The sequence below is a fragment of the Barbatula barbatula genome (assembly GCF_947034865.1).
Source record: "Barbatula barbatula genome assembly, chromosome: 24".
In the NCBI taxonomy this organism is placed as follows: domain Eukaryota; kingdom Metazoa; phylum Chordata; class Actinopteri; order Cypriniformes; family Nemacheilidae; genus Barbatula; species Barbatula barbatula.
Window position 1 is genome coordinate 16,115,613 of NC_136787.1, and position 58,006 is coordinate 16,173,618.

Sequence of the window (58,006 nt, forward strand, 5' to 3'; positions counted from 1 at the left end):
TATACAAAAGAACACACAATACACCAAACTTCGCCATCTATTTTTGTAACAAAGGGCTCAAAATAATATTACCAGCCATTTTTAAAAACCATTTTAACTTTAAGTGTATTCTACATGTTACATTTTTAAATAGAATTTTCATAAATACGGGTTGTAACTTCAACAACTGCATTAACTCACCTACTGTACTGCAACTTTAATAGCTAATGTCTATAATTTATGCACACTTAAGTCACCTGCACTATTGTTTAGTATAAATTATTATCTGTTCATAGCCACCTGTACACTAATGTTCATAGTGTATAGCCATCTGTATATATTATAATGTACACTAATGTTCATAGTATATAGCCATCTTTATATATTATAATGTACACTAATGTTCATAGTATATAGCCATCTGTATATATTATAATGTACATTATAATGTACACTAATGTTCATAGTATATAGCCATCTGTATATATTATAATGTACACTAATGTTCATAGTATATAGCCATCTGTATATATTATAATGTACACTAATGTTCATAGTATATAGCCATCTGTATATATTATAATGTACATGTGGCGAGGGGGGCGTGGTTTAGCGAGGTCTGCGGCAGGAGAGAGAGCCGGGAGACGAGCGGTGAGTAAATGGAGCATGTGCAAATTATCAACACCTGTATCCAATTCCAGTAAGGGCGCGGAGATCAATAAAAGGAGCCGGCCGACAGACGGGTGGTGAGAGAGCCGCGGACTGAGCACGGAAACTGAGCTGGCGTGCTACCTGTGCGGAGACCGTTCGTCTCCCGGCTCTCTCTCCTGCCGCAGACCTCGCTAAACCACGCCCCCCTCGCCACAGTACACTAATGTTCATAGTATATAGCCATCTTTATATATTATAATGTACACTAATGTTCATAGTATATAGCCATCTGTATATATTATAATGTACACTAATGTTCATAGTATACAGCCATCTGTATATATTATAATGTACACTAATGTTCATAGTATACAGCCATCTGTATATATTATAATGTACACTAATGTTCATAGTATACAGCCATCTGTATATATTATACTGTACACTAATGTTCATAGTATATAGCCATCTGTATATATCATACTGTACATTAATGTTCATAGTATATAGCCATCTGTATATATCATACTGTACATTAATGTTCATAGTATATAGCCATCTGTATATAATATACTGTACACTAATGTTCATAGTATATAGCCATCTGTATATATTATACTGTACACTAATGTTCATAGTATAAAGCCATCTGTATATATCATACTGTACATTAATGTTCATAGTATATAGCCATCTGTATATAATATACTGTACATTAATGTTCATAGTATATAGCCATCTGTATATATTATACTGTACATTAATGTTCATAGTATATAGCCATCTGTATATATTATACTGTACATTAATGTTCATAGTATAAAGCCATCTGTATATATTATACTGTACATTAATCTTCATAGTATAAAGCCATCTGTATATATTGTTCATAGTACATACCTACTGTCATGTTTTCATAGAACATACCTACTGTATAATATTTTCCTAATATTGTATTCTGTATTAATTCACTGTATATCCTGCACTTGCTAAATGCACTTCTGGTTAGATCTAAACTACATCTCGTTACACTGTACTTGTATATGTGTAATGACAATAAAGTTGAATCTAATCTAATCTAATCTAAAATCTCTCAATGAGTTTGTATTAAAGTAAATAACTACAGTATTATTATTCAAATATCTATACTATTTTTTCTAACACTTTAAAACAGCGAAGAATGTGCAGCTCAATCATGCCACGTATGCTTAGATCTGAATGATTGTATAGTATGGGATCAGAAACCCGCCTTAAGTATTGTGGTCAAGGTTTGAAAAATAATGAGCGTAAATAAAAAAATTGAAAACACGTGTAAAATAATAGCGCAAAAAACTAACAAACAAATGCAAACAACAAACAACGCGCTCACGGATCGAAAAGTAATAGGCGTGAATCAAAAATGTTAACACGTTTACAATAGTTCTGCACAAAACTTGAAACATGAATTAAACATTTTCCAAATCACAAACAAAATCAGGTTTCGCTCATATTTATTTTTTTGTCCGTGCTTACGGTCTTTTGCCCTTTGCTCTCGTTTCCACTTTCTGCGCTTGCTTTTCTAAATGCTGCAGTTCAAGTTTCATGGTAATTAGGGCGGGCTTCGGCGCCACCATTGGTCCACTAGTTCTAGGTTGACAGCTCCTCCTCTAGCCAATCAGTCAACGAGGGTGTTGACGTCACCCCAAACGCGACTCGCTCGCGGCATACCTCTCTGAAGGTGGATTATATCCGTCAGCTGCAAATCGCGGACAACCACAGGTAATTAAACATCATTATATCATTACTGAGTGTCAGATACACTTCTTATATCTGTAATGAGTTCGCTCTGCCAGGCTTGTTGTGTCCAGTTAGCTGGGTTTAGTCAGCGGTACTATAGTTTACACACTGTAAAAAAGGATTTGAGGATTTAGTTGACTCAACTTATTTTCCTAAGTATATTCAACTAAAATGCTGAGTGTACTTAAGATATTAAGTTTACCTGTGTCCAACTAATCCGTTTAATCAGACTAGTTTATTCAACAAAGATTTCTCAGTTGTCTGAGTGGCATGAAAACCCCGCCCACCGAGCATGTCAGCTGCGCGCGTCACTCACCGTTCACCCCTGCATAATTGCGTCAGGAAACCCTATCAAAAATACACACGGATCACAGGCGACAACGCGCTATAACTGACGAGAAGCTTCCATTTTTTCGGTCAAGGGTTTTTCGTGGTAAGTGCAAATTTATATCTTGTTATTTGTGAAAGTTCCCGTTAATGTGTTTACAGAACCCTGCACATGTATGTTCCTAGTTTTACGAATAAGCTATTATTTTACTAGTTAATGAGTTCCCCTAATTTTTTATTCAGTTGTGGCCACATGCAGTATATATATATATATATATATATATATATATATATATATATATAGTAGTTACAGTGAAGAGAAGAGAAGTGAACAAAACTTTGTATTTCATTTTCGCCAATTTGTTTGTGATTTTATGAGGTCATCATAACGAGGACATCTTCTCAGTCAGCGGCCCCTGCAAAAACCCCGCGGAGCCTTCCCCACAACACAGAACACAGGTGACCATGCGCCGTGGCTGACTTCTATATGAGTTCTTGAGGAAAAATGTATATCCAGATAGTATTTGTAAAAGTCACTGTTAAGGTATACAGAACGCTGAACATGTTCCAGGGTTTGACAAATACGCTTGTCCTCGCCAAGTTAACGAGCTGAGTTCTGTGAAGTGCCTTCATCGTTTTGCTTCTTTGTGTATGCTCACTGTTATTTTACGGTCGTGGCATCCTGTTATTGAAATATGTCATCCACGGTTTTACTGCATAAAAAATAAGAAGCCGCCTCCGTCTCACACTCTTGCGAAAATGATTTCGGGACGATCAACAGACAGACTGTCATTTGTAACTGTAGTTGCGCCACAATGGAGGCGCTGTTTCTTTATCAGCACCAGTGAGGCGCTGAAGAGTCGCAGAACAAGAGCTAGAAGTAGCTTTGTTTCACGGCAGTTTATGTGAATTCCTTTTCATCAAAGTACGTTCATTTTCTTGAAATTGTAAAACGTGCTGTACATCGTTGTAACGTTTCATAATGTGCAGTTGTTTCATTGAATTAGCGTTATACTGTTCACAACGTGTTCGCCAGTATAAATGCACATGCATATACGAATGACTCGTTTAAACAGGTAAACCTATTCAGTCACTAGCGAATATAAGATTTCAGCGAATCATTTATAGCTCCGTAAACCACAAGAGAACGCAGGATATGAATGAGATTTGCTCATTTAGTAAAACTAAAGGCACTCCGGAAGCAGTCATACTTTCATAACAAAACGCTTGTACTTTATGTGATCCAATGTTGTTTGCCTACTCCTGGCAGAAGGCAAAAATTGGTAGCTCTTTGAGTTTATCGAAATATTTATTTAAACCGTTTGAAAAGGCTGAAATTGAGCAAAAGGACAATACTGTGCAGCAGACATTTACATTTATGCATTTGGCAGATGCTTTTATCCAAAGCGACTTACATTGCATTATTCTATAAATTTATACATGGGTATCTGCCATCCCCTGGGATCACACCCACAACCTTGTATTGTTAACACAATGCTCTTACCACTGAGCTACAGGACAATATTACATTACATACAGCCCTTTAGCTGTTATATATGCACTAACTCAAAAAGTAAATATATACTAGTCTAACTTTGACTTTTCTTTTTCTTCAGATTTGGGCTAGTTCAACAGAGCATCTTGTGACTCGTATGAAGTAGACCTGCAAGCTCTGCCCATATTCTTCTGCCAACCAACGCAAAATAATAAGGCACTATAAGATAAAAAACAGACACTTCAGTAGATCTTGCCCCTTACCTTGCATCTATAGTGACTGTTTGTGTTCTTTTAAGACACAAGTTGCCCTTAAAAAACATTTGTTACAGCACAAAAAATATCTGCTTCATCAGTTTCAGCCAACTATTACCCACAAATCTCATGTAATAACGCATAGGTTACAGTGTGAATTGTGTAATTTTTCTGAGCCATGTACTTTGTACATTTGGGAACTCATTTGAAGAATGAGTCTGTTAACTGTCCTTTTAAGCAGTGTCAATTTAATATGAAATGTCAATGTTAAACTTTGCCTTGTAAAGGAAACTAATCTTTTTTCCAACATATATAAGACTAACATATATTTAAAGTACGTGTTCACTTTTAGCAGCACTTAAAGGCAGTAATTTATTTACGTATGCTGTAGTTTAACATGCGTTTGTTACTTAATTTTTCCATAACATGCACATATGAAATGTCAATGTTAAAATATACTTTATAAAGGAAATTAAAATGAAATAAAATAACATTCTGCTTGTTATTCCATGTCCGGAAGTCATGTTTATGCAGTACTGTTCAACCTGTTGAATTAACTTAACATTCCAAGTAAGATCAACTAATTTTGGAAAAAGTAACCTGGCTGCCTTAAAAAGATAAGTTAATTCAACAAGCTGTTTCTTTTATCTAGTTTGCACGACTAATAATTATAAGTGTATGCAACCAGATACTTAGTTTTAACAACTAAACATTTGTTGGTCTTACTAATTTGATGTTCTTTTTACTCCAATTAAGGTTTGCGCAACTTTCTTTTCTTGTTGGTCCAATTGCCACAATTGTTGGTCAAAAAAATATGAAGTTGATAACACTTAACCATTTTAACCCCAACTATTGATTCTTAATTCAAAGAACTCTTAATATGTGTCAACAACTAAAGTTTTTTAGCATACTCAACTCAATATTTTAAGGCAGCCAGGTTACAAATTATTTCAAGTTGAATTAACTTGTTTGTTTTTACAGTGCAGGTACTCTTATTAAATTATTTAAGATTGTTGTGTATTTAGAAATAATGACTGTATTGGTGTAAATGTGTGATGTCATAGCTCATGAGAATGATAATACCACGTATATCTTAATTTAGACGAGCACATCATGCAGCGTCTTTGTATTAGCACCTATTTTATTATTGCTCCTGTATGACATATCGCTAATTGCTCCCTACCTCTGGATAAAAGCATCTTCTAAATGTAAATGTCTTTTCTCACAGAAGTGCATTAATTCAGTAATAAGTGCTAATTGAACGTATTGTTACCAGGGAACAGATTTGTTTCGGTAATTTTTCTCGGATGCAAGGAATTACATCAAACAGCATGATATTACACTTGTGTGTACCTAGGAAACAGTTACAACATTTATTTCTTTTATCCTAGGACCTTTAGGAGCAAGACAGCGCTTGAGGACTCATTGGGGAGCAAAACACTGGAGTAACAGTCCCTCATGTGGATGAGTGTATGCCGTCAGCTCAGTTCAGAACTAATAAGCAAATCTCAGATATTTATTTAGTGTTCAATTTTGTGACACAGCCTGTTGATACTTGAATCTTAAAGACCCAGGCTATAATTGTTATAAGTTCTGTCATTTAACACCATTATAAATGTGATTATGCTTAGCACAAAGAAAATAAAAACTGTATACACAAATGTTTGTATACTCCATTTCTCCATAATATATTAGGAAGTGATGTATAAATTAACACCATTTGCTTGTCACTTACAGAAGGCTTTATTTAAATAATGCAAAAAACTTACAGTAGTGGTTAACAAAGAGTGACCAATAATAATGGAAAATAAAATTTTAGGAAATTTCCACACGACAGCAATGATATCTATATTAAAAAGTAACTCAAATGCTAAATAAAATGGAAAAAATAATATAATGCAAATATAACAGTCTTTAAGAGAGTGAGGTGAGACAACCAAGTCTACTACTTAAAAAAAAGCAAACAGTGTATCATTTAGCAAACATTTAGTATATAATACAATATAGAAACATTAAGAAATGAAAGATAAGTATTAAATCGGCAAGATAATTGTCCTTTGGTGGTTCTAAATTTCACATTTGTCCAATAAATGCTTGTAAAAAGCTTTCAACTTTATCGTTTAGCTTTCTGAAACTCTTGGTCATGACATAACAACATTGATCAGAGTTCAAGTTTAGTTAGCAGCTTGTTTTTACTAAAATTTATAGATTCGCTTTAGATGAAATTCACAGATCCACTGCACTCAATAAATGCTAAAATAGCGTTTGAGTTAGCGAATTTTAAATATAGTATACAATGCAAAGCCCAGCTCTACGTTTCTTGATGTTAATATAATTAAAAGTAGCTCATGATCTTCCTCTTTACCAAAGTTGTGGAACTCTCTCTTGCACTGATTTCAGGAGAAATGTGGCTGAGGATGTTGTCGACATCTTTCTGGAAAAAATGCAAGTCGACAGAATTATAAACTGCTGTTAAAAAAACATTGCTGGTAAAGAAATGTAACTTACTGTGTTGTTTCTTGCAGAGATCCTTTCCATAATCGTGTCCAGCAATCCATACAGGCCAAGCACTGATGCAACTCAGAATGTTGCATAGGGAATAACTGGGTAAAATAAAATGGGTATATTTATGAAAGCATTGCAATAACATTTATTTAGTATTTAAAGAACAGTTAACCTGGATAATGTTTATTAATGATAGATGGTTAGCAGCCAGAATTTCTCAACAGTAGTCAACTAATGTAAACTTCACCCAGAAAGCATTTATAAATCGTTAGAAAAGATGCTAATGTTACATGACGTGCAAATCTAAATTAGTTAAGATATGCATGGAATTATTATTCTCATGAGCTAGCAACATCACGCATTTACACCAATTCAGTCTTTTTCTAAATATACTACCAATAATCTTATATAACTCAATAGAATAACTGTAAACTATAGTACCGCTGACTAAACCCAGCTGGGCACATGTCAATTTAACGGACTTGAATCGGACAACAAGCCTGGCAGAGCGAACTCATTACAGATATAAGAAGTGTATCTGACACTCAGTAATGATATAATGATGTTTAATTACCTGTGGTTGTCCGCGATTTGCAGCTGACGGATATAATACACCTTCAGAGAGGTGTGCCGCGAGCGAGTCGCGTTTGGGGTGACGTCAACACCCTCGTTGACTGATTGGCTAGAGGAGGAGCTGTCAATCTAGAACTAGTGGACCAATGGTGGCGCCGAAGCCCGCCCTAATTACCATGAAACTTGAACTGAAGCATTTAGAAAACCAAGCGCAGAAAGTGGAAACGAGAGCAAAGGGGAAAAGACCGTAAGCACGGACAAAAAAATAAATACGAGCGAAACCTGATTTTGTTTGTGATTTGGAAAATGTTGAATTCATGTTTCAAGTTTTGTGCAGAACTATTGTAAACGTGTTAACATTTTGGATTCACGCTTATTACTTTTCGATCCGTGACCGCGTTGTTTGTTGTTTGCATTTGTTTGTTAGTTTTTTGCGCTATTATTTTACACGTGTTTTCAATTTTTTTATTTACGCTCATTATTTTTCAAACCATGACCACAATACATGTGGCGGGTTACTGATCCCATAGTATAGTTTTCCTCTGGCGACATCTAGCGGTCTTCGTAGAAACGGCTTTAAAGATCACTGACAGTCGCCTAAACAATACAGCAAAATCTCTACAATCTGGTTAAAGCATAAGTTGCACACGGAAAATATTTGACTGTATGTATGAAAGCCAAGAAAAAAACACATTATTTGTTATAGTGACGTACGGCTGCTGTTGTTTGTAGTGCAACCGTTAACGCACGAAGTCGGTTCAGATTGGATGGAGCGCTCAATCCGTTACCGCGCGTAGAGCTCCTCCCTTCCGCACGTCCGACCTTTGAGAACACCGTCTCTCTCATCATGGCTCCGGCGGCGGACAGGCTGGGCTACTGGGGCACGCCGACCTCAACTCTCGACTGGTGTGAAGAGAATTATGTGGTGTCGTATTACATGGCAGAATTCTGTAAGTACCTTAAATCTTTACGTTTCTGTACGGTTCACGCGGTTCTTGGTCGTGTAGGACGGTAAACACGGATGTTAAAAGCAGAAGAGAGTCGCTCTTCGAATCGTACTATGGGAAAGTCTCGTATCTTAATATTCACGAAGCAGACCTTCGCATTGGGTGATCGGCATGAAAAACGTATGAATATTAATAATGTAGTTCTTTGCTATTGGCTACCTTGGAAGCGATGTCAGCATGGCCTGTTTAATATTTAAAAGCCAAGCCTTGTTACGTTATGAACGTCAGCGTAACCTCGTAAAATGTATAAGTCTTTGCCATAGTAGGTTTTGTAAGGGCTGTTCGATTCCAATTCCTGGTTTGGGAATCGATTCTTAGATGCTGTTTTCGATTCTTCCTCAATTCATTGTTTTGCTACAGATTTTTATATATTTTTTAGAAAATGTAAACATTTCTAATGCAATACAATCACGGTCACTTTTTACATTGTTTATTGTTCCTATAACAAAATCATTAACCAAACATGTCGATCTTGTCCTGCAATTCGTATGTATCATTAATAATATAATTAATAATCGAATTTACTAGCTGTTTACCAAACAAAGCGCAGGTGAAATTACACATTTCTCAATTCTGTTCAGCTTTAAAAGCTTTATAGACATGTTATTAGATCAGATTAGATTCAACTTTATTGTCATTACACATATACAAGTACAGTGTAACGAAATGTAGTTTAGATCTAACCAGAAGTGCATTTAGCAAGTGCAGGATATACAGTTAATTAATACAGAATATAATATTAGGAAAATATTATACAGTAGGTATGTTCTATGAAAATATGACAGTAGGTATGTACTATGAACAATATATACAGATGGCTATATACTATGAACATTAATGTACAGTATAATATATGCAGATGGCTATATACTATGAACATTAATGTACAGGTGGCTATGAACAGATAATAATTTATACTAAACAATAGACAATAGCTTTTAAAGTTGCAGTGCAATAGGTGAGTCAATGCAGTTGTTGAAGTTATTCTCTCTTAACACACAGTCTGAGCTCATCGGTAGATAGTAACCCTAAGAGAAGACGGTCCGTTTAAAGTCCGTCACACACAGGCGTCCATGGTGTTTCTGTTGTTCAATTGGTAACTCCATTACATTTGCAGCATCAACGGTCAGGGATTAGATCGGAAAAAGCACTCATTGATCAAATGTATAACTTGAAATAATTTTGAATTGAATCTATGTGCAAATTCATAACATGCCACAGATTAGGTGAACATAAGCTAATAGGTCACTTTAGTAAATTGGCCAAATGCCAGCGATAAATACCACAAATCAGCTAAAGGTTAAAATAATATAATAACAAAGTTATTTATTTCATTCCTGTCTACTTATATATCGCTTTCCTTCTTACCAAGAGGTGTTTGAAGCAACGTAATGATGTTATGTAAACTTTCGTGAGAAACAATTGGAGTTTCTGATTTAAGGGGTGTTTGCATATGAAGGAACGTGCCATGTTCAGTACAATACCCATGTATCCATACAATGACACAAAGGCCTGCATACACCCTGTTGACTCTTTCTACCACATGTTTGGTTTATTGGACAATGAAATATAATGAGATACAAAAACAGTTTGACAACTGATGGTTCTTTTTTTGATCGTAAATCAGACGAACAGAATGATGAGTTTTAATGTTGTTCTTATTTTTTTGCAGGGAACACAGTTAGTAACCTGATTATGATCCTCCCTCCAATTTATGGAGCCATTCAGACATGTAAAGGCGGACTGGAAACACGTTACGTGTTATCGTTTTTAGGACTTGCAGGTAGGAACAGAAGCAAAGCATCATTCACCTGGTTTTATATGATGATACACTTTAAAGGCTTAAAGACTGTGGCCTTTCCTCTAGATATTCAACACATAATTGCATAGAACTGGGGCTCCACATTTTTCTGAAGCCCTCTGAATCATTGCAAATAGTTATATCCGTTGACAAAATCCTCTCCTGATGCATGTTTTCAGTATAACCTTTTTCTATTACAGCTGTAGGCATCGGCTCATGGAGTTTCCACATGACGCTGCAGTATGAAATGCAGGTAAGCTTGAAACTTTGTCAGCCTCTCAACGTCCACTGTGCATGTGAGCTCAAGCACTCCAGAAGCTTATTTTCACTTCCAGATTCATAACCACAAAGCTGCTTACGGCACATGACCAAAGCCATAGCCGTAAATCACAACAGTGAGACACAAATTCTGTAATCTCTGGCTTCTCTTTTGATTTAAGTTGCTGGACGAGCTACCGATGATCTACATCTGCTGCGTCTACGTCTATTGTCTGTAAGTTTACCTTTCGCACACCTGATGTCACATTTGCTTTCCCCTTTGAATGCTCACTGTAACTGTCGGATTAGAAACATCTGTCGCTTTTTTTACAGATGAGTGTCATATGATTGTAGGTCAAATATTGTTCATGCTTTATTTTCACATTGACGCAAGCATGTTTTTTATTTTTCATCACTGTGTTTGAAGTTAATACTGTGTGTGAATGTTAACATCACAGATACGAGTGCTTCAAGCAAGAAGGCGTTGTTAACTATTTCTCAATAAGCCTTTTGCTGACCTTCAGTATTACCGTTAGTGTGGTAAGTTTTACTTTGCTGTACAAAGTTTTGTTTAAAACACAGCTGATATTTTGGACACTGAAGCCAGACTTAAATGTATGAAACACTTTTTTTATTTCAATGCTGCACATTTTGGATAATCGCTGATCTGACACACTGATAAATCTTAATGCGATGAACTACACATGTAGTTGTTCTGCCAGTACACCTGTGTGAACCTTAGGGCAACTCATACATCAACTACATTTATCCACCTTGCCACCGTTTGGTTAAAATTGCAAAAATCGCAAAAACAATTTCTTTTCAGACTCATACATTGTATATGTTGCTTAAGTGTCCGAATAATACAACAATATTCATGTTTTCTCACGTGCTTGGAGAGCATTGCATAAGTTCAGTTTCTTTTGTAGGTTTACCTGCTATGGAAAGAGCCGATCTTTCATCAGGTGAGACATTTCACTCTCTTATTGATAAACTCATCTGTCCTCCCTTTGTTTAAACTGTTATTAGACAATAGAAATGTTGTTATTTAGCAGATTTGTTACTTTTTGAAAGATTCATTTTCTGAGTTTGCTCTAAATTATGTCAGGTACTTTGGGGGCCCTTAAAACAATTTGGTTTGTAAAAGTCTCTTCTGGCTGTGTTTGTTTTGTTGTGTAATGGCAGTTGGCGGTTGCTCTATATGCTACCTGACCTTCTGTAAACACTAGGATGTTATTAACAACAACATACGATCACCATTCAAATAGTCCTTCTTTCATCACATGGGGTGGTCTTTATAGTATACGTTAAAAGCATTTTTTACTTTCCCCAGGTCATGTATGCCGTACTGGTGACTTTCTTGGTGATTCGGTCTATTTTTATTGTCACGTGGTGAGAAAATGCATCTGTGGTTATAGTTTGTTTAGTTAAGATAACATTAAGCCATTCTGAATTAACATGATTTCTTTTGTAGGGTCTATCCTTGGCTCAGACCCCTTTGCTTTACATCTTTAAGTCTCTTCCTGCTGGGATTCGTATTATGGAACATCGATAACATCATGTGTGACTCTCTGAGGTATTTAATGAGTACCAAGAAGAGACGATGTATTTTTGCATGCCAAACCCGGAAGCGAGTTAGCATTTAAGTTCTTCCGTTTTCATCGCCCAAAAGTCTATGGGTTTTTTAATGGGTTTTGGTTTAATGCCTAAAATGGACCTTATAGTCGTTATAGTTGGGAAAATTCTATAGCGGTAAATCGGTGACTACCACAAATATATATTTTTTTGTATTCTCATTTTCTCAAATAGCAAAAGAAAATTTCTATGATAATGTTTTAACTACTTTCAAAAATAGAGAGTATGTGAAGGCAGTCAAAGGTGATTTCCATAGACTCCGTATAAGAAACACCCTTGCATTAGCATTTACTATTATTTTGTAATTTGATGCAAAGGTAATACAATACGAAGTAAATAATTAAAATAATATATTAAAAACTTCTTAAAAGGATTTATGATGCTGATGAAAGTTAGCAACTGAGATTTCTGGGGCACCATTGACACCATAGTAGAAACAATTATTGTATATTTTCCTTTGTTCTGTTAGAATAGAAGATATTTAGAAGAATTAAGGAAAATAAACAGTTCCGGGGCACTTTTGACAATAATTTGTGACTACCCCAGAAATGTCAGTTGTTAACCTTCTTCTAAATATCTTTCTAAATAAATGTATACAGTTTTGTAACTACTTGAGGTTGAGTAATTCATGACAAGAATTTAAAGAATTTTAGGTGGAGTATCCCTTTAAAATCGTTAACAAGTTCCTAAAAGCGACTACATCCTACGGCAGGGAAATTAAAAATCATCACGCATATAAATCTCACAAATAATGCAACATGGACAAAAATCTCTAAAAACATGCAAAGAAATCATTTTAATAAAGTTTAAAAAAGTTGTCAAACGCTTAGTGTTGGCCTGTGCTCACCTGAGTCATGTCGGACAGAGACGTCTCTGACTCATTTCCGACCTTGTAATCTGCACGTTTTACCTGTGGTGTAGAGGAGCCTCAGGTAAGACGGGGCATTCTCTCCTACGTCAGAGGTTTCAGGTGAGGTGAATGTTCACTCGTAAATTGTTTGCAATATAGGAAACCAATCCTATACTGGCATTTTTAAACCCTCTGTAACTTCTCTACAGTTTAACTTAAAAACACAGCCAATCTTTATCTGGGTATCTTCATGTTTTCAAGCAATTAGTAGAACTAACAAGGTCTCTAAAAGTGAAGCCTTAGTCGAAGGCTTACCATGCGTGATGATGTTAACCGTCTGTTAAAAGCATCATGATAGCTCCTGGCGATTGTATTTGGGGGTCAGAAATAGCAAATATTGTGTTAATTTGTAAAGATTATCTTGATAGACAAACATCATAAACCTAAAAGCAATTTCTTTTTGCAAAAGTATTTGGACAAAATCCAAAGCATTCCGAAGAAATCAGTGCTGTGCTTACTTCCGGGTTGGCCTACAAAATACATCATCTCTAAAATAAACTATACTTGTATATATGTATTCAAATGATACAAGTCTCAAAAGAGTTACTGTATTGACCAGTTGACTGTCTTAATTCCAGAGCCACACGGCAACGTTTGCCCCCTGTCGTTGGGGCGGTTACACAGCTCCACGCTTGGTGGCATATCCTAACAGGCCTGGGCTCGTATTTACACACACTTCTCAGGTACTGGCAGTGAAAAAGACTCTTGGAGAAATTATGCAATTAAGAGTCAAGATAATGATTCAAAAATTTGTTTCTTAGCCTACAAATTCGATCGACCTACCTCAAGCACAGACCAAAAGTTAAGGTAAGTGCATTTGGGGTCATTCCGTTTATATCGCTTTTCTGACTTTTTAAACCAACGTTTTGAACGTGTTTAGTTTTTATGTGGCGTTTGGCCAGTGCTGCACATTGAATCACAGAAGACGAGTTGAACGGGAAACGAGAGGAGGATATTGGACCAATCAGAGCCCTCGCACAAGAGGTACAGCCAATCAGCTTCGGCGGCAGCAGGAAATGACCAGTGGCTATCGGTTTGGTTCACCCATTCCCCTCCGGCTTTGTTTGCCGAGTGCATTTATGAGAATGCTGCCATGGAAGGACGATTTTTTTTAGTTGCTTTTAGATTCGAGAAGTTTTTAGTGGTCCTGTGATTTTTTTTTCTGTGTCATTTGCGTAAATTGTTTTATATTTGAGGGCCAATGGTAAATTTTAATGGAAATATTGAGATAACACAACGGTTTCACATGTCATTCATGTTTCGTACTGTATCTGAATGTCTCTGCACTCGGTTGACAAGATAATGCTGCATCTGACCTACATTTTAGATTTTGTTTGTTCCTCATTCCATTTTTAACAATCCACTGGGACTGAGAGTTGAGAAACATTTAGCAACTATCCTATCACATGATCACTGTGTGCAATATTTGACAGTTTAGAGTTTCTTTGAATAAGTAACAATAAATGGTAATATGTTACAAATTAATTAAATGAGTCACAAGTACATACAACAATACATAAAGTATACATTTCAAGCCCCTCATGTCACCGATATACAAGAGAATTGTTTCGATTCATGATGATTATGAAGAGCGCATTCATATGTTTTTGTTATTTTATGAATGAATAATCATGAACGCTAATAATAAACATTTGGCTGTAGGTTTCAAGACACTCAAATACTTTAATTCATTGATTATTTACTATGATTAGTAGATTTATGATTTATTTAGTAGGTTTATTTATTTTTATAAGGGACGGGTCAAATGTTGACGATTTGAACGGCTCAGCCTGTGTTCACTGTCAGAAAGAGAAACTGTGTGGTTACGAATGAAGGTTTGTGATTTATTTTATATTGTGCCAAGTTTTTCATCTCTTTATGAAGCACAGTTGATACAACAGAAAATTCAAAAGAATGGCGGTGAGACGTTAGGTGTTGGATATCAATTTTAATCAGATTTTCTGATACAGAAATGTGCTGCTGTTGGTTTGGACTAACACTGAGGGTGCCTTAGATTCAACTGTCTATTCAGTGTTGCCTTGATGTTTAGGTATATCAAACAAGATATCAAATATAACAATGCATCCCATGTATCTAATAATGCAGATTTAAGAAGAAATGATAATATAAGTGAACGAACAAAAGCAAAACGACTGCCTCTGTTACTGCAATTTCTGTATGTGCCTAAATCAATAAACAGTCTAACAGGTATTGATCCAAATTTTTAAACATCTATTCTTCCTCTTGACTTAAGCGCTTTGGTTATAATCATAGAATATTGTTGCTTTCTCTCTCAACATTGTCCTTCAAAGACTGCTTATGTTGTATGTGTTTTGGGAAATCACTTTTTCGACTCATTAAAATCTATGTTGCCAAAATATAAAATTTTGTTAATGCTGTTTTATTTCATTTTAAACTGTGTTAGTGTTTGTAATATGTATTTGCATCTATAAAGATATTAAGATATGCCAAGCCCGTGGATTAAATTGAGTAATAGTAGAACGCAATGATATGTTGGTTTTTCCGTTTGTGTTATGTTATTGTACAGTATTTTATTTGTTCGATTGGGCTTTTGTGTAATGAAAAAGATAAGATAAGGTTAAAGGATAAAAGTGCATCAACAAATCAGGCTTTTAAACGGATAGATCAGCCAAAACTTCATTTTCTCACCCTCATTTCAAACCTGTGTGACTTTCTACAGCAGAACAAGGATAAACCTTTCAGTCAATACTCACTGACACTTTGGTTTTGTCCACACAATAGAAGTGAACCTTGTTCGGTGACATTCTTGAAATGATCTTCTTTGTTTTGCAGAAGAATGTAAGTCATACAGGTTTGGAATGACAAGAGGGTGAACTATCCCTTAAAAATAAAAACACGGACTGCAGGTCATTATTCGTACAATAGAGGGCTCCACTAATATGACCACTATTAAACCCGTGCGCACAGCTGTAAGACAGAGACGTCTCTGACTCATTTCCTGCCTCGTAATGAGTACGTTTTACCTGTGGTGTAGAGGAGCCTCAGGTAAGACGGGGCATTCTCTGCTACGTCAGAGGTTTCAGGTGAGGTGAATGTTCACTCGTAAATTGTTTACATGTTGTGTCTTTGCAATATGGGAAACCAATCATACACACAGTTCCTGTGACACTTTTTCTCTCTAACTTTTCTACAGTTTAACTTAAAAACACAGCCAATCTTTATTTGGGTATCTTCATGTTTTCAGGCAATTAGTAGAACTTAACAAGGTCTGTAAAAGCGATACTTTACTGGCAAATCTAAATTTCCCCACGTTTTACATACCCTAACTGAATATGGTTTTCTTCTTGAAGAACAATGCAGTCGGAATTAGAATACCAAGCAGTAGAATGGGAGTGAATGGGTGGTGACTTTTTGAAGCTCCAAAATGTGCATCCATCGATCAAAGAACTGCTCAATACGGCTCTGTGGTCTTAAAGGAAAGTTAATCTCAAAATCATAATTGTGTTATTTTTTACTCACCCACATGACGTTCAACATGTTTTAGGGCCCAATGGCGTCTTCGGAACACAAGTAAAGATATTTTCGGTGACAAGATCCCTTTAATTCCTAAAGTGACATTACAATTGTTTATATCACAACCATTCTAAGAATACACTGGGATTCTTAGAAAAATACTCTACTACAAGTAAAAGAATAATAAATTATAAACAGAATCACAACCATAAAGAAACCCCAAGCATTCTTAAGTAATACATTTGGAGGTGGAATTGACGTTTCAGCACTTCAACAAAGCCAAACATGTCAACCCACACTGTAATTGAAAAAATTCCCTGACCTCACATCCTGGACCAACAGACGACAGCGCTTTTTGTATCAGCGCCACTGATAACACTGATGACATGCTGTGCCAGCAGATGCAGGGCCATGGAGCACATACCCAAGCTGGAGGTGGACAGGAAATGACAGACACGTTGGTATCAATAATTCCTGAGTCACCGGATCGGTGGATACAAAAATGGTCTGTCTTTGGTTTGCTCTAATATGTTTATACCCTTGAATGTCTGAGTAAGTTGAATGTATTTAAATAAATGAGATCAAACAGTTCTGTCACAACCGGGGTTTTCTGTGTTAAACAAGTGCTATGTAATCCACAGTTCACCCAAAATACATTTTCTGTCATCATTTATTCACCCCCATGTCATTTAAGAACCTAGATATTTTGAGAAATGTTGTTGTTTGTTGGTCTGAAACCCTCCAAAATGCCACCTCCAATGATGTGCATTAATAAAAGCATGATTTTAGTTTTTAAGTCAGTGATGTTGCCTGCCAAGTACAATTGTTAAGATTATAAAACCATTCCTATAATAACTGCAAGTCATGTGAAAATTCATTAGGAAGGAGAAGTGAATCAAATCTTATCGTGTGTATCGTCTGAGACTGAGGCTTGCCAGTCCAGAGTTCAGGTAAACAGCAGGTATTCAGGAAGTGAATCGAGGAAACATGATGACAGATGACTTCTTGAGGTTCTTAAGGTTTAGAAGTTTCACAAGCGTATAAATCACACAATCATTTTTCATATTGATAGCTGATACACTTGAAGATGATTTCTTCTAAGAGTTTTAACAACGATATCATATAGAAGACTTCTGTAGCCAGAATTTATCACATTGTACCCATTTGTTCTGTGGCTTGTACGCCCAGTGATGGCATCCTGGAATTGGAGACAACAACAGCAAAACCAGAAAATGTTGGCTGCGCTTGTGCAAACCTTACTGTATGTAGTACAGAAATTGTGTGGAAGTTTCACAATCAAAACAACAGTCGAATTGTGTTGTGTCTTAATAAGAATTGAGCTAAATTTGTGTACATGCAAGCTTATTGTTTCAAAATATACTTTATGGTTATTTCCCCTTCATATAATCTCTTGATAAAATCCTTATATGGAACAAATATGGATGTGATGTCACATGACATTTCAAAACGATTTTCAAGAAGCTCTTTGTGACATCACAGCTTCAAATGCAGAGGGAAATCTCGTGGGAACTTCCACTATTCCACCACAGCTGTTCTTAAACAACTGCTATGAAACACTTACACAGCATGAGAATATGAGATTTTTTCCTTCACTTGTCTGGGCTGGTTATTTTACATGGACTGTCACAATATCAGACTTTCACAACAGCATTATTGTGGCCCAAAATATTGATGCTATCCATATGATATTATCCCGAAATCTATAGAATAACAAAATAAACAATGCTATCAGTCAAACGCTTTAATTTAATTAATTTTTTATTAACACATTATAAATAATCACGCTGGGTATAACACAAAGATTACGATTCAAGTTGATGCAATGCAAACTACACTATCTATATAGTAAACAATGTGTACTTTTTTAAAGAACTTAAAATAAAATCAGTGCCAGGTGTGTGGTGCTAAATGGTGATGTAGATTTCTTGAAACAGTAAACATCCCTTTGGCCAACATAATTTTGGGCAGCAATATAAAATTCAACTTCACACCTTTGAATTTTGAGATTGACAAGAGTCATGCACATACCTGGAGAGTACCGCTTATCCTAAACCATCAGGCAGTAGCTGCTAGTTTTTCATGTCTGGGCAGGTTGCTCATCAGACAGTAGGCTATCTGTTAAATGCATTAGGTATAAACACGAATAGTGCTGGAAATGTCAAAGTAAGAATAACATTAGGATTGTGATGTATATATCATTTTATGATTCAAAAGATACATAAAACATTTACTTATGCAGATGAAAATTTACTTGCATTTCCACCGATGCACAAAGTCTTGATCTGAGCCCATCTTTATGAATGTAAAAGTAATGTCATAATTTAAAGTGTCATTTATGTCCATATTTTCAAAAATTTAAGTTAGAGCTCTCAGCTTATACTGACCATTGAAATTATAGAGCTGACTAGTCATACAGCATTCACAAAGGCATGTTGTTTTAAGGGAGTTTACGTTCACAACTAAAGTGCAAAACTGTATTAGAGGAAATTTCATTAAACCTAGACAACCTCAGTGGGAAAAAAACAGACAAAGTAAAATTAGGGTGTCAGCCCATAGAACCGTACATAAGAAAATTATGAGATTTGGCACACAGATAGAGGACAGTCTCATATGTTACTGTAGCAAATTTGGTTTAACATATATTTTTGCCCATAACTTGGATTTGATGATGTGTCTTCGCCAAACTTTCACGTATCGACACGGAACTTGGTAGGTGTAATCAAAAGCCTGACCTCCGGTAACATACCATGATCTCTGCGCAGCACCACCTAGTGGTCCAAAGTTATGAAAATGGCTATTTTTGCTTATAACTTCGAAACGGTTGGCCTCGTTAGTTTAGGGTAACATATCGAGTGGAACGATATCCAGTTTTCCCATGTCGGCCATTTTGGGCGTTGAACAAAATGTGTATTTTATGGACACAACAGCGTATCCTTACAAAATTTGTAATGGACCATCAGCACCATGCCCAAAGAGAGCCCGTAAAGTTTTGGAACAGCGTCACCTGGTGGCGAGGAGATATATTAACAGGCCTATTACTTTGTCTGCGGTTGACAGATTTACATGGAAGCCATGTCTTTAGATTTCGAAATCATTGCCGAGTCCAACAAGACCAAACATGCAGAATTCGCCTTACAGTTTGGCCTAGTTTGCGAAAAAAACAATTGCGAATAATTTTGTAACCGTTTCTCCAATTGAGATGAAACCAGCGTAGGAAACACAAAACGTTTAGTGGTATACTATCTGTCACAGGCCAAATGTCAAAATTTCCATGGTTGGTGGCCGAAAAATGCAAATGAAATTTGCTTTTCTGATTGTACATGCTTATAACTTCTAAACGAAATTGGATATCTTCATCAAATTTTACGTCTTGATTTATGGGCACATTGTATGAACACACAAAAAAAGTTGGTTGGGCTGTGCCACCTGGCCTTTTAATTAAAAAAACGTTAAACAGGTTCTGATTGACTTCAAAATCGACACTGCAAAATGTTGTGTATTGACACAAAAGTTTGTACGTATCATCATTGGCACATCTTGTTCAGTATTTTTGATACGCAATGGCGGATTGCTACGAAACTTGGTATGGTTCATAAAGGTCATGTTCTGAGAGGACCTGTAAAGTTATAGGCACCCTAATGGTCAAGAGATATAAAGAATTTATTAATCTGCTTGTAGCATAAGAGGAAATCAACTTAATGTTATTCGATTCACTTTAGTATATTTGTTGGCTCACACCGAGTTTATTGATATCAAAGTTGTCATATTCCACCATACTTCCTGTCTGTCATTTAGGTGACGTCCGAGAGATTTCCAGACCTCCTCATAGACATCATGGTGTCAGTTTTTGCCAAGGTCCAGAAAAGTATTAAAGACATTGTTAAATTGGTCCATCCGTGCTAGTGGCTCAGTTGAATTTGATTTAAGCGACGAGAATGCTTTATGTGAGAAAAATATGGCGCACATTCACAAGAGTAGTTCGTCTTCTTGGACGAAAGCACTTTCACGTTGTGAGGCAGAGCGCCGGCGTCCAATATGGGCAAGTGCTCTTGTGAACGCCTCCCTCTCTCGGATGTCACCTAAATATCTTCATTTCTGCTCCAAAGACGCTGGAAGATAACGTCATGTGGGTGAGTAAAAATGAGTAGATTTTTGGGTGAACTTCTCCATTAACGAAATAAAGTCGAGCACACCAAAGGGTCATGTGTCTGAATCTTCGCGACACTTTTGTGTATTTACACTTGGTATGCATCATCACTTGAACAACTTTACCCCTCACACAAGTTTGCAGTTCTATTTATGAGTGAAATTATGAAACATTCAAAACATATTTATAAGTTAAACATTTTACTTTTTTTAATTTGTTTGCAACACATTAACTCCATTCTACTTCCAATGCTGCTTTAGAAGGTTACAGCCCACAGTCGTACTGTAAATGAAATGGACAGGTCACCATTCGATCAGGAAGAAGGCACACATCTTCTCCACCAGGCCCGGCCATGAAGGGCACATGAAGGCAACCCAGGCCATGTAAAAAAACAGTCCATGACAAGTGAAGGGAGACATCTGGCTGGTTCTTCATTCAAGCAATTAACAGTAAATTCCACCAATACATTTCAACACAACGTATAGGATTCAAACCCACAAGCCGTAAGAGGAACTTTGAGTTTGGGTTGTGGACAAAAAGGTTGAAACACAGTGTTTCAACAATAACCAGGCAACTTTTTTGGGACGTTGGATTAAATAAATGTAAAACTAGATTTTTGTTATCTGGAATGGCCAGTTTTATTCCTTCACAGGACTTTAGTAAGTAGAGTTTGCTCGCAAAATAAAATAAAAGTCCAAAATACAATTGCATGCTGCTGGGAATGGAATTGCACATATGTATATTTTGTCCACCATGTCTGGTTTGAGGGTTTCCTGTTGCATGATTTATATTGCTGTATTTCAAAAAACATTAGAAATCTGCCTCAGCTGTGTTGAAACATCGAGTTATGATGAAAACGTGCATGTACACATCTGGATTTATTGCCTTTTGCATGAGAATCTAAACACGTCCTCATTTTCTTTACTTGATTAAATCTTATAAATAATTGTAATGAAATTGCAAATGACCTCTCCATTGATCCTCAAAGCGACGAGGTGCATCATAACATGTCTGAAGTGAACCCCATACATTATTGTTCACTGCAGAATCCAGGACGCACATCCAAAACCGAAGTTGCATTTTGCAGCCGATTCACATAATTAAGTATTGTTTTATGTTTATATCTATATATGTACTGTGTTGTCTCTATGGACCTTTGTGTCTTGAATAAAGTTGATTGAATTGATTGAATTACTTTTGTTTTGACCCAGACGATAAGCTGTATATTAAATAGTATTAACATCAAACAACTAATAGTTCAATACTCTCTGTGTGGATCTAATGCTGCTCATGGTGTCTTCTTTTAAAATATTTCATTGTGAATGCATTGAATTGCATCACTCCTTTAAATGTCCATTTACTGTACTAGGATACTATAGGAATGATGTTATCTGCAGTGTTTATGTCGCTAAAGTGACACTTTTACTATTATTATAGATTTAAGATCTTGGTATGGATATATCAGTCCAAAACAATAAAGACAACAGATTAAATGCTATTTTAAAAAAATGATCTGTAGAAAGATGACAAAAGTGTCATTTCACAGCCCTCTGATGAAACGCTGTTTTAAACCAGTTCATTCTGGTCCCCATTACACATTACTGACACAGATGTGTCATGACCACATCTGCTCATGTAATGCGTCTCATTACAACACTACAGATTACTGTCCTGAACACAATGGGCAACCACTTATCTGGATGAACATGAGAAAAGGAGATGTTTTAGTAAACTCACGTCATTCTCTTATTGTGGAGATAAATGACTGAGTGAAAAATGAATAGACTTTTCACGAATCAAATGGAAACAGTTCATCCAAAAATGAAAATACTATCCCCTCATATCATTCCAAACCTGTAGGACTTTCTTTTGCACAACACACTTTAATCCAATTTATTTCTTTTTAAGTATTGTTTTTGTCTTGGTTAAAAAAGTACAAATATTGAATTTACTTCACCTAAAAGTGACCTAGCTTAATATAAAATTACACGCATATAAAGATTTTTATTTTTTCAGAAAACAAAACTTAAATTGTAAAGTTATTTTGTTTCTGAAGAACATCTAAGCAAACAACTCTAATGATGTTCTCAAAATACCTTCTTTCATGTCCCACAAACGAAAGAATCATATACATGTTTTAAACGTCATGGTGGTGAATACAGTAAATGATGAGAGCATTTTTATTTTGGGGTTAACAATGATTTTTTTATGTATTTGTTTTGGAGTGAACCCCAAACAATGAATCTAGCACATAGCAAAGACAGTAAAAAAATCTAGGTCAAAACAATATACCATAAAGTGCTTTTGTTAGTTTATCTTGATAATAAAAGTGACTACACAGTGTTGCTCAGAAAGGCAGGGGACCCTTGGGTGTGTTTAGATCGAGTCACTGACCCATAAAACATGTAAATATTAATTTCAGTCTTTGCAAAGCTTAATTTTCTGTTTAGTTGATAAAATCCTGTTATCTCAGTTTTTTTAGGGTACCTTACATGGTCGTATGAGGTCATTCTCATGATTTTGATAGCAAATTGTAAAACGTGACTCAGTCTTCTCTTGCACAATCGCTCATTCTGATGTGTATATAAGAGCGGCGCAAAACACAAGCGGCATCAGTTTCTTGAACGAGAAGCAACATGAAGATCTACAACGTGTGCATTCTGATGGCTTTGGTGGTCGCTGGTCACACCAGCCCAATACTGCCATCTATTGATAAAGAAGAAATAACCATGGCTGAGGTAATAATCACACTTTGAGCCTTTTCTGTTAGAAACCAAAAAAGGCATTTTATTCAATTTGCTGATTCACTTTTTTCTGTTTTTTTAGAATTATCTGAACAAGCTGTATGCCCTGCCAAAGCAGGCATCTGACGAAAAGTTCCAACGTTCTAGTTCAATGAGTATAAGGCTGAAGGAGATGCAGGTTTTTTTTGGACTCGAGGTAACAGGAACGCTGGATGAAGAGACACTGAACGTGATGAAGAAGCCCCGCTGCGGGGTTCCAGATGTTGCAGCCTATTCTGTTTTTGAAGGGGACTACAAATGGAAAAAACACGATCTGACCTACCGGTAAGAGCCAACTTCAAATACAATACAAGACTAAAATGACCGAAACCTATTAAAAGGACAAAATGAATTGCTACGTCGGGCTATGCCAATTTTGGGGGTAATTTTGAACATTGATGTCTTTATGTTAGAATTGAGAACTACACACCTGACATGTCAGTAGCCGAGGTGGACGATTCCATTCAAAGAGCCCTGAAGGTGTGGGCAGATGTCAGTCCTCTGAGATTCACTCGTATCCACAGTGGAATTGCTGACATCATGATCTCATTCGTAGTGCGAGGTCAGTTTCTGTAACGTTTCACATTAGAATATTTACATGTCATATAGATGTGTTTTTTTATTTATAATGTCCATGGATGTTAACTATGATGATTTGATCTTATTTCAAGATGCTATCTACATCAGAATAAAATACTGCACATTTATTCAATTTCTGATTTCGAAATACAATATTTATGTATCTTAACACTTAAATAGATTTTTTTAACATTATGATTTGGGATTCAGATGGTTGAAGTCAAATGATTACATGAAGAAAGGGACATTTCACCCAAAATTGACTCACCAAACAGATCTGGGACAAAATTGACTTCCATAGTAGAAAAAACTACTATGGTAGTCAATGGTGCCCCAGAACTGTTTAGTTTTCCACATTCTTTTAAACATCTTCTTTTGTGTTCAACAAAACAAAGATTTTAATACAGTTTTGTAACAGCTTGAGGGTGAGTAAACGTTGGCTGAATTTTCATTATTGGATCAACTAGCCCTTTAAGTCCATTTTTACCTTATTGTCTTACAGTGCGACAAACTAATATTAAAAAGTATAAATATTCACGCTATTAATACTGTTTGGGGTTAAACATCTACATGCATAATAACAATAAAACGATGTTTAGTGTGAAAAATCTTACATAAAGTACAGCAGATATCAACTGTGTTTCACATACAGTCATTTTTGTTAAACATTTAGATCAATGTAAATCATTTCATTATTTGCAGTTGCTCACAGGATCGTATGATAATGGTTAAAAGCAAATATCTGCTTGTTTCTAGATCATGGTGACGGTTACCCCTTTGATGGACCAGATGGTTTTCTGGCTCATGCATTTCCTCCCTTTGATGGTATTGGTGGTGATGCCCATTTTGACGACGAAGAGTCTTTCACCTTCAAATCTTATGATGGTAAGTACAGTCTCATCTGATAAAACCTTCAACCTCAGTGGAAAAAAACAAAACATGAACCATGTTTTGGTTTTCACATCTTCTCCTGCAGGATACAATTTATTCCTGGTAGCTGCCCATGAGTTTGGACACGCGTTAGGCCTCGAACATTCCAAGGATCCAGGTGCACTGATGTATCCCAACTACGTCCACAGAGACGTTGATACCTTCTCCCTCCCTCAAGATGACGTCAACGGAATCCAGTTTCTTTACGGTAAGCTGTTACAAATGACAAAGACACTGGCGATAAATCAAAAATACATTCGGCTAATGATGGATTTCTCTGCAGGCCCTAACCCTGAAGTCAACCCTGATGAAACAAAACCCACACCACCCACCACCCCAGACAGATGTGATCCTAAGATGGTCCTGGATGCTGTCACCATGCTCAGAGGAGAGATCATGTTCTTCAAGAGCAAGTAAGAAAAGACAGAAAGGTTTTTGTATCAGCCTGCACGTCATGAGTTCGGATCTTAACCTTATGGTGTTTTTATTGCAGCTTTATGTGGCGCAGTTACCCCTTGAGCACCACAGTGGAGCAACATCTTATCAAAAGCTTCTGGCCTCAGATTCCAGATAACATCGATGCAGCATTCGAGAGTCCATTTGATGACAAAGTTTACATTTTCAAAGGTAAAAATTATAAAACCATACCTGTAGGATCAATAAATGGCATAAAAAGTATAAGATGCATCATTTGGTAATGTTGTCGTGCCTCAGGTCAAAAGGTCTGGGCTATCTATGGCTACGACGTGGCACAGGGATATCCCAAGAGTCTCAGCAGCTTCCGTCTGCCGAATAAAGTGAAGAAAGTCGATGCAGTCCTCTATGATGAGCAGACCTACAAAATCCTATTTTTCGTTGACAATAAGATTTATAGGTAAGGAAATCACATAAACAGATAAAATTACCTGATTGGTTTTTTTTAAGAACTGTGAAGTAATACGAGAGTTTATTTTTTGTAGTTATGATGAGCAGACACGGAGAATGGACAAAGGTTATCCTAAACCGGTGGAAAATGAATTCTCCGGAATGACAGGGAAGGTCACAGCGGCCTTCCAGTACAAAGGTACGGATAAAAACACGACACATAAATGGATAGCAAATCCAAAGTTAATTCTTATCTAGACTGTGTTGACATTCTGCCTTTCGTTGTCTTTGTAGGTTTCAACTATCTTTTCAGTGGATCCAAATTGTTTGAGTTCAGTTCCGATGGCAAGAAGCTGTTCCGCGTCCTGAACAACAACTATTTTCTGCCCTGTTAGTTTGTTGAGATGTTTGCCGTAACACAGCAATTCAATGTCTTCCTGCCTGAAAGAAAAACATACAGAACCTGTCAGTATTTTTAGAACGATTATTAAGTATTTAAATTATTACATTTATTTATTTTCCATAAAAGACTGATGTTTTGTGTAGGTTTTGTAGTAACCTCTGAAACCATTTCTTTGTACTTCACAGTAATGAAACTTGCTGTGATTGCCTTATAGTGATCATTACAAAATAAACACTTTAATCTGAATATTGTGTGATGTATGTGAATGCAAAAGCATCAGACATTTTACAAATATAACATAATGCAAGCAAGCATGCACGCACGCACGCACGCTCGCACGCACACACACACACACACACACTTGTTTGGACATGATCCAAAACACTTTCTTGCATCCAAAAAAGGACATAACTGTAGCAGAGATGACATCATAGATTATGTCATCTGGGCAATTTCGTGAAAATGTCAACCTCACCATGAAAAGTTTTTACTATACTGATAGCACAGATATTAACATTTGGTGCACCTGGCTCAAATACCCAAGTGAGGTCTCTCTTTAAGTTTTAAAGCATTTGTTTTATTTTTTGTGCATATTAAAATAAAGTAACTATTTTATGTTCCATGAAGAGGCATCCCTTTATAATTGCTTCTGATTTGTGCATTTAATTCACACAAATCCTACAAAGTTTGTCGTCTCCTAAAAACCCTGTCCTTTTTTTGTCACATCCACCATGCATGTTTATTTCCCTTTTTTAAGATAGACGATTTGTACATAGACTGATATTTCTTTGATGTTTAAACTCTATCAACAAGAGTTTAGTCAATTATTATGAACAAATGGTTGTCTGTGCGTTTTTGTGTCACATAACGGAAAATGTCATATCCATAACACTGGGAGTGCATATCTTTCTTTACTGACAGCTACAAAAACACTACTGTAAACTAAATATAGCTTGTTGTCACACGGGATATGATGACTGTACAAATGCTTAGTATGATTTCTTTTGTAAAAAGATCAAAGATAAAATAGAAAGAATAAGATAGAAAGCAAGTTAATCCATCAAACAGCATTTACACGTTTGCATGTTTGTTTACATTCAATAGCAACCAAATTTAGAAAAGATATATGGAGACAACCCATCTTCAAACTGTGTTACATTTAAATCTCACAATTCAGAACATCCAGAACCCCGATGAGTACAGTAACTGTACCGTTATATGTATTTTAGTTACCCATTCCCCATTTTCTGTTGAAACAATACTGCGAATGTAGTTGGTTAAATGAATTGCCACATTTGTTTCATAATACGATCACTTCACAAAATAAGAACAGGACATGTGAACCAACACATCGTGATTCTTACACCATCTGTCGCAGTATTTATTCCATAACACAGAGAAGGCCCTGTCAGCTCCACTTTGGTTTGTTTACATAGGTTGTGTACTGCTTTCACATGCGATGAGGCAACGCAAATGTGCGATTTGTAATAAAAATATTTTGCATCTTGACTAATGTTAGTGATGCTACAGTAATTTGGATGAGGACATGCAAAAATCTGTTGCCATGACAAATACGTTGTCTTTTTTTAACGTTGTGTCCAGATTTCTACACTTGTAACTCGCTGCAATACTGAAAGGTGTAGAAACACTATTCCAGAATTAAAACAACAATGCTGCAATAGTGTAAACCGCATTTGTGCAAAATAAACACAAAAAACGTTTGTATCTAAAATCTAGATACTGCAGTAATAAATGGTAAACACAACTACAAAAATATATAGGCTTAAGAATTAAAATGGTAGAACTGAGTATGTGAATGTACCGTAATGAAAAATAACTGAACATAATAAGCAGACAAAATTACAATAGAGCTCTCAAGCATTGCATTAAAACAATCAGACACATTCTTGGTTACATCCCACAATAATAATGATAATAATCATCATTATAAAATTTAAATATCATAACTTCACTGTCACACTAATCTTATAGATAGTGAAGAAGAATGTGAACCGACCCAGGGATAAAACTATTTGCGATTTATACATTGCACTTTATAGATATTTCTACAGTAGTTTGTGTACATTTAAATGTATGAGAAGTTAAATGTTTAAAATGTATTTGTCAATGTATTTTGAATAATCTGAAAGTCATTACTAAGAAACCAAATTTGGCACATTTCCTTTTTAGGATATTCCTAAAAATATTTTATTTTTAGATGTAGTCATTTACAGTAGATGTTTCAGCGTTTTTTTGTTTCTCATCATCATGCGCCCATACGAACTGTCTGCCTCCCACATAATGTTGGCAGAGCAGTAAATCATAAACCAAAGTAATGAAGAATCAGGTGAAAATCCCTCTTAAGTCTGACGTGCTTTCTATTGTTTGTTGTTTTCCTTACAAAAAGAGGAAGAACAGTTGCATTATTTAGGTGGAATCAGACTAAATAATGTTTAGAAATCAGTTTCACTTCTGCATTTGTGGTGTATTGACAGATAGCTTTTTACTCATCAGTCTTGCACAATAAAGCCCCTGTTACTGTGTTTTGCATATTTAGAAGCACTTCAAAAGAGGTATGAGGAAGAGAAATAAAGATATATTTGAAAAGGGCTGTGTCAAGAGAATGATTTACTTAATGTGGTTGGTTATTCAGAAACCCAAGCCTGGTGATTTCATTAATTGCTTAATACATTACTTCACAGTCTTGAGTGTATATAAAATGCCACATGAAACCGTGTCAAAAAGAAGAACCACCAAGAAGCACCTAACAAGATGATCTGCTCCCAGTTGTGTTTTTTTACAGGTTTAATCCTAGCAGTTCATGCTGGACCGATATCGCAACCTGCTGCCACAGATCAAGGCGTTGTAGAGGTATACAGCACAGTTTCATCAGTCTCTGTTTTTCATAAAAGTATGTTTTATTTTTATATTTGCATGTATGTTTTTATCAATCATACGCAGTAAAGTCTCTAATAATTCCTTTTATCTGTTTTTAGAGATACCTTAAAACATTTTACAATCTAACCGACGAGGCTCCTGGTAACTTTCGCCGAGCATCCACTGAAATGATTGAGAAGGTGAGAGAGATGCAAAAGTTTTTCAGGCTTAAGGTGACTGGAAAGGTGGACCAAGAGACCATGGAGGTGATGAAGAAACCCCGCTGTGGAGTTCCAGACGTTGCTGCGTACTCCACGTTCGGAAAGAGTTTCAAATGGAGAACCAACAAGCTCACCTACAGGTGCGGTTATTGCTTTGAATCGCTATTACAGTATAAGAATAAGAGACAGAGCAGGTACAGACCATGATCCTTCTTTTTCTCAGGATTGTAAATTACACACCTGATCTGGCGGCAGGCGAAGTGGACGATTCCATTCATAGAGCCCTGCAGGTCTGGGCCAAAGTCACTCCTCTGAGATTTACCCGTGTCAACAACGGTATCGCTGACATTATGATCAAATTCACATCAAGAGGTAAGTTCTGTCTGTCTACACCGCAAAAAGAATTATTCAGAAAAACGTAAATCAATGAATTTACTTACATTTATTAAGACATTAATGTCTTAAGATTAAAATAAAAATATCAAGACATTCACTTTATTATTGAACATTTAAACATTATCAAAAGAAGGAAAGTTTATGCTTCAAACAAGCATAGGTAAGAAAAATTTACTTAATTTAAGTTTTTTAATCAAGTTAAAACTTAAATAATTGAGTCTCAAGTGGGACTAAATGTATCTTAATATATGAAATGATCAAATATTTGTACTGGAAAACAAGAAAAAATATTTTTTGCAAATAATTATGTATATATCTATGACAGAAAACCAAATATTTTATCTCTAGAACATGGGGATGGTTACCCTTTTGATGGACCTTTTAACACTCTTGCTCATGCCTTTGCTCCCGGTCCTGGAATTGGTGGAGACGCACATTTCGATGAAGATGAGAAATTCACGTTTCGATCATCCAGGGGTAATTTTTACTAAATATATCCAGACTGAGTTGACTGCAAACCCATCTTTTAGATATGAAAAACTAAACTTTCCTAAATTGTGATGTTTCTGCAGGGTTTGTCCTGTTCCTGGTGGCTGCCCATGAGTTTGGTCACTCTCTGGGTCTTTCTCATTCAAACGTTCCCGGCGCTCTCATGTTTCCCACGTACAGCTTCAATAATGTAGATCGCTTCTCTCTGTCTTCCGATGACATCAAAGGAATTCAGTCTCTTTATGGTAAGTATATCTTGAAGAAAGCTCTAAAATCTTCAAAATCTTGTTTTAATTTACCATGTGGCATATTCATCAGGTCAAAACACTGTCGGATCCCGTGATCCAGAACCACCAACCAAACTTGACGTTTGTGATCCTAAATTGATCCTGGACGCAGTTACAACTTTTGGGGGAGAAGCAATGTTCTTCAAAGACCAGTAATGCACTGAAACCCTTTCTGTAAACCTTACTAGTATATATATGTAAAAGCTGTGATAAATGGAATAATCTCATGACATTTTGATCTCTTGCAGATACGTTTGGCGTAGCTCCCAAAACAAACGTGCGGAGCAACATCTAATCCAAAGCTTGTGGCCCAAGCTCCCAAATAATATAGATGCAGCTTATGAGGGTCCAGTTCAGAACAAAGTATTTGTTTTCAAAGGTAAAGAAAGCTGAAACCATTCAACATCGGTTGGGCGACCCACAATCTTTGTATCTATGCCTCGGGAAATGTCTTATCATTGCCTATATTTGTTTGCAGGTAGACAAGTCTGGGCACTTTCTGGCTACAAAGTTGTCAGGGGCTATCCCAAATCTCTCAGCTTTCTGGGTCTGCCGCCATCTGTGAGAAAAATTACTGCTGCTGTCCATGACCAAAGCTCTGGAAAAACCTTGCTCTTCGCTGACAGCTATTATTATAGGTTGGTCAACTGCTGTGTGTCACAAACAAGAAAAAATGTATTGCTCAGAGGTTGCTCTTTTTTAGCTTAGAGGATGTTATTGAGTTCTCATGTGTTTTGGCTTTGAGAAATGTTGTTTTTACTTTTTAAAGAGCTATCAGAATGTTAAGACACTTATTTTGTGCACAGATTCGATGAGAGAAGGCGCAGGATCGAGGCAGGGTATCCCAGACAAGTAAAAGAGGGATTCCCAGGGATGGTAGGAGTTGTTCGTGCAGCCCATTATTTTAGCGGTATGTGTGTCTTATAGCCCTTATTATTAAATCAAAGCTAAGAAATCACGAACCTTAAAGAAACTTTGGTGATTAATACATTTCATTAAATGGACTGATCTTTTTCTTTTATCAGGTTACATTTACCTCTACAGTGGGACAAACGTGTATGAGTTCAGCTCTAAAAGGAAGCTTTACCGGGTGCTTCAGAACAACCAAGTCCTGCCCTGTGTCCAAAAATAAATAAAAACTAAAATATGAAGAAACTTAAAGTATTCTAAAGAGCATAATTTAAATGTATGTTAGAAACATTAAATGCTATTTTTCATCTATTTTAAAGTTAACTTATATATAAATTTATATTTGGCAGTTGCTTTGATCCAAAGCGACTTGTATTACTACACATTTCTGTTCCTATGTATGTGCAATCCCACAACCTTGGCGTCGCTAGCGCCATACCACTGAGCTACGTGAACTTTGTAACATTCTGAAATTGAAGTGTCTGTATATTCAAATAAACCGGATTTCTTTATTACCTCAAAGGCGTAACATATATTTTGGTAATCGTTCACATTACAGTAAATGCACAATCTTGTTATGCTTCGTCTTGACATTAGTGCATGTCTTGACAGCACCTTAGGTATGTAAAAATATAAACAAACTAAGGCTTTATTATTTTTGGGTGTGCTGGAGATTCTCTCATAAACAGCCTCGGGAAAGGTTATTATTTTCCCTTCTTTCACATCAGGATTTAGTATAAAGAGTGTTGCGTAGGCACATGATTTTTTGAGAGGTTGTGTAACTCTAACAACAACTTTGCTACTGGCTATATGACTAAATATACATGTTGACAATAAAGGAATCAGTGGATGGCAATTTATTGAATTTTATGTGCATAGAGTTTATTCTAAAATGTGGTGAAAAGTATTAATAAAAAGTTTTTGTTGATAAAAAAAAATGTATATATATATTATTAATAAAAATACTTGCCAATGAAACACTGGATTTAATTTAATAACAAATTAAAATACATATAAAAATTTATTATATAAAACAACTTAAAGACATATTCATATAATAAACAATCCTATAAATACTGTATGGAGTTTTACAGTAAAGCAAAGGCAAAGTTTCGTGGGAGAAAAAAACATATATGGGAAATCTCGTGACATTCTCTGAAGGCCTCCATGATCAAAACATTTTGTCCAACATGTTGAGACTCAACCTCTGAATTAAGCCTTTTCCCCCTCCCTCACCCCATGGGCTCTGGTCGACAGTGATAAGAACTAAACCTGTAATCCCTGAAAGGGGCTGACAGACATATAAAAGTCAGAAGAAGAACGTGTGGCTTCACATCGCCGTCTTTCCATGCAGAGGAAGAGAGCTCTGAAGTATGGGGCACCTGGCGGTTCTTGTCCTGACACTTGTGCTGTGTTCGGCTCTTTGTGATGCTGCCCCGACTGTGAAATCACCAGATGACCGTCAAAAAGCAGAGGTCAATACCCAAACGACTTAAATATCTTACAAAATATTTGATTTGTGTGCAATAATCAATGATCAACGCTTCTCTTTCTACAGGAATATTTGGCACAGTTCTACAGGAATCAAGAAACCACTCAAGCACGTGGGAGGAGTATGTACCTCGCAGATTTTGAGAAAGATCTGAAAGCCATGCAGGAGTTTTTTGGGCTGGAGGTCACAGGTAAGCTGGACACGAACACTCTGGAGGTGATGAAAAAGCCACGCTGCGGAGTCACGGATGTGGCCAGATACGGTCACTTCGATGGGAAGCCCAGATGGAAGCAAAGTGTTGTAACATACAGGTATGAAGAAATTCAACACTTAACCTTCGTTTCAGTTTTTTGGGGGATTTAAAAGATGTTTCTTTTTTGTCTTTCAGAATAACAGAATACACATCACAGTTGAGCAGGAGTGAGGTCGATGCCACTATCGCCAAAGCCTTCAAGTTGTACAGCGATGTCATTCCACTTGATTTCAAACAGATCTATAGTGGCACAGCTGACATCATGATTCTCTTCAAAGCTGGATGTAAGTTTGATGCAGCGGTGTATTTGTTTCAGATGTTACACGTACAATGACTAACTCACACTAACCATGCTTGCTAATAGATCATGGAGATTTTTACCCGTTTGATGGACCCGGTCAGGTTCTGGCTCACGCCAACTCTCCTGGTCCTCAACAGGGAGGAGATACACACTTCGATGAGGATGAGACATGGACATTAAGCCCACAAGGTGACGCACAAGTTATATAAACGATCACTCCTGGTTAATAATGTTATGTTGAATATTTATACTTGATAAATCTGTTTCAGGTGTAAATCTGCTTTTGGTGGCTGCTCATGAATTCGGTCACGCTCTGGGACTAGACCACTCCAAAGACCGCTCAGCTCTTATGTATCCAAATTACCAGTATGTCAACACGAATGGCTATAAACTTCCCTGGGATGACCGACTCGGGGTCCAGTCTCTGTATGGTAAATATCTTTGTTGTGAGAGGAGTATTGAGCTACATTTATGATGAAATATAATAGATCACATAACATGGTCATTTGTGTGCGTCCTTTAATTTTATTTGCAAGGGGTTCGAGCATCTACAGATAAACCAGCCCCAAAACCTAAGCCAAAACCAGTGCCACAGCCTAAGCCAAAACCAGAGCCACAACCTAAGCCAAAACCAGAGCCAAAACCGAATCCCGTACCAAGCCTCCCACCGGAACCATGCAAGCGTGACTTAGTATTTGATGCAGCAACCAGCATTCGGGGGGAACTGTTTTTCTTTAAAAACGGGTATGTATACAACATATGCATATATAAAATAAATGAATAGTATATAATTTACAAAATATTTATTCAAATCATCCATTAATTTTTTTTACCTATCAGGTTTTACTGGAAGAAAGGATATCACAGTGGACTTTCAAGGCATAAAGTAAACTCTTTGTGGCCGTCGATTGATTCTGTTGATGCTGCGTATGAATTAAGGAATAAAGACATAAACTTCCTCTTTAAAGGTAAAGTCACACTTAGTTGAGTAAAAGTTGTGTGCATAGCAAGATTTTAATTAATGTGGTCTTAATGTGGTTAATCCGTTTGCAGGTCAGCAGTACTGGGCCGTCAAAGGCAGCACAACTTTGTCTGGATATCCCAAACCCATAACCGACTTTGGATTTCCTCCTTATGTGAAAAAGATTGATGCGGCCGTGCATGTGGCATCCACCGGCCAAACTCTGTTCTTTATTGATAGCAACTACTGGAGGTAAGAGAAAATGGACTGATTTTATTACATTTTCTTTATTATTGCATTTCACTTTATAATTATTGTTTTTGAAAAACTAACACAATTTAAATACTGATATAGCTACGATGAAAGGACAGGTCAAATAGACCGAGCATTTGGTAAAAGCATTCAACGTAGCATTCCTGGAATCGGTTCAAGGGTGGACGCTGCTTTTGAAAATTATGGTGAGGGTAACATTATACAAAAACACTGGCTCCAATTTAATCATTTCTTGTGTATATAGTGGTTTCTTTTAATATATTTTATTGTTTTCTTATTCTAGGTTACCTGTACTTCTCAGATGGGGCACGTCAAACTGAGTATGATTTTAGTTCAAAACGAGTGAACCGTGTCCTGTTGAATTATGGATGGCTGAACTGCTACTAAACATAATGTACAGTATACTGTAACTGACAATGTACACATTTCTCCTTTGTATGATTTGGTTTTCAAATACTGTAATTCTCAATAAATATTCTGTTCCAAATGAAAAAAGATATAAAGCTAAATGTTTGCTTTTTTATAAAAATTATGAAATGCACGTTTTTACTAAAAAAATAAACGTATCACTGACTTTTCAGGATGACTCTTTTTTTGTTGCTCTTCTCGTTTGAAAATCAGAAGTAAATGTAAACAGTCGGGCCAAAAAAAGAGATATGGACAAAAGCTTGGATTTGCCTTGCAGTATGAAGCACAACCTTTGGGTGATGAACCGACTGTGAAATATAAAATCTAATCAACATTGAATAACAGCGTAGCTGTAGATAATGCACAATATATAACACTAAACACAATACATTTTTAATAATTCTCCAGGTCCGGTGTTAGTTTACACTCTCTAACAGCTTCCATGTTAAATGTGTTGAATGGGCTGTCATTGCATTCAACACTGAGTTTTCATGTAGAGCTTTTAATTTACAGTAAGGACTGGGTTAACAGGCAAAATCAGAAATTTTATGTGGAACTAATATGACTCGTATACAAGGACAATTTTAGAAAGCCTTACATTCTTCTGGACTGGCTTTGGCTCAGCATTGCTTACATTTTCCAAACTGTTTTTTATGGTCAACTGACATGATTTAATTATTATTTAATGAATTAATTTAATAAATTACAAAACTGAAGTAAAATGTGTTGAGCGTGTGTGTGCCATACACAAATGTTCACGTTAGATTAGACTACAACTGTTTCCTAAAATCCATGAAATAACAGATTATTCACAGACCAAAATTTTGACATTTTTACACATTTCTTCAAATTGCGTCACATAAGCTAAATCAAACATTAGCTTACCAACACTGAACAAAATCGCATTGGGCAAGTGGTTCAAACATGGTGCATTTATAAAACATAGCTTTCATTATTTTTTAAAGGTTATGGTAATACGGTGAATGTGTAAAAACGTAAAAGGTTGAAAAGCTGCTCAATGTATCATTCAGATACCAAACCCTTTTAACTGGGAGAAAAGAAATACTATACCGAGACGCTAAATCATAATTTGATATGTAAAGCTATAATGTAAAAATTAAAATGATATAATAGACAATGAAGATGTCAAATATAAGATAACAGATAAAAACAAACAAAGACTCAAGTAACATCCGGTTATTTTCGTCACTCTAATAAAAACATCATTACCCACAAGGCCTTGCGCGGTCACCATGTGACGCAGACACTCCTCTCGTTGTAATTGGCTGTTCTACTGACACACACACACACACACACACACACTCCGCTAGATTTGAGGGTTGAAGGTGAAATTTGTCATCCCGAGTCTGAACTATCTCATCGCGATTATGTCATCCTGTGCCTTCTACAGCACGCGCACACACCTGTGCAGACGATTGGTGAGTTTAAACCGAATAAACTCGGGTCTAGTCGAGCTTGATTTCATGCTTCTTAACGAATGTCAAAGCACATGTAGCTGCAGGCCTCAAACATTGTTTACCATTTAAATACACTGCTTTTCACGTCATTAACGGACTTCTTGCTATTCACAATGTATAAATAATGATTAAATACACCCGCGCAGGCACAAAAATACCTGAGCAGGACTTACACCACACGACCATCTCTAAATGTGAGTAAATGTGACTTATTTGTGCTTGGAAACAGTGTTTGTCCTTTTGGTTGCACATTGAATGAGTTTCCCGTCCGAGCTCTCTCTCTCTCTCTCTCTCTCTCTCTCTCTCTCTCTGGACAGGAAGTTGTCATCGTCAGTGCTGTCAGGACCCCCGTGGGGTCCTTCAAAGGAAGCCTCTCCACTGTACCTGCAACCAAACTGGGTTCCATTGCTATAAAAGGAGCCGTCGAGCAAGCAGGTGGGCATTGTCTGCAGAAATCATGTTTAGGCTTGACTGGTTGGATATTTGAAATGCATGCTGGGATGCTCTTATCCTTTTATATGGCCATACAGAGTGTCGTCCAAAAAAACAGCACTTACAAATGTTTGAATGATTTTGCTTTTTACATTTGGTAAAAAATAGCCAAGAAAATCCCCTCTCGGCCATTTAAAAGACTTTTCTGATGGCTTTTGAGAGCAACCGCAGATTTTGTTGATCACAAATTTGTTCAACAATTGAGTCTCCAAGTTTAACTTGTCACTTTAAGGTGTCTAAACATGTATTGTGTGTATGATAACCTTACAAACATATTTCTTTAATGCATTGCTTAAAAAGTGTTCTTGTGCTTCATTTCTTTAAATTTGTTATAAGAAATGCAATGATGTTCCTATATTTCTATACTGTTGTGGCTAAGGTCAACTACTTTTTTTTGTGTACATTCACGTATTTTTCAGATGTCTCATATGGGTTTTGTTGGTATTGTTGCAGGAATCCCTGTGGAGGAAGTGAAGGAGGTTTATATGGGGAATGTGTTGCAAGCAGGAGAAGGGCAAGCTCCTACCAGACAAGCTCTTTTGGGTGCAGGTGAATCTGTCATTTCACATACAGACAAAAACAAACACATTCAGCCTCCAGAACACATGTGTGCGTGATACCGTATCTAAGAAGAGATTATCACATTTGAATGAATGCTGGCTGCATGTTTAAACACGCGGCATATGCAGCAGGAAAAATATATAATAGTGACTTATCTTTCCTTTGCGTGCAATGGCTTTCAGTCTTTGGCTCGTTTGATGTATTCATAATGATGCAGGCAATCCCATAATGCATTCCAACAATCTTAGCAAGAATAATCAGAATCAAGATTGAAAATTATTAATAAAATATAAATAATTGTTCGTGATTTTCCTCTCGTAGGTCTTCCTCTGTCCACTCCAGCAACCACGATCAATAAGGTCTGTGCCTCTGGGATGAAATCCATCATGATGGCTGCTCAGAGTCTCATGTGTGGACATCAGGTAGTGCCAAGTGATTGTTGAAATATACAACAGCCTTTAACGTGTTAAAGAAGCCAAGTTAGTCATATGCAATGTCTCTCAGGACGTTATGGTAGCCGGTGGGATGGAAAGCATGTCTCAGGTTCCTTATGTCATGGCAAGAGAAGCTCCCCCTTATGGTGGGGTAAAGATGGAGGATCTGATCGTAAAGGACGGGTTGACGGACGTCTACAACAAATTTCACATGGTACAACTTCCTTGCGACTCACCAGTTAAACATTAAGGATAAAATTGCTGTGCTTTGTTGATGTCATTTACTTAGTTTTTTTCCTGTTGCGAAGTTTCTCGAGTATGACACTAGCGAAGCAAGGAACTCGCTGATAAAATAAAAAGCGTTACTCTATTGTTAGATCACTTTGCATAAATCTTTGTTTTCGAAAAGCATGACCTGAAACCAAATGCATCAACCATTATTGAACAGTAAATCATAAGAAGCCATGATCGTGTAAAGCTTGTTTTCCTGCTTTTGTAGGGTAACTGTGCCGAAAACACAGCCAAAAACAGCAAGATCTCCAGAGAGGAGCAGGATGCGTTTGCTATAAACTCCTACAGTCGCAGCAAAGCAGCATGGGAGTCTGGTCTCCTAGCTAAGGAGGTGGTTCCTGTGAGCATACCTCAGAGAGGTACTTCTTAAAGATTTCATTGTCTGTTTATTATTGTAGTTGGGCTTTCTGTGATTTGAACCGATGACCTTTGCTAACAATTAAACTGCAGGCAAACCAGACATTGTCGTGAAGGAAGATGAAGAATACAAAAAGGTTGACTTCAGCAAAGTTCCCAAACTGAAGACTGTGTTCCAGAAAGAGAACGGTACAAACACACCGCTTCATTTAACAAAATATTGCGTTTTAAATTGAAAGAAAATTGAAAGAAATAAAAAATTATTTTAGTCCCAAAGAGGATTTAACCGGTTTCATATTTGTGCAGGCACGGTGACTGCAGCAAACGCAAGCACACTGAACGACGGCGCGGCAGCTCTTGTGCTAATGACAGCTGACGCCGCAAAAAGACTTAATGTCACGCCACTGGCTAGAATTGTTGGTGAGGGGTTTTAATTTAAGCTAAAGTCAAATTACGCTTTTAATCAAGTTTCCCAGGTTATGAGTTTGCATTTTACGTTTATAATTTTTTTTACGTTTTTTTAGCTTTTGCTGATGCCGCTGTCGCTCCCATCGACTTCCCTATCGCTCCCGCCTTTGCCTTCCCAAAGGTAAGCTAACGTTTGTACGTTTATTTTCAAGCCGATGCACTCTTTAATTTATTTATCATATTTATGTCTGCATCGTGTAGGTCCTGCAGGCGGCCGGCATAAAAAAAGAAGACGTTGCTATGTGGGAGATCAATGAAGCGTTCAGTGTCGTCGTTCTGGCCAACATCAAGATGTTAGACATCGACCCCAATAAAGTCAATATCAACGGAGGAGCGGTCTCCCTCGGACATCCAATTGGGTAATTTAAGCAACATCTCTTTTATGGATCACCACATCAATATACCTTGATTTGCGCTGTGAATAATGCGCCAATTTTGCGATATCTAGGATGTCTGGGGCGAGGATCGTGGGACACATGGTGCACAATCTGAAATCAGGACAGTATGGACTCGCTGGTATCTGCAATGGAGGAGGCGGTGCCTCTTCTATTCTGATCCAGAAGTACTAGATTTAAGAAGTTAAATATGAGGTTAACATAATGTGTAGACTACACTAGAAATATCTCCATGCCGGCAGCCTTATTGTGAGCTCTCTCTAGGGACTAGATCACTCCTTTTTTTCCACAAAACTTTTATGAAACTAATAAAAGAGGCTCACAAAATGTTCATTAAACTTGTAGCTGTTCTGAAATGTATTTATTCTCTTTATGTGGATGGTGAAAATAATGTATTGATGAACGGGTTAAATATGTAACTATTCAAAAAATAAAATACATAGTTTTTTGTTCAATCGGACTGAATTAAGATTTACAAATTTGTCTGTGAAGTTACAACACATGATGTAATTACCTTGGACGAACACCAGATGACGCTTGATGTTTGCTCGGTTTTCATTCATTGGTCCGTTTTGACCAGCCTTGCTGAGATTGAACTGAAACTAGTTTTTCTGCAAGAAACTTTGTACGTTTATAACGTAAAACTTGTAGGAAAACTGCCGTCATTGTTTTAATGTTTTCTTTTGGGTTCCACAGAAAAAAACTATGACAATAGCCTTCATTTCTTTCTTAAACCATTGTTTCCGAAATATATCCCTTGAAAGTTTGTGTTAACTATTCTGTTGGATATAAACAACATTTTTGATGGGAAAAACAACCAGACAGCCTGTACAGTGTCCTTATAAATAATCCACCAGCACAATAGAGCCCTATACTTTCCAAACACTTAATCCCACATTTATCACATTTCACCTTTGACAACTGAGTACACAAAACCTGTTTAAACAGCTTCCCTGTTTAGTTTCTTCCTTATTCACATATTTAAGTTATTGTGTTATCAGCGTCAAATATTAACAGGATCACATGAGAGCACCTGTAACGTCATGGATGCCAAAGGAACAGCCCAAATCTCTGTTACTGAATAACAGCCATTGACATGTGTGAGAACAAAGTTAGGGAAACCGCCTGAATTTGAAGAGAGCTGAAAACATTTGATCTGTTTTTAATGTCTCTGTGTGTAAACTGAACACGACGTTGAATGATATCTGATTACAGAAGAAGCCTTCATCATGTGACGCTTTCAATTTCAAATTCATTTCCTGCTCGCGTGGTTGAACAATCCTGACGTCACGTTCTCAGAAATGACATGAGTGACTGTATTGTTTATAAACGTTTTGTGCAATTGTTCACTGTTGGTTTCCATCATTTGAATATGTCGAAATGAAAATCTTTGTCATGTCTCAGAAGGTTAAGATAAAAATAATAGCACTTCTGTGAGAGTTTAACTTAAGTGTTTTAGATTAGTAGTTGTTTAGCTCTGACACACATAACGTTGAAAGGTCATATCTGTTTGCTTTCACTGTTTGCTTTAGTCTTTACTCTGACTTGAATTTAAACACATTCTGGAACATTTTTTAAAAAGTATGTCCTCAAGGACAATATAGAAAACAATGGGTTTGAGAGTGCGTCATTGTGAATGGAACCGTGTGAGAGGGAAGATGTTCAAGATATTCAGCTCTTTTCCATTTGGTCTTCATTTGGTTGGTAAATGACAATGCAAAAATGCTGTAGGATCCATATGCCCGGTAGGCACCTCGTAAAGAACAACCATCAAGGGGAAGAAGTCAATTGTATGCGCAGGTCACCAGGTGTTTTAAGAGATTTGCATATCTGCATTTACCTGACTGCTGAAGTTTCAGAGGCGTGGCGTTGGCTGCTCATTACACATACAGACCGAGAACAGAGAGACCCAAACCAGGAGTTCTGTAAGGTACGTAATCACTCACACAATGGCTTTATATGTCAAATCATTCATGTTTATAATCATAATGTATATAATGTCTTATATAATTTGAATGTCTTTTTATTACTTTGTTCAACTTTCAGAACTTGTTTTGAGTAATTTATTGGCTTGAGTTTACCAGGAAGCCAAAGGGGAGAAGATGAATAACAATACGGTAATCATCCAGTTATTCAATGTTCTTTCTTGTACATATTTTTTACATCGTTTTTATGGTTTTATTTAACCAAGAATCAGTCGTGGCTAGATGTGTACGTTTATAAAGCATTAACCAGACTTCTGATAATGAACAGAAGACTTTGTAAATGATTCATCTGCCCGTTCCTTTCTTTAGGTTGTTTTTTTTTCTTCTTCGTTTTTGACCTTAACATAAAATATTCAATGTCAATTTCAAAGCAGTTTTCCTTCATTTAACATCTCTCACAATGTTGTTTAATAAGGTAAGGGTGGTCAGGCTTGTGTGGATTATAGTTGCTGGTCCAAGGTGGTTGCTCTAACCATCTTGATCAATGTCTACCAACCTCACGTTTGGTATTTCAGCTAATCCTTTATTTAAATTATCTTGGACTATGCAAACCAGCTACTGTCAGGGGAGTAAAACAAAGGCATAGTCTTATCCCATACAGCCGTTAGGAAATATCCGGTCTCTAACCATTCTATGACCATTCTATGGTTGTTTATATTACCTGATTGTAATCATTAAATCATTTGAACTCAGTAAATAATTTTAACTTGCATTATTGAAATCTTTTATTTGATTGACACTTGATATGTAAAGTATTTACGTGCTGTTTTGCAACTCATTTTTGTAAGGAAATATTTGATGAATGAGCTACAGGTAACCTAACATTCTTCTTTTTAAAGTCATCAATAGATCAAAATAGATCTACTTTACTTCCTGTTTATTGTGTTATTTTATATGTGGAGTACACATAATTATATTTAATGTTTAACATAACAACACAACACATGTTAACCAATAGAAAGGCTCTGTTTTAGGCTACTACTTTAAGTAAATGAGCCTTACTTGCAATCTGATTAATATTTTGCATTATTAGTCGGAGCCCATTGCCTCGTGGCTAGTGGCGGGTTCGATTCCCATCTCGCGGTCCTTTCCCGATCCCACCCCTTCTCTCTCTCACTTTGCTTCCCATTATACTGCTTTTCACTTCATATTTTTCCTTAGAAAATGATTTTAAACATAACAAATGTTCTCTTCAAATGCAACCCTTGCTACTTTCCTTCAGATCCATTCTCCATATGTAAACTATGGATTTCAACACGAGGAGCAGCGACCCCCTCCATTCACACATGGGATGTACCCCACCCTACAGCAATACCCTGGACCCCAAAACCCCCCATCACAACACCAGAGCACTTCACCCCCATACCCTACCGAGAGATACTCACCTGCTCAGAGTCTGCATCAGTACACACCTCAAACAGCACCTGTTAATACCCACTACACCGCCACACCTGCATTGCAACACGCTGCTACACCCATCCATAAAGGTAATTTATCTCTTTCTTAAACTTTTATTATTTTATGAGTTTTAGATTTTATGAAGTAACCTTTTGACTGTGTGGTAGGTCCCAGGAAAAGAATATGGCCATGTGTGTTGGCCACAGTCATCGTTCTCCTTGTTGTCTGCGCTGTCATAGCTGTATTAATTTGGTATTTTGGTAAGATGCCCCAAAAACAGATGTCATACAAATATTATTGTTATTTAATTCCTTGTTTTTCTGTTAATGTGCTGTGTTTGTCCTCTGGCAGGTGTGTTCCAGTGCAATGAAAGAAAATGTAAAGCAGATAATTTATGTATCAGTCACTCAAAGTGGTGTAACGGTGTGACGGACTGTCTGTCAGGAGAAGATGAAGCACAATGCTGTAAGACTCAACAACACTTTTAATAGTTTATGTTATAGAGCTTAATAATATAAAATTTTACTGCAGAATGTATCACAATGTGTCCAGAGAGAATACATTAATTCAGCAGTGTCTTAACCAGGGCGGGTGGTTCGTCGAGATGACGAGGAATATAGAAAATAAGCACTAAAATAAGTAAAAAAACACACAAGTTTGTTGGTTTTATAACAAATGTATATATTTTTGCTATGCCAAGCTCTATTATGTAGAAATTGTGAGTTGGGGTCTTCAAATAATGTTGTGGAAAACAGGGGGCTTCAAGTCAAAAAGTTGAGACAGGATCAAGTCATAACATTGATATGCTGTTAAAGCGATTCCAGGTTAAACAGCTGCACTGTAAAAAAAACTTTTTTCGTTAGAAAAGCTTTATAGGATTTTCTTACGGTGAAATACAGTAAAAAAACTGTCAATATACAGATTTATAAGAATAAACAAGAGAAAAATGCCCCAGATGTCAGAAGTTTGTGGACAGGATTGTGCATGCAATAATATCTGACTACTTTTCTGTCATTTTTCTTTCACAGTTCGTCTGTACGGATCTAATTTCCTTCTTCAGATGTATTCAAATGAGAGTCGTACATGGACCCCCGTGTGTTCATCTAAATGGAGTGATGATCTCGGAAGACAAGCGTGCGAAGACATCGGTTACCCCAGGTGACGTTCTAACTTGACTCTGTCAAGTCTGTTTTAAAAAAATCTGAATTACCGTCTATAAACACAAAACCCTTTTAACTGTAATTTTTGTCAGAAACTTTACATCTCTACACTGAAATCGATATTTCAATACATTCAGCAAATATTTCATGTACGATTTGATCATTTTGTCTTTGAGATTGTTTTGTAATGTTTGTTTGTGTGTGTATTTGTTTGTTGTTTATGCTTTAGAAGTACTTATGTTGGCTATGAGGAGATTTCCACTAGATCATCATTAGACTACATGATGGTGAAGGGAGATTCTCATAATTTTTCTAGTCTGAATAGCACCACACAAAGTTTTTTCACTAAAAGGTACAGTGCGGAGATCGTTTTTTCTAATGTTCCTTATGTTCGTGGTTTAGGGGTTTCTCATAATACTCTTATTTTATTTTTTCTTATGTTACTCCAGTTCAGAATGCCCGTCTAACAGAGTAGTGTCACTCAAATGTATCGGTAAGATAACCGTGTTTATTTCTTCATTGCTATGTGTTTGTATTCTAGAGAGGTGAGTCAGCAAAGCATACAAGCATTTTCGATTTAGAGATGTTTAGTTCCTTATCAGTGTGAATGGACAGTATGTGTTATGGTTTGATGCTGTCAGTCTAGTTCAAATCCATAGGTCTTTGTATTCGGTAAATAATGCAATCTTAGGGATAGGATTAGCTCAGGTTAGAGTTTATAAAAACCCTTATTTAGTATAAAATAATATAATCTTGTAAAAGGACTATGTTATCAACTGCTTGTAGTTATTGTAACTGCTTCATGAAAAAATATTAAATTTGACCATAACTCACCCAAAATTCGTCCCTCGTGTTGTTACAAACCTTTGTCTTGTGGAGATGTTAAAGACATTTTTCAAAACGTTCATACATAGTGAGCTCTGGTTTCTGAATTTTAGATTGCGGAAGGAACATCGAGAGCCGTATTGTGGGCGGGACCACTGTGACTTCACAGGGGGTCTGGCCATGGCAGGTCAGTCTGCAGATATCCAGGAAACATTTGTGTGGTGGATCGGTTATAACCCCGTATTGGATCCTCACTGCGGCACATTGTGTTGATAAGTAGGTGCTCTCGATGAATGCGTCTCTTTCAATGACATTATGATGAACTTTACTAAATGAAATGATGAACTCCCTGTACAGATATTCAAATCCAAGGCAATGGACCGTGTTCGCTGGATATCTGACTCAAACTGAGATGCGTTATACAAGTGGAAATACCGTGGATCGAATTTTTAAGCACAACTTTGATTCAAAAACCAACGAGAATGATGTTGCTTTGATGAAGCTGAACACTCCGCTCACGATGACATGTAAGAATCAGTTGGACTTTATCTATCGTGGCATAATCCCACAATTCTCTTTATATGAACTACTCCTTTAACACAGTTTCTTTTTTTTCAGCGGGCATCAGGCCAGTGTGTTTGCCCAATGCGGGCATGTACTTCTCTGCTCCAAGAGACTGTTATGTCACAGGATGGGGGTCGCTGTATAGTGGAGGTTTGAAACTTTTTTCACAGATACAGACTTGTGTATTTAAGAATAAAAAAAAAATCATTACATACCATCATGTTTATTTTTCAAACGATCACTTTGTGTTTAGAATAGCATCAAATGTTTCATTACATTTGTTTTTTATAAAAAAAATTCCTGTATTCCACAGAACAGCTTAAACCACACAACATGCATAAATCATTTCTGGATGTTCTATCCCTTTAAATACTGGACATTAAATAACTTCTGCTCAAAGTCGAGCTGTACAATTTAAGGTGACTGTGAGGCATAAGTAAATTTTGTGTTTTCCTAAAGGACCTGGCTCTGAGACCCTGCAACAAGCCAAAATCCAGATGATCGACAGTTCCACCTGTAACAACAGGGTGGTGTACAATGGGCAAATCACAAAAACCATGATTTGTGCTGGTAAACTGGAGGGAGGAGTGGATTCCTGTCAGGTCAGAAACATACGCAATTACCTTTTTTAAAGAGTAAATAAGTGGAATATTTCTGAAGGCTAAATAAAATAACTGTGGTTCTATACAGGGGGACAGTGGGGGTCCTCTGGTCACAAAGGAGAATTCTCTATGGTGGCTGGTTGGGGACACTAGCTGGGGTGATGGATGTGCTTCTAGAAATAAGCCCGGAGTCTACGGAAATGTGACCTATTTCCTGGACTGGATTCATGAACAATTGCAGGTAAGATTTCAGATGTAATTCTGAATAGTGACACTGAAATGTATTCTCTTTTTATTGTTATCAATATTATCAGTATTAATATTACTGTCATGCTGGAGACAAAAATCTCTCTCTGTCTTTCTCTCTCTCTCTCTCTCTCTAGAAATATTAGGTTTTATATATATTTATAAATAAAGAAACTTTGGGAAGAGCGACTGATCAAAACCACCTTGGAATCTTGGAATCTTTTAAACGCAAAATTTTTGTCCACTATTTTTTCATTTTATCTTGATTTTGTGTTGAAACGTTAATCCAAAAAAATGAAGTATTTGTGTTAATAATAATGTCACATTCACAATATTCTATAATATGAACTTTGTTCTTTTTATGTTTGTGATGTACGTTTTGTATAAAGGACCATTTTTGAATGTAGAGCTGATGCTGGTGTATTACATAACAAACATTTCTGTTCTCTGGGTTTCTGTGGTTTTGTGACTGTTCAAATTGACAAAAGCTTCATTTGTATCTCCTGTTCCTCTTTTACAAACACACAAATGCAGTCCGTGCACGTGAATGTTTGAGCAAATACAGAGAAGGCCAGTCACATCACTAAAAACAAATGCGTCCTTTAGTAAATACAACAGTACATACTCAAAAGTATTTATGTACATATAGTCTAACTCTGTATACAAAGTTTTACAATGTTTTTACTTTTATGTTCCATGTTAATGTTCCACAATTGATGTGTAATCATATTGTATGGTATGTATATAATAGATAGAAAATGTAATCTATGGACATTGTTTTGAAAACGAAAGGCCATTTTTAAACTTTATTGGATTTGTTCATCTGATGGAAAGTCCAGGAGATGCAAAGAACCGGAGCAGAACCTCATGTTGGATAAACACAAGCATCTTACAGCTTTATGAAACATTATGGCTCAGAATCATCTGACCAAACTGCAGCAGCAAAGCTCTTATGACCTATTTTCCTTGACTGTTCTTCACACCTAAAAATATAAATTCACACCAACCCACGGAGCACCGCGGTTCTCTGCACCTCCATGAGGTGTTACAGCATATTCAGCAGCGGCATTAAAGCCACTCCTTGCCATTTTAGCAGGACCTTTAATCACTGCTCATTGAATTTGCGGCTCTAATCGACAGATGCTCACTGGAGAAGATCAGCGTCTGCTACCTGTTTGTACCAATTAGCAGATGCGTGACACTCGGCTGACGGCTCTTCAGAGGGTTAACAGATGTGACAATTACAGACTCATTTGAATGAATGCTCAAGGGGTTCAGCATAAGGGCTGGGCAATTACACGGCAGCCTGGGAACCCATTTCATCTTCAGCTTTATTCTCAGTGTCTGTGAGAGCGATGCGTTGGCAGGGAACCCACCGTGTGTTAACAAACAAACACGATTCCTGTGACTTTTTTTCCCATCTGAAAAAATACGGAAAAGGGTCATGAAACCTAAACTGATTCAGCCCGCCTTGTCTGTTGGCATGTTTTTGGATGATGGGCATCTTATTCGTACGTTTCAGTGACATTAGCTTCAAATTTTCTGATTCACATCATAACCATCTTGTTACTTGAGTACTTTAAGTATTGTGAGATCAGACAGAACAGGAGATCATTTGCGGCTGTGACACTGATTCGGTCATCATGTCCCTTTCGGTTTCGCCCAAAAACATCACACCAATAGAACCCGTACAGACTTGAGGACTTGAGCCTTTATGGTTCCCATTAAAACCGTAAAATTTATTAGGATTTGTGATTTTGTCCGCAGGATTGTCTGGGGTACAGGAAATCTGCAAAATAAAAATGTTGTCATCCTAATGTCGATCTTCAACAGACTACAATATTCTTGTGTGTACTTGTGGTGCTCTTTATATTTCCTGTGGCAGAATGATATGGTACTGGTTTCTTCATCGACACGAATGAATGGAAAATGATTGCATTTTAAGGGGTCCACTGTCCCTTTAAAGAGTTCTCCAGGTAGCAAGGCACAGATTTTCCACATGCTGAGCTCATCGCTCAGCTCTCGTGAGCAGTTTACGTGTCTGTGCCGATCAGACAGAATGCGTCTTATAGTGGAGGGCCTGATCAAATACACTCGCTTCTGCAGCCAATGAGGGGGGAGAGCTTGTTACTGGGCAGTTATGGGTCTCTCTCTCTTTCTCTCTCTTCTTGAGGTCAATGTCATACATCAGCGTTCATAGATTCCCTGTACTAGCCGTGCGCGATTACACTGAACATCAGCAGTCTCTGCAGCTTTTAACATCAGCTAATAACATCAACTATAAGCTCACCTCAGCAACATATTACTCCAATTGGTTGAACACTTTCTGCTGACATGAATCTTTTCTGTATGTATGTGGGCAACATCAAACAATATGTTTAATGGCATTTTTGGGGGTATTTTCCTGCACCAGCAGCTTTAATTAGGTATTTATAGTTGAAAATAGCCAATCTTGTAATGATATCGTGCAGCCTAGATATTTTAATAGTTATATATGAATGGATGTTTTTATGTTTATGAGGCAAGATGTGAAAATACCACGTGGTATTTCAGGTCGGTATTCAGCTCATTTTGAGGGAAATACAACAGAAGACTCCATCACGGTCAGTGTCCCTGTATGGGTGCAGTTCTCGCGGTAAAAAGACGGGGGCGCTGCTGACAGAATAAAATCCTCCAACGTCAGACACGGTTTGTGGGGGTTCCCTTCATTTTTGTTTTACATCATTGTTATTGATATTTAATAATTGGATAAATGAATACAACATTTACATATTTTAAATAATATATCAATAGATTGATTAAATACGTACGTACAATTATAATGGGATGGTAATTAAAGTAGCATGTTAATCGTTATCGATTAAATATATACATAAATGATATATTAAACCCATATAAGGAAATACATGAATTCGATATTTGAGGAAAAAATGTATTCGGACAATAGCAATGAGAAACAATTCCCCAGTTATATTTTTAATGAAATCAAAAACCAAAATAAGAAAAATGTGTTTCACATGTAGGCTTTTCATATAAGTGTCATGCATCTTTGTCTTTATCATAAACAAAGATTGATTAAAAAAACTAAAATGTGGTTTAATTATCAAGTACACACTAATATTTTGTTTAGCTTGTCCCATAAATTTGATTTTTTATTTATTTTTTAAATATGAAAATGTATATTATGATATTTTACATGTTATCATGGGATGTTTGTCCGAAATAACTTAAATGTAATACCATATCTTTTTTGGAAAAATATTTTTCTGCATGAATGGCATTTTGTTAGGCTTTGTAAATTGTTATGTATTCTGTAGATTCAGAGCATCATTTATTGAACCTAAATTGTATTTCTCCTATATGCAACACACAAATCAAATTGTATGTATGCATTGGATAATCATCTATGTGAGAATCTAAAGACAGAATATTCCCTGTGATTATCTTCAACCCGTTGGTCAGTCTTTCTGTTGACAGTTTTGTATTTAGGTCACACTGGAGCCCTCGGGCCACAGTAAAGAACGTCCACTGTAGGAGTGATTGACACCCTTCCTGATAGTAAATGAAGTCTCCAGCTTCTCTGAGCTCCAGTCACAATAATAAACCAGAGCTGCATACTGATGCCATACCTTTATTTTTTCTAATGTAATGTTTTATGTGATAAAAATAAGTCAAATCATCTGATACAGTTGTTAAATGACACGATTTGTGTTTCAATTAGTTTTGGCTATGCTACAAATGCTTTTTATTTCCGCATAATGATCCAACACTTAATTTTATGGCCTGCTGAACCAAATTGCCTGTGATTTTGAAGGGAAATAACAAGCAACAAGAAAATACTTTTTTTTACCAAAACTGTAGCATATTTATACCTGGCCATGCATCTCACGATAGAGAAAGTGACATCACATGATGTCCATGATAATCATAATAGGTCCATATTACTATATTCAAGCACACAGCAGAGATGTTTGACTCTCTGAGCGGCAAGTGGAACATCTGCATGTACTAAACTGAGCCCTGTTCTTTCAGCTGTCTGTCATGTTGACAGGTCTTCAGTCGAAACCATGTTAACATCCCGTGGCTGTTCTCCAGCGATGGGTCCAGATGGAGGAGATGCTGGTACCTGCCCTTCCCTTTTCACTGCCAGCCCATTCACACCAGCCCCCGGTACACCTCCACTCCACACCATCTGTGCCAACCTGCCGTCTCTTTTTCAGACAGTTGCGGGTTCCGCCATGCGTGGCAGGCCTGCAGCTGTGCAGACAGCCAATTCAACATCTGTGTGTCCTGTGGGACAGATGGAGGGGGCTGTCCTGCTGATCTGATCAGCTGTAGTTGGCCTTAAGCACAATGTATATCGCCATGTATAGAGTATAACATAGCAAACTGTATGTAGATACACTATGTGGACAGAATCGTCCCGATACTTCTGTCAGCACCCATCTTTAGTCATTTCCGTGAGCACATATCTTAATGCAACAGCATTTATTTATATTCTAGAGAAGTTTGTGCTTCTAATTTTATATAACACTTGGATCAGGGTCAATGCCTCTGTGCACAAAGCTAGATTTAAAAATAAATTATTGATTCAGTTTAAGGTTGGAGAACTTTACTGGTCTGTATACATTTTTTTATAGAATAGAATAGAATGGTATAGAGCAGGGAAATAGAATAGAATAGAGTTATATAGTAGAACATAATAGACCAGGGTAATAGAATTCAGCAAGGGAATAGAGTAGAGTAGAGTAGAGTAGAGTAGAATAGAATAGAATAGAATAGAATAGAATAGAATAGAATAGAATACAAAACAAAACAAAACAAAACAAAACAATACAATACAATACAATACAATAATGTTATAGTACAGAGGAAGGTAATATAGTAGTGCTAGTGGATTGGAGTGGAGTAGAGCAAGGTAATAGAATAGAATGGAATAGTATAGATCAAGGTAATAGAACAGAATAAAGTAGGGTAGGGTAATAGTATAGAACAGAATAGAATAGACCAGGGTAATATAATTCAGCAAGGGAATAGAGTAGAGTAGAGTAGAGTAGAGTAGAGTACAGTACAGTACAGTACAATACAATACAATACAATACAATACAATACAATAGTGTTATAGTACAGAGCAAGGTAATATAGTAGTGCTAGTGGATTGGAGTGCAGTAGAGCAAGGTAATAGAATAGAATGGAATAGTATAGATCAAGGTAATAGAACAGAATAAAGTAGGGTAGGGTAATAGTATAGAACAGAATAGAATAGAGCAGGGTTATAGAATTTAGCAAGTTAATTTAATATAATATAATATACAGTAATATATTAGAATAGAATAGAATAGAGTTATAAAGTAGAACATAATAGAGCAGGGTAATAAAATTCAGCAAGGGAATAGAGTAGAGTAGAGTAGAGTAGAGTAGAGTAGAATAGAATAGAGCAGTGTTATTGTACAAGTATAGTAGCAAGGTAATAGAGTAGTACTAGTGGAGTGGAGCAGGGTAATAGAATTGAGCAAGGGAATAGAATAGGGTAATAGAATAGAACAGAGTAGAGCAGGTTTCCCTGTTTACACAGACATACAGCAAAATATATTAGTCCAATGTAGACTGGCAATTATAAAGAATTGTTACTCAAAATAATGATCTACAGTGTGATATAATAGTCACCGCACGTAGCTTGCAACCTGTCACTGGTCTACAGAGAATTGCAGAAAGTGAGAGAGTGAACAAAACTGTGAAATAGATAAATAAAAGAACTTCATACATTTTTATGACCGTAAGGTCAGCCATGTGCTTTGGTTACTAAGCAACACTGCAAGCCCCTGTCTGAGGGTTTTGTCAGAAGTTGACTCAGATGTTTTTTATGGCTGTGAGAGTAACAATCAGTCTTTGATTACTGTGCAGCATCAAACCCAACCGCAGCTGCCCGGGAGCTCAGTTCTGTACCGTCTCGCACTCAGGCATCAGTCTCCCAGAATATTGAGTAAACGTAAGCTAGCGTAAAACCTCAGTAGATACATCTGTAAAGCATCACATTCGTGTTATTGTATAGAAATATCTGACATCTTAAAAAGAAAAGATTTAGAAACGCCATAAACATTTCATAGATAAATAAATGTCTGGCCATTGTATGCGTGTCCTATGGGACATATTATATATTTATGAGTTTTGTTGACTTCGAGCACTTTTGACTTATTATCTTGTATAACCACGAGCATGTTCTTCTTTCATTCTATTGTATGCTTGGCAACCAAGCAAACTGCCTTCCAAAAAATCTTAATTGGTAACTTCATTGGAAATGATGCCACAGCTAATCTGCGTAATACATTTTCACACACTTCTATCCTGTGCCTGTTTTCATATTAAAAATGCACATTTCAGTGTTTCTGTTTGGTTTATCATCGTGTACATGAATCAGTAGTGAAACACACTAAAACCACAAAATCAGTGCTGAAGGTACTGTTTGATGATTCGATGCCTCTTTCGTTCAATGGTTCTCTCGCTCTCCTGCTTTATTGTATTGCGACTGAAGAGTCCTGCTGGGTGTGGATCGCGTTAAGAGCCAATAGCACACCAGCAGGAGGGTGGTGGACAGTGGCCAATGAGTCAGGGTGGGGTAACAGTGTCATAATGAGAGGAAGAAAAAGAGTCAGCGGCTCTACGGTCATGCATTGAGCTCTACAGTCATGCATTAAAAAAACACTACTTAAAATAGTCAAAATTACTAAAGGAATTGTATTTTTTGTATATTTAAAAACAGATTCTCTGCTGCACGCGTGTTGCTTTAAGGAATGACGTGTAAATGAAGATGCACCTGAGCTTTTAGGCCAGGATTATTCAATATATATGGTCAATACATGGATTCTCAACAGCAGGTCATTAAGACTGTTCAGCCCAATCAAGCGCTTATTCTCCTGTGTGAGAGATTGGTCATTTCATTTAGCTCCCGGTGATTCATGGGACTTTGCTTATTAAGCGGGAACTCTCCTGTAAAACGAGCTCATTCATATTATCACACGGCTGTTGCCATTAATGAAATCTGGGGGAGATCAAAGTATTTTAGACAAGTATGAGTTGTTCTCATGAGGTCAAATTACATATGTGATATATGTTCATCTCACAGGAACTTGTAACTATTTTACGAGGTGGCTGACTCCAACAAATTCGTACGGTGTGAATTGTACAACAAAGTTTGATAACTAGAAAAAGCAAGAACTGAAGCCACACCCATTAGGGCTAATGGGGCCCTAAACATAACAACACTTGTGCAAGAGCCAATTGTAAATGTACAAATGAGATTGCATTAATTTATAAGAATTTGCAGTGAGATTATGTCGGTATGTCGCATTTGATGAGGTTCTAGTTTGTGAAAGTGGGTGAAAAATATAATTCCAGTTTCAAGCAGACTAAAAAGTGTAGAGACTGCAATCTATATCTTTAAACTGTCTTTAGGATTTCTCAATTTGGCATTTTAAAACGTATTTAATATTCAATGAGCCGGTCAACAAAAAAGATTATGAAGGTATAACTAAGAAAATGTTTTTATCAGATGATTCTGTTAGATTTATTTATAAATTGTAATTTATTGTGTTTAAAGGTCCAATGAAATCATAACGAACGTTTTTTTCCTTTTATTAAAAATGAGTGAGCCTTAAAGACGTTAATAAACTTGTATTCTTTTAAGCTCTCACAAAATTTCCATTTAGGAGATATAACCGTTCAAAACTGACAGTCTGGCACATGCGCTCAAACTAATCTAGAAAATCCGTGACATCACGCTACACTTCAGCCTCTCGTCAGAGTTCATGTCCAATCAAATCAGAATCTGAAGAGTCCCGCCCCCTTCAATAGCAGAGATGCGGAAGTGGCGCCTCACTAGACATTTACAATGTCCTACACGGTGAATGACGCACTAGATGGGAGATAGGGATCCAGACAGTGTAAACATTTACATTCAAGTTTTAATTTTGCGTTAGTGTCACGCGAGCGCTTGCACGTGAGTGTGATTCTGTTCAGGGACATGAGAGCACAGAGCTGATCACATGCGCGATCACACGCGCAAATCCGCTGAGAAAACAAAACGTATCTGACTCATTTTAAGTCTACACAGTATGTTGAATGTTAAGGCTCTATGAAAGAGATCAGAGCCTTGAGTAAAGGAGAAGACAAACGCCAGTGTCACTCACCAACGTAAATAACAAGCTTCAAATGACACATCACTGGTAACACTTATCTTCCTTTTCTTTTCGGTAGACTTTTCAACACTGTGGCTATAACGCTGTTAAACGTTTCTTTGCCACGCTGTCTGACCTAGCGTCGTAAACGAAACGCTATTGGTTATTTTAAAAGGGGGCGGGGTCCCTCGATGTGTCTCGCGCTCTCTGCATTTTTCAGTGGAAATTACGACAACATAAAATAATGCTGCGCGTTCCAAGGCATTGTAGTGGGCCTTTAAGATCTCCAAACTAAATGTTTTTTTTAAACGTACCTGTATAAAAGATGTTTTACATCACTGTATGACAAGAAATAAGATTAGAGGTACATACGTCACTATTAGTTTTGCGTAATAAACGTGTTCACATGCACCACATCGCTCTCCTTCTCCTTCTGAAACCTCCAATGTCATAATTCCTTGTTTTTTTAAATGATTAAGCGCTGTGTGGTGGTTAGGGTTGACAAGCACTCTTATAATACGTTTTGTTGGTTATATATTTGTTAAAACCAGTGACAAACATAAAGGGTGACTAATAATAATAATGTATGGCAAAAACAAAAATCATGAAATATAGAGTGTTCGCAAGGATTCAGAAGGAGAGTAGTGACCTGTAATATTAAGAAATAAAATCGCTCAATTTTCAAAAATCTGTTTTTTATAATGTTATCATGTTTTTATGGTTTTACTGTGTAAGTCAGCTGTATTTCTTTAGTAATCGTGGCTTAAATCAAAACAAACCAACTGTAGATTGATTGATATTAAATAAAATGCACAATAAAAAACTCATTTTTGAACCAAATTCTTCATTTGTTCCCATGTACAATTATATTTTGAGGTATATGTTTTTGTCCAATGTATTTCTAATGACACATAAAATATTTATTCCACATCTAGAGGAAGATCTGTGTTTTCTTGGCCTCCAGTAAGAACCTGTCAATCTTTTCTAATAGCATTATAGATGAAATGAAGGAGTGTGTGAGATGGGTCCATGGAGATCTATGTGTGCTTTTGTAAGGGATTCTCCAGCCCAACAGCTGAAACATTGCTGATGCTCGAGCAGAGAAATGCTTGTTAGGGCAGAATATAGCCAGAGCTCCAGGGACTATCCAGATGCAGTGACTATTCATAACTGTAATGGGTATCAACCACGTCGACAAAAAAGCCAGTGGAAGAGATGCTGAAAACACAAATTTGTAGGAAACAGTTATTGTATTGAATATTTGGACCTGAAGAAGCGTTTCATTCTGTTCATGCTATAATGTTTAAATTATATCAAGTCAATGGACAGTTTATTCTGAAGTTAGATCAAGAAATGGGACAAAAATACATTACCATTGCTTATTCTTATGTATTCATATACCGCACAACATTTTGCAACAAAAGTCAATGTACAAAAAGCTTCTACAGGTTGAAAATTAAAAAAATAAAATAGTTTTAAACAGATGCAAACATGAGCATGAGCTCTTCTCTGTTTGATCCGGCCCCTCATGTTCTTCTGTATATCCTCTAGGTTGGAGTTCAAACCACAGGAGACGGGCGATGCCTTTCCACCTGGTGCACATGTCTCGCTCCCTGAGAAAGAACACCAAGAGTCGCCCTGATATCTGCTCTGCGATGGCAACCAACAGACTCCCCCTGGCTAAACCTGCCGCATGAACCGCCTCCCCTGCCTCTCCTGTGGGCTGTGTGGAGCATCACCGTTGTTACTGGCTACAAAAGCATTTTTTCCTTGCTTTTGATGCTTTGTGTGACATCAGCCTGAGCAGATGCTTGACACAAGCCCACGGTGCAATACAGAAGCACAGCTCCGCCACGATAAACCAGCTCATGTACGGAGGGAATGCACAGAGCACAGGTTTACAAACATAGGTGCGGGTAAAAAGAAATCGCAGAATGACATAAATGTGACGAAAATGAAAATTTGCTATGGCAGGGAATCCTGAGAAGAGAGCTCTTCAATTCAGTAAATGGTGCAGAGGTTGTGCTGGGTGTAGGGTGGGCGGCTGTGTGTCTGGGGGGGATGGGAGGGGGTAAGAAATGACTTGTGCAGCTCATGTAAAAACACAAATGATTCTTAAAACGTGGACAAAGCTTTAGTTTTATTCTGTACTTGATTTGGCATCTTATGCTGCCTGTTGAGTTCATCCTGACAGCCCACCGCAGGCACTTTCTAAGTTGCATCTTTTTTTGTGCATTTTAAATGTAGTAGGGTAAACTAGCAAGCAGATCTTGAGAAAGCGGAGCGGAGCTGAGCTGAGGGTTAGTCGTGTCCCGGTGGCTGACTAATGATGTGCTGTGGGTTTGACAGTGATGAGTGACAGCTTCTGTTATTCTGGAGCCATCACAGATCTGTGCTGAAACTGAAAATCACACGCAGAGTCTGTAAAGACAGAACAGGGCCAGTTTGTCTGCAAAGATAAAATATAAGCTAAAGAAATACTACAATAAATAGTACTAATAGTTTTACAATGCAGCTTCGTGAAAAACTCCAACTCGGAAAATCACAGAACTCTGCTGTCAGTTTAAAAAAAAATCCTCTATAACCAAAATCCCCTTCTTGTCTGTGTTAGTTTCAACTTGCCATATCAATCCACAGTCACATACGTTAAAAAAGTCAATATGCACATGCACTTTTTACACCAAACACACACAATAGATGGATTCAATACAATTATAGGCTTTATGAAGGCTCTAACTAATAATTATACAATTGTACAAAATAGTATAATTAAATATTATAAACAGAATTTATATATCAATATACACTAACATATAACATTTTACTGATAACAATTTATACATATTACATTTGATATTACGTGTCAAATAATGAAATACAACTATTTTGTTGTCTTTATTTGTATTAACAATTAAAAAGGCAGTTTTTCCAAAATATTGCAGGAACAACTCGTTGATTCTATTAACTATCGGTCTGTGTATATGGCCAGTCAAATCTAATTAAACGTTAATGTTTTTCCTAAAACGCAATGAGTCCGCCCAACGCCTCGCTGCTCAAGAGGCAAATGCTCTGATTTGTCAAGGTCAATTTATGAAGGCAGCGTAAGGGATGGAAAATAACTCACACCCCCTCAGGGGTCCTGAATCCTAACAGAAGCACATTAAATGACATAAATTCATGTCTTCCAATTAAGATCATTTAGAAGAAGCTGTCTCACACAACTGTGATCTTTCCGTTAGTGTTTTCTCAGTTTTACACTGACAACAAACATGAGGCAAGCAATTCAATTGAAGTAAAAGTCCTTAAACCTGTGATC

At 36.8% G+C, this 58,006-nt stretch overlaps 5 protein-coding genes and 2 long non-coding RNA genes across 8 annotated transcripts; 6 read left to right on the forward strand and 1 right to left on the reverse strand.

The window, feature by feature from the left end:
- The first annotated feature begins 2,308 nt into the window (after positions 1-2,308).
- On the forward strand, positions 2,309-4,986 carry LOC306890034. Its single transcript, XR_013786247.1, has 3 exons — positions 2,309-2,388; positions 3,113-3,192; positions 4,350-4,986. It is a non-coding gene; the product is annotated as an uncharacterized lncRNA (long non-coding RNA).
- A 1,218-nt stretch (positions 4,987-6,204) lies between these two features.
- LOC306889631 lies at positions 6,205-8,470 on the reverse strand. Its single transcript, XR_013786213.1, has 3 exons — positions 7,562-8,470; positions 6,991-7,085; positions 6,205-6,916 (listed from the first exon to the last, which is right to left on the reverse strand). It is a non-coding gene; the product is annotated as an uncharacterized lncRNA (long non-coding RNA).
- acer3 (alkaline ceramidase 3) lies at positions 7,707-15,640 on the forward strand (the record flags this gene model as incomplete). Its single annotated transcript, XM_079448789.1, has 12 exons — positions 7,707-7,807; positions 8,293-8,510; positions 10,240-10,350; positions 10,569-10,621; positions 10,809-10,861; positions 11,085-11,166; positions 11,556-11,591; positions 11,960-12,018; positions 12,101-12,202; positions 13,750-13,854; positions 13,933-13,978; positions 14,052-15,640. The coding sequence occupies 12 exons, from the start codon at positions 7,707-7,709 to the stop codon at positions 14,103-14,105; spliced, it is 1,020 nt and encodes a 339-aa protein (XP_079304915.1). The 3' UTR covers positions 14,106-15,640.
- Positions 15,641-23,448: 7,808 nt separating this feature from the next.
- On the forward strand, positions 23,449-32,501 carry mmp13a (matrix metallopeptidase 13a). Its single transcript, XM_079447954.1, has 21 exons — positions 23,449-23,572; positions 23,661-23,902; positions 24,031-24,179; positions 24,953-25,081; positions 25,173-25,334; positions 25,410-25,539; positions 25,620-25,753; positions 25,841-26,000; positions 26,086-26,189; positions 26,285-26,380; positions 28,908-28,966; positions 29,139-29,264; positions 29,390-29,631; positions 29,715-29,863; positions 30,236-30,364; positions 30,460-30,621; positions 30,695-30,815; positions 30,912-31,042; positions 31,142-31,301; positions 31,470-31,573; positions 31,689-32,501. Exons 1-21 carry the CDS (start codon positions 23,471-23,473, stop codon positions 31,793-31,795), a joined length of 2,898 nt encoding a protein of 965 aa, XP_079304080.1. The 5' UTR covers positions 23,449-23,470; the 3' UTR covers positions 31,796-32,501.
- Positions 32,502-32,729: 228 nt separating this feature from the next.
- Positions 32,730-35,431, forward strand: mmp30 (matrix metallopeptidase 30). The gene is made up of 10 exons (XM_079448876.1): positions 32,730-33,047; positions 33,131-33,375; positions 33,453-33,601; positions 33,682-33,807; positions 33,888-34,049; positions 34,155-34,362; positions 34,459-34,586; positions 34,672-34,831; positions 34,934-35,037; positions 35,136-35,431. Exons 1-10 carry the CDS (start codon positions 32,946-32,948, stop codon positions 35,237-35,239), a joined length of 1,488 nt encoding a protein of 495 aa, XP_079305002.1. The 5' UTR covers positions 32,730-32,945; the 3' UTR covers positions 35,240-35,431.
- Positions 35,432-36,502: 1,071 nt separating this feature from the next.
- acat1 (acetyl-CoA acetyltransferase 1) lies at positions 36,503-40,196 on the forward strand. Of its 2 annotated transcripts, XM_079448924.1 has the most exons (12): positions 36,503-36,699; positions 36,885-36,932; positions 37,056-37,173; positions 37,684-37,779; positions 38,113-38,213; positions 38,296-38,439; positions 38,725-38,875; positions 38,967-39,062; positions 39,180-39,293; positions 39,398-39,462; positions 39,543-39,700; positions 39,790-40,196. In XM_079448924.1, the coding sequence occupies exons 1-12, from the start codon at positions 36,649-36,651 to the stop codon at positions 39,908-39,910; spliced, it is 1,263 nt and encodes a 420-aa protein (XP_079305050.1). In that variant the 5' UTR covers positions 36,503-36,648; the 3' UTR covers positions 39,911-40,196. The 2 variants fall into 2 exon arrangements, with proteins under 2 accessions (XP_079305050.1, XP_079305049.1); XM_079448923.1 differs by having other exon boundaries at positions 36,539-36,699; positions 36,885-37,173.
- A 1,077-nt stretch (positions 40,197-41,273) lies between these two features.
- On the forward strand, positions 41,274-48,354 carry tmprss2 (transmembrane serine protease 2). Its single transcript, XM_079448981.1, has 14 exons — positions 41,274-41,666; positions 41,783-41,853; positions 42,944-43,208; positions 43,287-43,379; positions 43,471-43,584; positions 44,148-44,277; positions 44,509-44,631; positions 44,729-44,772; positions 45,218-45,380; positions 45,462-45,631; positions 45,723-45,818; positions 46,128-46,270; positions 46,359-46,511; positions 46,654-48,354. The coding sequence occupies exons 2-14, from the start codon at positions 41,839-41,841 to the stop codon at positions 46,660-46,662; spliced, it is 1,518 nt and encodes a 505-aa protein (XP_079305107.1). The 5' UTR covers positions 41,274-41,666; positions 41,783-41,838; the 3' UTR covers positions 46,663-48,354.
- Positions 48,355-58,006: the final 9,652 nt, after the last annotated feature.

Excerpts from the sequence above, each read along its gene's own strand:
- mmp13a (XM_079447954.1), top strand. The coding sequence starts at position 23,471 with ATGAAGATCTACAACGTGTGCATTCTGATGGCTTTGGTGGTCGCTGGT. Across the intron at positions 25,082-25,172 it reads CACCTTCAAATCTTATGATG|GATACAATTTATTCCTGGTA; the intron begins GTAAGTACAGTC and ends CTTCTCCTGCAG. Across the intron at positions 28,967-29,138 it reads TTAGAAGCACTTCAAAAGAG|AAGAACCACCAAGAAGCACC; the intron begins GTATGAGGAAGA and ends CGTGTCAAAAAG.
- mmp30 (XM_079448876.1), top strand. The coding sequence starts at position 32,946 with ATGGGGCACCTGGCGGTTCTTGTCCTGACACTTGTGCTGTGTTCGGCT. Across the intron at positions 34,050-34,154 it reads CGGGGTCCAGTCTCTGTATG|GGGTTCGAGCATCTACAGAT; the intron begins GTAAATATCTTT and ends TTTATTTGCAAG. Across the intron at positions 34,363-34,458 it reads CTGTTTTTCTTTAAAAACGG|GTTTTACTGGAAGAAAGGAT; the intron begins GTATGTATACAA and ends TTTACCTATCAG.
- acat1 (XM_079448923.1), top strand. The coding sequence starts at position 36,649 with ATGTCATCCTGTGCCTTCTACAGCACGCGCACACACCTGTGCAGACGA. Across the intron at positions 37,780-38,112 it reads ACAAGCTCTTTTGGGTGCAG|GTCTTCCTCTGTCCACTCCA; the intron begins GTGAATCTGTCA and ends TTCCTCTCGTAG. Across the intron at positions 39,063-39,179 it reads TGTGTTCCAGAAAGAGAACG|GCACGGTGACTGCAGCAAAC; the intron begins GTACAAACACAC and ends ATATTTGTGCAG.
- tmprss2 (XM_079448981.1), top strand. Across the intron at positions 43,380-43,470 it reads TGTATTAATTTGGTATTTTG|GTGTGTTCCAGTGCAATGAA; the intron begins GTAAGATGCCCC and ends GTCCTCTGGCAG. Across the intron at positions 45,819-46,127 it reads GGGGTCGCTGTATAGTGGAG|GACCTGGCTCTGAGACCCTG; the intron begins GTTTGAAACTTT and ends GTTTTCCTAAAG.